The 72,089-nt window shown below is 45.3% G+C and overlaps 1 protein-coding gene, 2 long non-coding RNA genes and 1 other non-coding gene across 11 annotated transcripts; 2 read left to right on the plus strand and 2 right to left on the minus strand.

The window, feature by feature from the left end:
* The first annotated feature begins 30,100 nt into the window (after positions 1 to 30,100).
* On the plus strand, positions 30,101 to 32,896 carry LOC109761420 (uncharacterized). 8 transcript variants are annotated; one of them, XR_012181820.1, is made up of 5 exons: positions 30,101 to 30,761; positions 31,236 to 31,702; positions 31,796 to 31,882; positions 31,984 to 32,078; positions 32,446 to 32,896. It is a non-coding gene; the product is annotated as an uncharacterized lncRNA (long non-coding RNA). The 8 variants fall into 8 exon arrangements; XR_012181819.1 differs by having other exon boundaries at positions 31,236 to 31,301; positions 31,415 to 31,882; XR_012181818.1 differs by having other exon boundaries at positions 30,101 to 30,718; positions 31,236 to 31,301; positions 31,415 to 31,882.
* Positions 32,897 to 33,492: 596 nt separating this feature from the next.
* LOC109761421 (uncharacterized) lies at positions 33,493 to 35,810 on the minus strand. Its single transcript, XR_002232513.3, has 2 exons — positions 35,039 to 35,810; positions 33,493 to 33,768 (listed from the first exon to the last, which is right to left on the minus strand). It is a non-coding gene; the product is annotated as an uncharacterized lncRNA (long non-coding RNA).
* Positions 35,811 to 36,302: 492 nt separating this feature from the next.
* On the plus strand, positions 36,303 to 37,426 carry LOC109761419 (small ribosomal subunit protein eS28). Its single transcript, XM_020320231.4, has 2 exons — positions 36,303 to 36,391; positions 36,968 to 37,426. The coding sequence occupies exon 2, from the start codon at positions 36,969 to 36,971 to the stop codon at positions 37,164 to 37,166; it is 198 nt and encodes a 65-aa protein (XP_020175820.1). The 5' UTR covers positions 36,303 to 36,391; position 36,968; the 3' UTR covers positions 37,167 to 37,426.
* Positions 37,427 to 48,592: 11,166 nt separating this feature from the next.
* TRNAP-AGG (transfer RNA proline (anticodon AGG)) lies at positions 48,593 to 48,664 on the minus strand. Its single transcript has one exon. It is a non-coding gene; the product is annotated as a tRNA-Pro (tRNA).
* Positions 48,665 to 72,089: the final 23,425 nt, after the last annotated feature.

Here is a 72,089-nt window from a genome sequence, read left to right on the forward strand (position 1 = left end):
GTTTTGTATTTTGTTCATGTCATGCATATCATATCATGTTATCATGTGCATTGCATTTGCATACGTGTTCGTCTCATGCATCCGAACATTTTCCCCGTTGTCCGTTTTGCAATCCGGCGCTCCCATCTCCTCCGGCGCACCCCTCTTGTTTTCTTTCGTGAGCGGGTGTCTAACGTTCTCGGAATTGACCGAAGCTTGTCAGGTGGCCTTGGTATACCACCCGGAGACCACCGGTCAAGTTTCGTTCCATTTGGAGGTCGTTTGGTACTCCAACGGTTAACCGGGCATCCGCAAAGTCCATTTGTGTGTTGCAGCAAAACCCCCCAAAAACCAGCCCAAAACCCCTCCAAGTCATCCATGCTCTAGGTCGTTCAATCACGATCGTGTGGGCGAAAACCGCACCTCATTTGGACTCTCCTAGCTCCCTCTACCTATATATTTGCATCTCCCCCGAAAAACACTCGCAGTCCAACCATAGCCCTTCGTCCCTCCGCGCGCCGGACACGTCCGCCCGGCGCCGGACGAAATCCCCACACCACCGCCGCCACGTGTCGCCGTCGCCCGCGCCCGTACGCCGCGGGCCCGCGAGCCCGAGACGCCAGCGCCCGCGAGCCGCCGCTGCCTGCGCGCCTCCGACCCCCGACGCCATCGCCGCCGCCGTGCCCCGCCGCGCCGGCCGGCCACCGCGCCGCCCCGCCGTCGGCCATCACCGCCGCCTCGCCTGCGCGCCGCCGCCGCCTCCCATCGTCGCCGGCCGCCGCCCGCGTCCCCGGCCTCCTCCACTTCCCCGGCCGGCGCCGCCCCTTCCTCCTCCACGCCGGCGAGGCCGAGCCCGAGCCCGAGCTCCCGTGCCTCGATCTGGATCTGGTAACTGCCGTTGACTTTCCCGTGCCCGAAAATTCCTGTCCTCAAATTTTTACGATAAGTGTCCATGTTCAACAGTGCATAACTCCTTGCATGTAGCTCTGTTTCGCGCGTGTAATATGTCAAATTGTTCGCCTCGTGATGCTCTACATTTCGTTCAATTGCACCATGTTCATTAGAGTCCATCTTGATTCCAAAACCTCTATTGCAAGAGGGCTAGTTGCTGTTATCTGCTGGTTCTTATTAGAACTTGGAGATTTGTTATTTTTGTATCATTAAATCTGTGCATCTTATGGGCATGAGCTCTACATGTGTTTTGTTGTATGCCATGCCATCTTTCCAAGGGTGTATGCCATTTATTTTTGTGATCTCTGTGGTGACTAGCACAAGCATGCAAACTAGGCTCCGTAATGTTTCTGATTTCAGAGACTTGTGATTTCTCCAAGTCCTTGTCTGCTGTTATTTTGTTGCCATGTAAACTTGATGCTACAGAGAGATCCATGCAAATTTTGGAGATGTTCAGTAAGGATTTTCTGTAGATATTGTTGTAATTAATCCATTACTGCCCTTGTTTGCAATTATGGAGTGACATAGCATGACTCAATCTTGCTCTACTTTTGCTATAAAATATTTCTGGCAGATTCTTAACATGATGTTCATTTTTGCCAAGCTTATTGTAGTTTATCCATGCATGCTATGTATTTGCTCTTGCCATGGATAGCTTCATAAACATGCCATCTTGCTGTAGGTATGATTGTTTTGTCATGCATTGCTTTTTGGTGAGTGCATCAAGCTCACAAACATGTCCTTCATATTATTATTTCTGCCATGCTCTGTTTTCTGCTAAGTCTGAAACCTGATAACGAAACTTGCTATGTTTACATGCTTGCCATCATATCTTCTGGTCCTTTTTGGCTTATGGTCAGTAAGGGACTGTTGTCATATGCATTTAGTAGCACACTGCCATGCCTTGTTTTGCTAAGTTAAGTTCCTGTAGCATGTTGATTTCGTGCTCTGAACATTGCTACCTGATGCTGTTTTCTGCCATGTCCAGTAATTTCACTAAGTCTGTGAACTTGTTACCTGTTGCACAGTTGCCATGCTTGTTTGAGCTTGATATGTTGTGAACTAGCCGTAGCTCAGATTTCATCTTTTGTCAAGCATCTCCTGTAGATTAATGTCATATGCTTTGTTGATATGTTGGAGTGCTGTAGCATTGTTGCTTGTTGCATTTTAAGTGCTATCATGCTGTTAATCGCAGATTCGTGTCATTCTTGTTTTGCTTGCCATTTGCAAACCGTACATCCGTTTCCGGTGATCTTTATATCGATTTTGACCGAAATCATCTCATCTTTCCAGTGGCATGATTTTTTTGCCAAGTTACTTCCTTGTTCATCATTTTCCTTCTGGAGCACGCATATGCATCGCATATCATATCTTGCATATCATACATGTTTTGCATCATGTTGCTTGTGCATTTCTCATGGTTGATTGTGGTTCCGTTTGTTTGTGTTCTTGTCTTGGGTAGAGCCGGGAGATGAGTTCGTGAACGAGGAACCTGTTGAGTACGCTTACGAGAATCAAGCTTTGGACAACTCTGAGAACCTTGCAGGCAAGATGACCACCCCTTGAAATCACTTCTATCTTTGCTTTGCTAGTTGTTCGCTCTATTGCCATGCTTCGCTACCTATCACTTGCTATATCATGCCTCCCATATTGCCATGTCAGCCTCTAACCATCCTTTCCTAGCAAACCGTTGTTTGGCAATGTTACCGCTTTTGCTCAGCCCCTCTTATAGCGTTGCTAGTTGCAGGTGAAGTTGAAGTTTGTTCCATGTTGGAACATGGATATATTGGGATATCACAATATCTCTTATTTAATTAATGCATCTATATATTTGGTAAAGGGTGGAAGGCTCGGCCTTATGCCTGGTGTTTTGTTCCACTCTTGCCGCCCTAGTTTCTGTTATACCGGTATTTTGTCCCTTGAGTTTGCGTTCCTTACGCGGTTGGGTGATTTATGGGACCCCCTTGACAGTTCGCCTTGAATAAAAATCCTCCAGCAAGGCCCAACCTTGGTTTTACCATTTGCCACCTAAGCCTTTTCCCCCGGGTTTTCGCGAGCCCGAGGGTCATCTTTATTTAAACCCCCGGGCCAGTGTTCCTCTGAGTGCTGGTCCAAACTAGAGCCACTTCCAGCGCCACCTTGGAGAAACTCGAGGATTGGTTTTAGCTGTACGTAGTGTTCATCCGGTGTGCCCTGAGAACGAGATATGTGCAGCCCCTATCGGGATTTGTCGTCATTCGGGCGGCTTTGCTGGTCTTGTTTTACCATTGTCGAAATGTCTTGTAAACCGGGATTCCGAGACTGATCGGGTCTTTCCGGGAGAAGGTTTATCGTTCGTTGACCGTGAGAGCTTATGATGGGCTAAGTTGGGACACCCCTGCAGGGTATTATCTTTCGGAAGCCGTGCCCGCGGTTATGAGGCAGATGGGAATTTGTTAATGTCCGGTTGTAGAGAACTTGTCACTTGACCCAGTTAAAAGACATCAAACGTGTGTGTAGCCGTGATGGTCTCTTCTCGGCGGAGTCCGGGAAGTGAACACGGTCTGAGTTATGATTAACGTAAGTAGGAGTTCAGGATCACTTCTTGGTCATTGCTAGATGACGACCATTCCGTTGCTTCTCTTCTCGCTCTCTTTTGCGTATGTTAGCCACCATATATGCTTATTGCCGCTGCAGCTCCACCTCATTACACCATCCTTCCCTATAAGCTTAAATAGTTTTGATCTCGCGGGTGTGAGATTGCTGAGTCCTCGTGACTCACAGATTCTACCAAAACAGTTGCAGGTGCCGACGATGCCAGTGCAGATGATGGGATCGATCTCAAGTGGGAGTTCGATGAGGAACGTGGTCGTTACTATGTGTCTTTTCCTGATGATCAGTAGTGGAGCCCAGTTGGGACGATCGGGGATCTAGCATTTGGGGTTGTCTTATTTTCATCTGGATCTTGATCGTAGTCAGTCTATATGTTTGTATTTTGGATGATGTATGAATTATATTTATGTATTGTGTGAAGTGGCGATTGTAAGCCAACTCTTTATCCCATTCTTGTTCATTACATGGGATTGTGTGAAGATGACCCTTCTTGCAACAAAACCACTATGCAGTTATGCCTCTAAGTCGTGCCTCGACACGTGGGAGATATAGCCGCATCGTGGGCGTTACAAGTTGGTAATCAGAGCCATCCCCGACTTAGGAGCCCCCTGCTTGATCGAATCGCTGGCGTTGTTGAGTCTAGAACAAAAATGTTTTGAGTCTTAGGATTATATATATCGAAGAGTAGGATTCTTTTTACTCCTCAGTCCCTTCGTCGCTCTGGTGAGGTCTCCTGACGTAGAAGTTTTGACTATTCTCTCCTCAAATTTCACTAAAAAAAATTTAGGATCACGCGGGTATCTTGGAATCGTTCCGATGGTTTTGTGAAGAGAACATTGCTTGGTGCCTCCTGACATTTAGGGGTTGTGGCAGTGTCCCGGGGAGTTGAGCTCCGAGGTGTTGTCGTCACAATTTTATCGTTGCAGTTCTGGAATACCTGAGTCTCGCCGACATCGAAATCTCTTTTATGCAGTTGTTGGTGAGATCACCTCGACGCCACCCAGTACTGGGGCAGGAGTTCGGGAGTATTGCCATAACTCGTATAACAGATGTTTTTCGAAGGTTGAGGTAAACGATTTCCGAAGGTTTCTTGGTTATGTGTTGACGGATGGATACAGCTGGATCTAGGGATTGCTAGTTTGGGTGATATATTTTGTGTCCCCTGTATCCCCAACACCAGATTGCATAACCAGAAAGTTTCGGGAGTTTATAAGTGGGAATTCAAGTAGCCTTAGGATATCTTTCCGACAGACGCATGATATGAGATTGGGGTTCGACGTCTAGTGGTCCGCCTGTACACGGTTGGTTTTACAGTGGTCTCGTAGTGTCTTAAAGAGTCCTTGGCTATGCCGACTCGGGGACGCTTCGTATGTCATGTGCACAGCCTTGTACATGATGGTGCTGTACGATTGAGCCCGTGTGGGCCCCACCACAAAAACTTCGGACGAAATATCTATCATATGTTTGTTCCGGCTTATTCTGCAAGCCAATACTTTGTTTTGTTTTCATTTGTGGTATTCGAGTTGCTTCGAAGGCATATGTTGATTCCATATCTTTTTCTAAGTGGCTTCTCAACTAATGGAAGTGTGATGATTTACTACGGAATTCATTCGTTCATCTTCGTTCGAATGTTTATTGTGAAGACTATATGTTGCAATTTCTATCCGTTGATTCTACTTATCTATTTGTCTATCAAGATGCTAACGGATGTCACCCTCTTCAGGATGGCTCCGCCAACGCGTCAGAATCCGGATCGCAATGAAGGGAGTCAGTCAAACCCTCCGCCACCACCTCCGCCTCCGGAGGCATGGCAAGCTATCATGGAAGCCACCAACGCCAATGCTCAGATGATTCTGCAACTCTTGCAAGAATGTACTCAAGGGCAAGGCCATCAAGGCAATCAAGGTCAAGGCAACAATCAGCTTCACTTTGCCACACTCAACCAGTTTCTCGCCAATCAGCCCAAGTCTTTCAGCTACTGTGTCGAGGCCACGGATGCCGATGATTGGCTCGTGGACATCAACAAGCATTTTGAATGTAGCAATGTCAGGCCTGAGGACTATGTCAAGTTTGCTTCTTTTCAGCTCAAGGACCAAGCTGCTGATTGGTTTCAGCAATACAAAGACTCCAGAGGAGGTCGTGTGATCACTTGGACTGACTTCTGTCAGGATTTCAAAGCGCACCACATTCCACAAAGTGTTGTTGAGAGCAAGCGTGAGGAGTTCCGCAATCTCAAGCAAGGCAACATGTCTGTGTATCAATACAACATCCAGTTTCAGAAACTTGCTCGCTTCCCTAAACAAGACGTTCCTGATGAAAAGAGCATGATCTATCACTTCAGAGGTGGCCTTAGAGAGGATCTGCAGTTAGCTCTCGTTCTTGTTGAGCCTACTCAGTTTGATCAATTATATGGCACTGAAGCAAGAGGCTGCTCAGCTCAAGTGTGAGGCTTCTAAGAAGAGAGTCAGAGACGCAGTTTAGTCTTCTTCTTCCTCACTTGTGGCAGCTAAGCAACAGAAGTTCTGGTTGCCTCCTCCTCCTCCGTTTCGTCAGCCTTACCAGCAGAAGAACAAAGGTGGCCATGGTTCTTCCAACTCTTCCAACTCTGGCTATCAGAACAAGTCTCAGAATCAAGCTCCAAAGTCCAATGCTCCTTATCACCGTCCACTCCCAGAGGTGACTTGCAACAAGTGTCAGCAGAAAGTTCACTATGCTAACAAGTGCTTCAACCAAAGGCGTCTTCCGCCTCCTCCTCCTGTCAGATCTTCCAGCAATGCAGTGGTCAAGCATAATCCAAAGTCTGCAAAGGTGAACATGATGAATGCAGCTCAAGCGGAGGAATCTACTGATGTGATAATGGGTAATCTTCCTGTTAATGATATTCCTGCAAAAGTCTTGTTTGATACTGGTGCATCTATTTCTTTCATATCAAGACCTTTTGCATCCATGAACAATTTGCATACTGTTGATCTGCCTAAGCCGATAGCGGTTTCCTCTCCGGGATTATTCATGAATACCAAAATGATGGCTCCCGATGTTTCTATCAAGATGGGCAATTATAAATTTCCGTCTTCTCCAATGGTTCTTGGTGACTCGGATATTGATTTAATTCTCGGGATGGACTAGCTTTCTAAGCACAAAGCTCAACTTGATTGTGCTGCCAGGGAAATTCTATTGACACACTCTTCTGAGGATGTTATCATTTATGCCGCTCGTGATGAAACCATTCGGTTATTTTCTCTCAATGAGAAGGGCGAATTGAATGCCATCTCTCAAATTCCAGTCGTTTGTGAGTATCAAGATGTCTTTCCAGAAGAGCTTTCGGGTATGCCTCCTCATCGGCCAGTTGAGTTCGTTATCGAACTAGAGCCAGGCACTGAACCCGTTTGCAAGCGTCCATACAAGCTTGGACCCAACGAGCTGAAGGAATTGAAGAAACAGCTCGATGAACAAGAGCGTCTGGGTTTGATCAGACTGAGTTCATCTCCATGGGGTTGTGGTGTTCTTTTTGTAAAGAAGAAGGATGGCACGGACCGACTTTGTGTCGACTACCGTCCATTGAACAAGAAGACAATCAAGAACAAGTATCCACTTCCCAACATCAATGAGCTATTTGAGCAACTCAAAGGTGCTAAAGTATTCTCCAAGCTTGACCTTCGTATGGGTTATCATCAGATTCGCATTCGTGAAAAAGATATTCCCAAGACAGCGTTCAGAACAAGCTTTGGTTCTTATGAATATACTGTCGTGTCTTTCGGCCTTGTCAATGCTCCTCCAGTTTTCTCTCGGATGATGAATTTCATCTTCAACCCCTATACCAATGAATTCATCCTGGTGTATCTCGATGATATCTTGGTCTTCTCCAAGAATAAGAAGGATCATGCCAAACATTTGCGATTGGTGCTCGACAAGCTCAGAGAATATCAATTCTATGCGAAGTTCTCTAAATGTGAGTTTTGGCTTGATGAAGTTCTTTTCCTTGGTCACATCATCTCTACCAAGGGCATTGCTGTTAACCCCGAGAAGGTGTCCGCAATTGTGAATTGGGAACCCCCTCAGAATGTCAAGCAGCTCCGCAGTTTTCTTGGTCTTGCAAGCTTTTGTCGAAGATTCGTTGAGAATTTCTCTAAGATTGCAAAGCCTCTTTCCAACCTCCTCCAGAAGCATGTGAAGTATGTCTGGTCTCCTGAGTGTGACGTTGCTTTCAACACTCTCAAAGAGAAACTTGTCACAGCTCCTGTCTTGACTCCTCCTGATGAATCCAAGCCGTTTGAAGTTTTCTGTGATGCTTCTCTCCAAGGTCTCGGTGTTGTGTTAATGCAAGAGAACAAAGTTGTGGACTATACCTCTCGTCAGTTGAAGCCCAACGAGAAGAACTACCCCACTCACGATCTTGAGTTGGCGGCAGTTGTCCATCCATTAATAACGTGGAGACATCTCTTGTTGGGAAGACAAGTGGACATATTCATCGATCACAAGAGTCTCAAGTATATCTTCACTCAGCCCAACCTCAACCTCAGGCAGACTCGATGGGTCGAAATGATTCAAGAGTACAATCCGAGTATTGAATATACTCCAGGCAAGGCTAATGTCATTGCAGATGCTTTGAGCAGGAAGGCTTATTGCAACAGCTTAATCCTCAAGCCATTCCAACCGGATCTTTGTGAAGCTTTCCGCAAGCTGAATCTCCAAGTTGTTCCTCAAGGCTTTCTTGCCAACCTCATAGTCTCTCCTACTTTGGAAGATCAAATTCGTGAGGCACAACTCCTTGATGCCATGGTGAAGAAGGTGAAACGTGGTATCGACAAGGGTATTTCCAAATACAAGTGCTATCGCATTGATGACAGAGACACTTTACTCTTCGAGGACCGGATTGTGGTTCCTAAAGGTGATCTAAGGAGAGTCATAATGAACGAGGCACACAATTCTCTCCTCTCCATTCATCCTGGAAGTACGAAGATGTACCAAGACCTCAGGCATTTGTATTGGTGGACTCGAATGAAGCGAGAAATTGCTCAATTCGTGAATGAATGTGATGTCTGTCGAAGGGTGAAAGCAGAACACCAACAACCAGCTGGTCTCCTCCAACCTCTTGCTATCCCAGAATGGAAGTTTGATCATATCGAAATGCACTTCGTGACTGGTTTTCCAAAGTCCAAGCGCGGAAATGATGCTATCTTCATTGTCATCGACAAGCTTTCTAAAGTGGCTCATTTCCTTCCAATCAAAGAATCCATCACAGCAGCTCAGTTGGCAGAGCTATACACCTCCAGAATTGTCTCTTTGCACGGCATTCCACAATTGATTTCTTCAGATCGTGGAAGCATCTTCACCTCCAAGTTCTGGGACTCCTTCTAGAAGGCCATGGGCACAAACATTCGCTTCAGCACAGCTTTCCATCCTCAAACTAGTGGCCAAGTCGAGCGAGTCAATTAAATTCTTGAAGATATGCTTAGGGCTTGTGTCATTTCCTTTGGCATGAAATGGGAAGATTGTCTTCCATATGCCGAATTCTCCTACAACAACAGCTTCCAAGCGAGTTCGGGCAAGGCCCCATTCGAGATTCTCTATGGCAGAAAGTGTCGTACTCCTCTCAATTGGTCAGAGACTGGCGAACGCCAACTTCTTGGCAATGACTTAATCACAGAGGCTGAAGAAATGTGTAAAGTCATCCGATAAAATCTCAAAACCGCGCAATCGCGCCAGAAGAGTTACTATGATAGTAAGCACCGTGATGTGGCTTTCGAGATCGGAGACCATGTCTACCTCCGCGTCTCTCCAATGAAAGGCACTCGTCGCTTCGGTATAAAGGGAAGCTTGCCCCTAGATACGTGGGTCCTTTCAAGATCATTGGCAAAAGAGGCGACCTCGCCTATCAACTTGAGCTTCCTCCCAACTTCGCGAATGTGCACAATGTGGTCCACGTGTCACAGCTTCGCAAGTGCTTCAAGACGCCTGAGCGCACCATCAACTTTGAAGAGATTTACCTCCAAGAAGATTTGTCTTATCATGAGCACCCCGTTGCTATTCTTGAAGAAACTGAGCGCAAGACTCGCAACAAGTCAATCAAATTCCTGAAAGTGAAGTGGTCGCCCCATTCCGACCGAGAAGCCACCTGGGAACGCGAGGACCACCTCCGTTCCGAATATTCGGAGTTCTTTCAGTCCTAGATCTCGGGACGAGATCCTCTCGTAGTGGTGGAGTGTTGTAACACCCCGCATGTAACTTTCCATGTTTGTAACTCCAACTCTTGCCATTTTCGGCTATGTGCTATGATATTCCCTCCGTGGTCGGGTGTTGTTTTTCGTTTTGTATTTTGTTCATGTCATGCATATCATATCATGTTATCATGTGCATTGCATTTGCATACGTGTTCGTCTCATGCATCCGAACATTTTCCCCGTTGTCCGTTTTGCAATCCGGCGCTCCCATCTCCTCCGGCGCACCCCTCTTGTTTTCTTTCGTGAGCGGGTGTCTAACGTTCTCAGAATGGACCGAGGCTTGTCAGGTGGCCTTGGTATACCACCCGGAGACCACCGGTCAAGTTTCGTTCCATTTGGAGGTCGTTTGGTACTCCAACGGTTAACCGGGCATCCGCAAAGTCCATTTGTGTGTTGCAGCAAAACACCCCTAAACACCAGCCCAAAACCCCTCCAAGTCATCTCCATGCTCTAGGTCGTTCGATCACGATCGTGTGGGCGAAAACCGCACCTCATTTGGACTCTCCTAGCTCCCTCTACCTATATATTTGCATCTCCCCCGAAAAACACTCGCAGTCCAACCCTAGCCCTTCGTCCCTCCGCGTGCTGGACACGTCCGCCCGGCGCCGGACGAAATCCCCACACCGCCGCCGCCACCCGCACCCGTACGCCGCGGCCCGCCGCGGGCCCGGCGAGCCCGAGACGCAGGCGCCCGCGAGCGGGCCGCGCCCGCGAGACGCCGCCGCCTGCGCGCCTCCGACCCCCGACGCCATCGCCGCCGCCGTGCCCCGCCGCCTAGCCGCGCTGGCCAGCCACCGCGCCGCCCCGCCGTCAGCCATCACCGCCGCCTCGCCTGCGCGCCGCCGCCGCCTCCCATCGTCGCCGGCCGCCGCCCGCGGACGCCGCAGCCCGCGTCCCCGGCCTCCTCCACTTCCCCGGCCGGCGCCGCCCCTTCCTCCTCCACGCCGGCGAGGCCGAGCCCGAGCCCGAGCTCCCATGCCTCGATCTGGATCTGGTAACTGCCGTTGACTTTCCCGTGCCCGAAAATTCCCAAGTCCTCGAATTTTTACGATAAGTGTCCATGTTCAACAGTACATAATTCTTTGCATGTAGCTCTGTTTCGCGCGTGTAATATGTCAAATTGTTCGCCTCGTGATGCTCTACATTTCGTTCAATTGCACCATGTTCATTAGAGGCCATCTTGATGCCCAAATCTCTATTGCAAGAGGGTTAGTTGCTGTTATCTGCTGCTTATCAGAAGTTGGAGATTTGTTATTTTTGTATCATTAAATCTGTTCATCTTATGGGCATGAGCTCTACATGTGTTTTGTTGTATGCCATGCCATCTTTCCAAGGGTGTATGCCATTTATTTTTATGATCTCTGTCGTGACTAGCACAAGCATGCAAACTAGGCTCCGTAATGTTTCTGATTTCAGAGACTTGTGATTTCTCCAAGTCCTTGTCTGCTGTTATTTTGTTGCCATGTAAACTTGATGCTACAGAGAGATCCATGCATATTTTGGAGATGTTCAGTAAGGATGTTTTGTAGATATTGTTGTAATTAATCCATTATTGCCCTTTTTTGCAATTATGGAGTGCCATAGCATGACTCAATCTTGCTCTACTTTTGCTATAAAATATTTCTGGCAGATTCTTAACATGATATTCATTTTTGCCAAGCTTATTGTAGTTGATCCATGCATGCTATGTATTTGCTCTTGCCATGGATAGCTTCATAAACATGCCATATTGCTGTAGGTCTGCTTTTTTTGTCATTAATTGCTTTTTGGTGAGTGCATCAAGCTCACAAACATGTCCTTCATATTATTATTTCTGCCATGCTCTGTTTTCTGCTAAGTCTGAAACCTGATAACGAAACTTGCTATGTTTACATGCTTGCCATCATATCTTATGGTCCTTTTTGGCTTATGGTCAGTAAGGGACTGTTGTCATATGAATTTAGTAGCACACTGCCATGCCTTGTTTTGCTATGTTAAGTTCCTGTAGAATGTTGATTTCGTGCTCTGAACATTGCTACCTGATGCTGTTTTCTGCCATGTCCAGTAATTTCACCAAGTCTGTGAACTTGTTATCTTTTGCACTTTTTCCATGCTTTTTTGAGCTTGATATGTTGTGAACTAGCCGTAGATCAGTGTTCATCTTTTGTCAAGCATCTCCTGTAGATTACTATAATATGCTTTGTTGCTATGTTGGAGTGTTGTAGCATTGTTGCTTGTTGCATTTTAAGTGCTATCATGCTGTTAATCGCAGATTCGTGTCATTCTTGTTTTGCTTGCCATTTGCAAACCGTACATCCGTTTCCGGTGATCTTTATATCGATTTCGACCGAAATCATCTCATCTTTCCAGTGGCATGCTTGGTTTGCCAAGTTACTGCCTTGTTCATCATTTTCCTTCCGGAGCACGCATATGCATCGCATATCATATCTTGCATATCATACATGTTTTGCATCATGTTGCTTATGCATTTCTCGTGGTTGATTGTGGTTCCGTTTGTTTGTGTTCTTGTCTTGGGTAGATCCGGGAGACGAGTTCGTGAACGAGGAACCTGTTGAGTACACTTACGAGAATCAAGCTTTCGACATCTCTGAGAACCTTGCAGGCAAGATGACCACCCCTCGAAATCACTTCTATCTTTGCTTTGCTAGTTGTTCGCTCTATTGCCATGCTTCGCTACCTATCATTTGCTATATCATGCCTCCCATATTGCCATGCCAGCCTCTAACCATCCTTTCCTAGCAAACCGTTGTTTGGCTATGTTACCGCTTTTGCTCAGCCCCTCTTATAGCGTTGCTAGTTGCAGGTGAAGTTGAAGTTTGTTCCATGTTGGAACATGGATATGTTGGGATATCACAATATCTCTTATTTAATTAATGCATCTATATATTTGGGAAAGGGTGGAAGGCTCGGCCTTATGCCTAGTGTTTTGTTCCACTCTTGCCGCCCTAGTTTCTGTTATACTGGTATTTTGTCCCTTGAGTTTGCGTTCCTTACGCGGTTGGGTGATTTATGGGACCCCCTTGACAGTTCGCCTTGAATAAAACTCCTCCAGCAAGGCCCAACCTTGGTTTTACCATTTGCCACCTAAGCCTTTTCCCCCGGGTTTTCGCGAGCCCGAGGGTCATCTTTATTTAAACCCCCGGGCCAGTGTTCCTCTGAGTGCTGGTCCAAACTAGAGCCACTTGCAGCGCCACCTTGGGGAAACTCGAGGATTGGTTTTAGCTGTACGTAGTGTTCATCCGGTGTGCCCTGAGAACGAGATATGTGCAGCTCCTATCGGGATTTGTCGGCACATTCGGGCGGCTTTGCTGGTCTTGTTTTACCATTGTCGAAATGTCTTGTAAACCGGGATTCCGAGACTGATCGGGTCTTTCTGGGAGAAGGTTTATCCTTCGTTGACCGTGAGAGCTTATGATGGGCTAAGTTGGGACACCCCTGCAGGGTATTATCTTTCGGAAGCCGTGCCCGCGGTTATGAGGCAGATGGGAATTTGTTAATGTCCGGTTGTAGAGAACTTGTCACTTGACCCAGTTAAAAGACATCAACCGTGTTTGTAGCCATGATGGTCTCTTCTCGGCGGAGTCCGGGAAGTGAATACGGTCTGAGTTATGATTGACATAAGTAGGAGTTCAGGATCACTTCTTGGTCATTGCTAGATGACGACCGTTCCGTTGCTTCTCTTCTCACTCTCTTTTGCGTATGTTAGCCACCATATATGCTTATTGCCGCTGCAGCTCCACCTCATTACACCATCCTTCCCTATAAGCTTAAATAGTTTTGATCTCGCGGGTGTGAGATTGCTGAGTCCTCGTGACTCACAGATTCTACCAAAATAGTTGCAGGTGCCGACGATGCCAGTGCAGATGATGGGATCGATCTCAAGTGGGAGTTCGATGAGGAACGTGGTCGTTACTATGTGTCTTTTCCTGATGATCAGTAGTGGAGCCCAGTTGGGACGATCGGGGATCTAGCATTTGGGGTTGTCTTATTTTCATCTGGATCTTGACCGTAGTCGGTCTATATGTTTGTATTTTGGATGATGTATGAATTATATTTATGTATTGTGTGAAGTGGCGATTGTAAGCCAACTCTTTATCCCATTCTTGTTCATTACATGGGATTGTGTGAAGATGACCCTTCCTGCAACAAAACCACTATGTGGTTATGCCTCTAAGTCGTGCCTTGACACGTGGGAGATATAGCCGCATCGTGGGCGTTACAAGGAGCTCGGCCGGAATTGCGTTTAATGTCGGCCCGGTCATGAACGGACGTGTGTCCAGAGTGGGTTTCTCGGCTTCCACACGGGCGGGTTTCATGGAGGCGTTTGAATGCAGCAAGGAGGCGTGTTCAGCCGGGCGTGCAGCAAGTGGCGCCCTCGACTCTGACGTAGGACAGCGCGCCGTTCTTCCACTGACGTGTGGGCTCTTTGGGTACATGGCCTGCATGTCAGTGACCCAACGCAGGCAGCGCACAGCATAGGAACCTTTGGTGGGCCAGGGCGGTCAGAAGCGGGCATTTCATAAACCGATGATTGTTCATTGAGTGTGACATCATCCTTTTCATGTAGATAAGCCTACTATGTCGATAGCCCGTTCGATACGTTGTGATTCATAAAGACCGCTACAAACATCAATGTTCTGCTTATCACAGATAAGATTGATTAATACCCGTAACAATCCATGTCCTTAACAAAGGGTGCATGCACGTATAGGTTGAGCGTGTGTCTTGCGTCGTGTGCTGTGTGCATGCAGGCGTGCGAGTGTTGCGTGCGTGCAAGGGTACGTTTCAGTGTTGCATGCATGTGTGCGTACGTGCGTGTGTTCGTGAGTGCATGTGTACGCGTCAGTGTTGCACGCCTGCATGCGTGCGTGTGTTCGTTATGTGTACGTGTCAGTGTTGCACGCCTGCATGCGTGTGTGTCTTGCGTGCGTGCATGTGTACGTGCGGGGTGAGGCTACACGTCAGTCGACTGACTTTTTCATCTCTGGTCATTAGATTTTCCAGCCGTTGGATACGAAATCAAGGGCTTGCAGTTTATCACCAAACTCCACCCCCCCTGAGCCGCCAGCCACCACCGGCCGAACCGCCGGCCCCCGCCGCCCGCGGCCGGCCGGCCCGCCCCGAAACCACTCCTCACCGCCGGTCCGCCGCCGCACTGGCCATCCCTCTAGCCCCCCCCCCCCCCCCCGCGCGCTGAGCTTTTTCTCCGGTGATCCCCACCCCACCGCCCAATCAACGCCCCCCACTGCCGGTGAATGCCAACCAGAGGTCTCATGACTTCGAGTACCCACCGACCACTAATTTATTACCATTTCTGTCCTTCATATACGCGCTGACGGGTGGGCCCTATGGTAATGTGCGCTGCTGAATGTGGACCGTTTGACTGGTCAATTGATCGTGTCATCAACAAATTATGGAGCTGTATGGTGAGCCAGTGACCGTATGATCACCCTAAAATGTACTCCGTATTTTATTAACACGGTACAGACTCAAACTACCATTTCTTTCATTCATATACGGGCTGACAGGTGGGCCCCACGGTTACGCGCCCCGATGGTGCAACACTAGTTGCGCCACGTGGAACGTTTGACTGGTCAATTGATTGTTCATCAACAAAATACGGAGTTGTACGGGTGAGCTAGTGACCGTATAATCATGACATGTATTTTTTTAACACGGTACAGACGCAAGGGCTCATATATATGCGCAAGCACTCATCGCTATAAGCGCACACACGCAGACCCTACCCCTATGAGCACCTTCGAGAGAGCGGGCCATCATATGATCTTGAGATTTTACGAAGTCACCATAGGTGCCTCGTAGTCGAGTGGAACGTCTCCTCCCACTGAACGCACATCGCCGAAAAATACTAAAATTAACCCAGGATAAATGCGAGCACTTGGACTTTAACCCTGGTGGGCTCGAGAAACCACTGTCCTCCTAACCATCCAACCACATGTTGGTTAGCACGACAAAATGTATGTGGTGATCGTGATGAGCTTATTCTGAAGTCCAGTGACCATATCGTGCTTTCGCTTCAAATACAATGACCGTAAGTGTCATCAACAAAATACGGAGCACGCATCAAATGCAAAGTCCGTCAGTGTCATCAAGAAAATACGGAGACGTATCATGAGCTAGATACCGTATGATCACCACGAGAATGTATACGGTGACCGTAATGAGCATATTCTGAACTCCAGTGACCGTATAGTGCTTTAGCTTGAAATACAATCACCGTCATGCGTGAATGTGTCGTGGGCATGCATACTTTTAGAGGGCCGAGAGATAGTTTGTGTGCGTACGTGAAAGTGGTGTAGAAAGAGGGGATGTCCGGTGGAGACAAGGAGAGATATGCCCTTCGTTTCTCTTTCCCGTGACTAATATTTTAGGAGAATATATGAACATTCACAATGCAGAACAAATATTTTTTGATGCACCGTGCAATTAACTTTCATGTATAACATTGTACTATTGTATATGCTTATTTTCTTAGTGGCCGATTGCGTGTGTGGTGTGGTGGGCACATCATTTCTAGTTGTGGTGGGTCAACATGAGGACTCATGGGTCGGTTCCATCCTACGCCACATAGGTTGGATCGAGACGCGTTATACGAAGACCCATGTGGAGGACTCGGCGTACAACACGAAGCTAGCTACCAGAGTCGTGGAGGACTCTATCCCCACTGGTGATAAGCCGACTATATATGATTTGTAACCCTAGGCCCCCAGTACGTTATAGAAGCTTGGGGGCTAATTCGTCGATAGTATACACACACGCACAATGCCTGGTATTCACGCGTACTTTGTACACACCCCTATCACTAATATACAGTACCAGGAGTAGGCTTTTTCCTCAACTGCAAGGGTCCGAACTAGGGTAAAACTTTGCCTCGTATTACCATCCAGCCTAACAGTCAGGGATATCCTACCGAATGATATGATGGAATCATATCTGCCAACTAATAAGAGAGAGGCGTGTCTGGGGGGGCAATGTGTGCGAGAGAGGCCTAAAGATAATGTGTGTGCGGGAGACACGTAGGCACATATATGTGCGTATAGAGGGCTAGTAGAGACCGTGCGTGTGTATATATGCATGTGAGAGAAATAGTGTTTTCCAACTGAGATTAGTGAAAAGAGTGGTACATAGTAGTCAGAAAGAGAGAGAGAGATACAGAGAGAGCATGTGCGTGAGACTCCCCGACACCCCGAGAGAGATTGTGAGCATGTGTGAAAGAGAAATGCCGATGCATATAAAGCGTGTGCACTTATGCGGTAGATAGAGAGATATATAGTGCGTTTGTGAGAACGGGCCGAGGCATAGTGCATCTACGTGTAAAAGGCGGTTCTACGCATTAAATTAAAATATAAATGGCATTATTATTTTTGGATGAGATCATGAATTTTGCAAATTGCGTATGGACGAAAATCGGTCTATCAGACACCCATACTCTATTGAATTCTAGCATGTGCATGTGTTTATTTCATATTATCGATCCATAGAGTGAGAGCGGTTTGAAATACAGGCAATGGATGCTTTTGCAATTCATATATAAACATTAATTAGTGCACTCCATGTTGTTAGTGTGAAGCACTTTATACATTTGTCACTTGCATCGATACATTCCAAATTGCTAGCTACGAAATAGAATACATGTCGAATTCAACATAAAGGGGGTTTCGAAGATTCGAATTCATAGGAAGTGCATTCATCTATTTGAACCCGAGATAATGGCATTTGTAAATCAGATGTAAAAGGGGGCATCAATCTTTGTTGTGCGTTTGAACATGCTATATATATTCATACGCATGTCTAACTTTTTTTTGCAACCAAGGAGATTATATCTGGAACCATGCATGAACTGAGGTAAGTTGCATATTTTTTAATATATACTCGTGTACAATGTATATTCAAATGTACCACCTCCATTCCAAAATAATCGTAGCTTTAGGATTTTCAAGAGTAAAGATTTGTGAAGTTTGACAAATCCTGAATGTTCAATTCAAGAGAACCGAAAACGTTAATGCCTCTCCTCCCAAATATTGAACGAAGCGCCAAATAGGCCTCTGGTCACCCGAAACCGCGCGAGACTAATGTTTGGTGGTAGGAAATTACTGTCCTGACTCTGGCCCGTGTAGCCTATCGGCCCGATGTCCAAAGGTCTAAACCGGGGTAGGTGTGTAACTTCACCAAGACACCAGTCTCAACCGCCTCCGAGAAGCATTCGCTGTGGGCGCCTAAACACCCATGCGCTCGGCCGAAATCTATCCCGCCCACATTTGGGACACCTGAGATTACTGTCCTACCCCCAAACCGCAATATGTCCGAAATTTTAGATGGGCGCAAAGTTTGTAACTTTCCCCAAATTTCAAACAAGCGCGTCCCAAACCGAAACATTGTTCCCCCTTAGTTCGCCGCCTCCCTCCGTTTCCCCATTCATACTCCGTGGGTGCCAAAACGCCCTCTCCACCAGCCGCAAAACCCTAGCCTCCTCCGTCCTCCACCCCATAGCGCCCAATCCACCGCCGCCCTCCTCCATCACGCCGGAGCCGGTACCCCGACGTCGTCGTCCAACGCAACCGCAACGCCCTCAAGGACTTAGCAGCTAAAGCCGATGTAGAGCTGCCTCCACGACGCCGACGCCAACGTGCGCCATACGAGAAGTACTCCGACCATGCCGTCCTGCGCCTCACTGCTGCCGCTCCACTGTCGCAACCGTCCACCGCACCGGAGCTGTTCCCGCTACGCCGTCGTTCGCCGCCTCGAATCTGCTTCCCCGCCGTCGACAGACGGCCACCGCACCACACTCAACAACTTGGCCATGGGTTCATCCAAGGCTGCACCGTCCTCCACAACTTCTCGTTTCCAGCGAACCACAAGAAGATCGTTGGAAAAACAGAAGGAGGACACAGCACTGCCAGCAGAAAGAGGTACTCCTCATCCCTTATTCGTGCAAACCTCACGTCTCTGCTCACACCGTATTCATCCCACGAAAGAAACTAGTTGAGCGCTTCATACTGCATCTTCTTCGTGATACTAAATGCACAAGGTTTCCTCCCTTTACTATTTCACCTTTGCTAGAGGTCAGTAGCCCGCCTGGATTTCAATTCAGGGTCAGTCGAACCGCAATTAAAAGAAGCAGCACCCGCTTAGGCGCGCGGAGCACCTAGTCCGACTGTTCGCCGGGGAAGCGGTGCATCGGTGTCTATCATAGGGGTGTGGGGCGCAGGAGCTGCTTGCGCTCGATCTGGAGGTCAGCGGGGCTTGAATGTATTGCCGGGGAGGTCGAGGGGAGGGCGCATGCAGGGGACTGGGCCGGTGGTCGCTGCCGTTTCGAGGAAGATCGTCAACACTGACTGGCTGGAGGTAGATGAAGGCGATCTGCCCGTTCTTTGTACATCGGACGGTGCAGAAAAAATGGACTGACCTATTTGTTTTCAGTCAAATGTTATTTTCATAGAATCCTGTAGTAATTTAGTGTGCCATGCATGTTGTAGAGCTATCATATGTCTCCCGTCATTTATTTCTCACCGACCTGCTATCTGCTACCTTTACACTTTACTAATTGTGCACACACTTCACCCATACTCACACTATTGTTTTTTTATGCATGGGTATTTCAGACTCTGACGCAGTGTTGATGAATGCTGAAAAGAAAAGACAGAAGTCGCTCCAGTGTAATTCAAAGATAAGCACTAAGCGTTTCAGCGCTCTAAAGGATGCAGTGTCAGCAGTTGGAGACAGTAAACGTAGCTCTGCAGTTGATGGTCTCAATTTCCACACACAACCATCCCAGGTGCTTGCTTTAACTTCGCGCTGTCAAATGTGGTTACATGTTGCATATGGTGTCTAGCTTGTATTGCTTCCAATTTAGTTAAATTGCATCTGCTTACTTTACACATTATACCTTTGATAATGACATGCCTTCCTGTTTTTGATACATACTACATATGTCTATTAATCATGTTCGTACATCAAACTAATGCTCTTTTGTATCCCTCGTCAATCACTTATGATGAGACAGTCACCCGGGTGGGTTACTGTGAGACACCATACTCGTTTAAAGAGTGCAGTGTCATCCTCCCCACATGATTCTCAAGAAACAGCAAGGCTAAATGAAGATAGTCAACATAGCTCTCTAGTTGATGACCGCAATTCCCCCACACCACCTGAAGGAAATATGCCCTAGAGGCAATAATAAAGTTATTATTTATTTCCTTATTCTCACGATAAATGTTTATTATTCATGCTAGAATTGTATTAACCGGAAACGTAATACATGTGTGAATACATAATCAAACAGAGTGTCACTAGTATGCCTCTACTTGACTAGCTCGTTGATCAAAGATGGTTAAGTTTCCTATCCATTGACATGGGTTGTCATTTGATTAACGGGATCACATCATTAGGTGAATGATGTGATTGACTTGACCCATTCCGTTAGCTTAGCACTCGATCGTTTAGTATGTTGCTATTGCTTTCTTCATGACTTATACATGTTCCTATAACTATGAGATTATGCAACTCCCGTTTACCGGAGGAACACTTTGTGTGCTACCAAACATCACAACGTAACTGGGTGATTATAAAGGTGCTCTACAGGTGTCTCCGAGGGTACTTGTTGGGTTGGCGTATTTCGAGATTAGGATTTGTCACTCCGATTGTCGGAGAGGTATCTCTGGGCCCACTCGGTAATGCACATAACTTAAGCCTTGCAAGCATTGCAACTAATGAGTTAGTTGCGGGATGATGTATTACGGAACGAGTAAGAGACTTGCCGGTAACGAGATTGAACTAGGTATTGAGATACCGACGATCGAATCTCGGGCAAGTAACATACCGATGACAAAGGGAACAACGTATGTTGTTATGCGGTCTGACCGATAAAGATCTTCGTAGAATATGTGGGAGCCAATATGAGCATCCAGGTTCCGCTATTGGTTATTGACTGGAGACGTGTCTCGGTCATGTCTACATAGTTCTCGAACCCGTAGGGTCCGCACGCTTAACGTTTCGATGACAGTTATATTATGAGTTTATATGTTTTGATGTACCGAAGGTTGTTCGGAGTCCCAGATGTGATCACGGACATGAAGAGGAGTCTCAAAATGGTCGATACATGAAGATTGATATATTGGAAGCCTATATTTGGATATCGGAAGTGTTCCGGGTGAAATCGGGATTTTACCGGAGTACCGGAGGGGTTACCGGAACCCCCCGGGGGTTAATGGGCCATAGTGGGCCTTAGTGGAGAAGAGGAGAGGCGGCCAAGGCAAGGGCCGCGCGCCCCTCCCCCTAGTCCGAATAGGACAAGGAGAAGGGGCGGCGCCCCCCCCCCCCTTTCCTTCTTCTCCTCCACCTCTTTCCCCCTCTTCTCCTAATCCAACAAGGAAAAGGGAGGGAGTCCTACTCCCGGTGGGAGTAGAACTCCTCCTGGCGCGCCCCCTCCTGGCTGGCCGCAACTCCCCCCTTGCTCCTTTATATACGAGGGCAGGGGGCACCCTAGAGACACAACAATTGATCGTTTGATCTTTTAGCCGTGTGCGGTGCCCCCTCCACCATAGTCCACCTCGATAATACTGTAGCGGTGCTTAGGTGAAGCCCTGCATTGGTAGAACATCATCATCGTCACCACACCGTCGTGCTGACGAAACTCTCCCTCAACACTCGGCTGGGTCGGAGTTCGAGGGACGTCATCGGGTTGAACGTGTGCTGAACTCGGAGGTGTCGTGCGTTCGGTACTTGATCGGTCGGATCGTGAAGACGTACGACTACATCAATCGCGTTGTGCTAACGCTTCCGCTCTCGGTCTACGAGGGTACGTGGACAACACTCTCCCCTCTCGTTGCTATGCATCACCATGATCTTGCGTGTGCGTAGGAATTTTTTTGAAATTACTACGTTCCCCAACACCACCATCACAGGTGCTTGCTCTAACTTCGCAGTGTGATATGTGGTTGCATGTTGCATACTGTGTCTAGCTTCTAATGCTTCTAATTAGGGTAAATTGCATCTGCTTAGTTTACACATTATACCTGTGAATATGACATGCCTTCCTATTTTTGGTACACACTACATCTATGTGTTACCTTGTCCTTACATGAAACTACCTCTCTTCTGTATCCTGCATCAATCACTTACAATGAGTCACCTTTATTCTTTGCATATTGCATATTATTTCTAGCCTGTTGCCATGTATTGCTTCTAATTTGGTCAAATACATTTGTTAGGGCACCCTTTTAATTTGGCAGAGTGATATTGGTTTCATCTTTCATATGGTTTCTAGCTTGCATTGATTCTAACAAGTTCAAGCACCTTGTGCTTAGTTTACACTTTATACATCATACATGTCAATATGTCACGTCGTCCTGTTTTTCATACATATTCCATCCTCTTATCATGCGGCTGCCTTACATGAAAGTAGTGTTCGTCAGTATCATGCATCAATGAGTTCTGAAGAGCAAATTTTATTCCTTTTTCTTGTGGGTTTGACTTGACAACACAAAATCAAGAAAGAGGAAGGAAAAGAGTAAGGAAGGCGATGATGGTGATCCTCCGCAGCAACGTAAACGGAGCATCTGTACCGATTCTCCTTGTACTGATAGTGCATTACAGGGTCCAAGTCTCCGCTCCCCTACTCCACCATCCAAGGTGCTTGCTCTAACTTGGCAGTGTGATTTCTGGTTGCATGTTGCTTATGGTGTCTAGCTTGTATTGCTCCTAATTAGTGTAAACTGCATCTGCTTAGCTTACACATGATACGTGTGAATATGACACGCTTTCCTGTTTTTGGTACATACTATATCTGTCTATCACACCATGTTCTTACATGAAACTACTCTTCTTGTGTATCCTGCATCAGTCACTTATGATGGAACACCTTTAAGTTGGCAGTGTGATATTGGTTTGCGTCTTGAATACGATTTCTAGCATGTATTGCTTCTAGTTTGATGAACGCCACCTATGACGAGACAGTTTTAACTTGGCAGAGTGATATTGATTGCACCTTTCATATGGTGTCTAGTTTGCAGTGCTTCTAATTTGTTGAAGTGCCTTATGCTTAGTTACCACATCATAGGTGTGAATATGTCAAGCCGTCCATTTTTTCGTACATATTCCATTCTCGTATCATGACTTTGCCTTTCATCAGAGTAGTGTTCGTCAGTATCATGCATGAATGAGTACTGAAGAGCGAATTGTATTCCTTTTTCTTGTCGGTTTGACCTCACAATGCAAAATCAATAAAGCTGAAGGAAATTGGCAAGGCATTGGATGATGGTGGTCCTTCCGAGCAACTGAAACGGAGGTTCTCTACAGATTCTACTCCGCCATCCTCCCAACAAGATTCGCAAGACAACGCAAGGCTAGACAGTCAATGTAGCTGTGTAGATGATGAGCACATCTCCCCTACTCCACCATCACAGATGCTTGCTCTAACTTGGCACTATTATATGTGGTTGCATGTTGCGTATGATGTCTAGCTTGTATTGCTTCTAACTTTGTTGAGTTGCATCTGCTTACTTTACACATAATGCCTGTGAATATGACACGTGTTCCTGTTTCTAAAACATACGTGTACATGATGAGCACATCTCCCCTACTCCACCATCACAGGTGCTTGCTCTAACTTGGAACTGTTATATGTGGTTGCGTTTTCCGTATGATGTCTAGTTTGTATTGCTTTTGATTATGTTGAATTGCATCTACGTAGCTTACAACTTATACCTGCAACGATCACTTACCCATAAGACACATTTAACTTAGGACTGTGATGTAGGTTGCATCTTGCATTGTCTTCTAGCTTGTAATGCTTCTAATTTCTTGAAATGGCACTTACGACGAGACACTTTTTACCTGATAGAGTGATATTGGTTGCATGTTCATATGGTGCCTAGCTTTCATTTCTTCTAATTTTGTTGAAATGCCTTCGGCTTACTGTTTTTTCATACATATTCCATCCTCCTATCGTACGTGTGAATATGAAACGCTGTCTTTTTTGTATATATTCTATCCTCCTATCCTGCGCTTGCCTTACATCAAAGTAGTGTTCGTCTGTATCATGCATCAACCAGTTATGCAGAGCTAATTTTATTCATCTTCTTATGGTTTTGACTTCATAAGGCAATATCAGAAAATAGGAAGGAAAAGAGTAAGTTAGGGGATGTTGGTGGTCCTCCGCACCGACGCAAACAGAGACTCTCTAGATTTTCCACTGCTACTGCTAATGAAGTTGAAGTCCCAAGTCTACATGATGAGTTCATCTCCCATACTCCATCGGAGGTGCTTGCTCTAAGTTGACAGTGTGATAATTGGTTTCATGTTGCATATGCTGTCTAGCCTGTATTTCTTCTATTTTGATTAAATTGCACCTGCTGAGTTCATATGTTATACATGTGCATATGACATGGCGTTATATGTCTAGAATACACTTCATCTATCTATCATACCGTGTTCTTACATCAAAGTACTGTTGTTGTGTATCCCGCATCAGTCACTCATGATTGGACACTTTTAACATGGCAGTTTGATAGTGGTTGCATCTTGCATTGATTTCTACGTTGTACTGCTTCTAATTTTTCGAATTGCCACTTATGACAAGACACTTTTAACTTGGCAGAGTAATATTGGTTGCATCTTTCATATGGTGTCTAGCTTCCATCACTTCTATTTTCTTGAAAATCCTTCTGATTAGTTTACACATTGTAGCTGTGAATATGTCATGCCGTCCTGTTTTCCTTACATATTCCATCCTCATACGGTTGTCTTACATCAAAATATTGCTTGTCTGTATCATGCATCAATGAGTTCTGAAGAGCGATTTTATTCTTTTGTGTTGTGGGTACAGCTTGACATGGCAAAGTCAAAAAAGAGTAAGGAAAATAATACAGTAGGGAGTGGTGTTACTCGTCGGGTGAAACGGAAAAGGATCGGCCATCCAGATTCTGCTGGTACTTATAGTGCAGTAGAAGGTCCAAGTCCACCGGCTAAATCTACAAACACAGTATCACCTGCTCCACCAGCTGCAGCATCCGCTTCAACTGTACCAGCATCTCTACGAGTTACTCGTTCGTTTGCTCCGGAACTGGCCAGTTCCCAAGCTGCCTTCACACCTAACACTACTTCCGAAGCACTGCTGACACAACATGACTTGGCAAGATCAGATGAACCTCATGAGCATCAACACCAAGACGGTACCTGACCGAGTCAAGTTGCAGTTGCATGCTCCTTTATATGTACTCTCACAGTTTGATGTACACCAACACTTTCCATATTCGTTGTTGAACTAGCACCACGACGCAAGCGGAAACAGACATCAGGGATAATGCTTGACAGATTAACAAAATCTAAAGGAGGAAGAATGGAGATCCATTTTGAGGCAGGTTTAAAAAGGCCACGTGATGCTACAAAGTCAGCCAAGTTAGTATCAGAGGCAGCCGTTGCCGTTAGGTGTCATGCACGTATCCTCCCAACGTGGATCCAGTACAGGAATGAGAAAGACAATACCCAATTTAACACCTTCCTTGACCATTTATCCGTAAGTAATGTTATTCATCGCAATTAGTAATATTGTCTTGCTCTGTCCCATACTTTCTAGCTTCCTCCTAATAAGACTCACATTCTTTTTTCAACAGATGAGGTTCAAGTTGGATCCGAAAGATGATGCAACTAAACAAGCATGCACTCATGTTTTTCAGTCTGCTCTGCGACAGTATCGGTACCACCTTAGAAAATCTCACTTTGAAGGCAAGGCTAACAATGAAATCGCCCAAACATCTCTAGTGGAATATATTACAGATGAAGACTGGACAGCCCTCGTTAAACACTGGTCTGATCCAAAGTATCAGGTAGGCTATATGTATTTGATCAGACCACATATTGAACTTGTATTTATGTATGTGCCTTACAAGTGTATCTTCTTCTAGGCTAGCTGTTTGAAGAACAAGACCAACCGTTCTAAAGTGAAATTCCAACAGACAACAGGATCTCGTAGCTATATTGCACACTGCGAGGCTCTTGTAAATAGCTGCTACTTCCTTCTTTTTCCTGTGCCATATTATCGTATCTATATTGACTAGTTCCAAATACAGAGGAAAGCCTGTGCGGACCAAAAAGAACCTGAACCGAATGCAGTGCAAATCTTCAAGGATTGCCACACCAGCAAGATGAAGGGCATGAGCACACCAGTTCAAGCCGTTGTTGTAAGTCCTTACTCCTTCTGCCTTTGAACTGATTGGTACTGTGATGTGTTCATTTAACTACTTGGTTTGCAGCCAATGTCAGTTACTCTGTTCACTTTTATACACAGTTGTCTTAACGTATCATTTCACCTTACATGGTTTAAAAGAGATGAAGGATATTCTTTTGGTCTTTATCTGTATTCTAGTTGTTATGTTCACGTGCGCACACAATGATAAAATAGCCTGTTTGTTTTATATCTGTTTGCCCATGATATGAATGATGTCATACTATGTTCATCCTACTTTAAACCATGTCTCTTTATCCTTAGATGTCAACGAATGTGAGGAAATAGACAATACAGTAGGCATGCTACATGGACATATGTTCCGAAAGTGATTTTATTATGTAGTTGGCACTACAATACATGCTAATGTATTACAGTAGTTCACCAAAATAAGTTATGTATAAACGTGTAACCTACTTTGTTTGTTTTTGTCTCATTAGTAACTTATCTGGTACATAATCTACAAGTTCAAACTTTCAGGAAGCTATGGAAAAAATGATTGAACAGCCACAACCACCTGAAGGTGACGAGGCTACCACAGGCACAATGTCACCTCTTGCTGCAGTGCGTCAGTATCTCTCCACTAACAATGCAAAAAGCACCTTCCTGCGTAATTATGGGTTGGTTGTCAAGGTAACCTCGTCCAAATCGCCTACTGAACAAAATCTTCCTGCTAGACAGAGTGATATATCTGTGCTCCAGACACAAGTCCAATCCCTAATGGACGTCGTTTTGGAAACAAGAATAGTGGTTGACAAATGTTGTCAAGATATGAATGGATTTGAAACCAGACTATCAGACATTCGCTTCGTTGTTCAAGAGCAATGGCGGAAAAATGGTGAAGATCGTGCTGCTCCATCAGATTCTACAGCCCGAAACATTAGCACTCAGGTCAAATGATCTGTGCTTCTATACATCTGATGGTGCTTTTATCTGCAAGGACTGTAAACTTTATGCCAACATGCCTTTTGTTGTGATACAGCATTTATGCTGCTGCCAAAGGCTGCATAATTACGACGCTATTTTTGTATAGTGTAGGTTTATCTTAATAATGTATTCAGCCGAAAGCTTCGTAGGAGCCCAACATGCCAACATTCGTCGGGCCCATTCCAATTGGGCTAAAAACGATTATGGGCCGAAATTTGCATGTATCCCACTAAAAATATCTGGGCCTAAATCAACATAAGATTTCATATTTTTCTGGTAGGCCTGTGCCATAGTGGGCCTTTAACAGGCCTAAACGTAATTTGGGCCCTTAGTAACAATAGGCCGTTTACAGGTGTAAATATCTCGAGCCCATAAAAACATGGGCCTTTAAAAGACCGAAAGTGAGATTGGGCCCATTTACGATGCGGATCTTTCACAGGCCGAAATTCGGACGGGTCGTAAATGCGCCGACCTAATACACGGGCCTATAACAGGCCGGAAGTTCGGTCGGGCTAGATTATCGTCATTTTTATATGGGCTGTTAATGTGCCCGATGTGATGTTGGGCCACATATGGCCCATGGATTTCGTCCGACGTTAACGGGCCGAAAATCACAACAGGCCGAAAGTGGTCCAAATCTATAGTGGGCCGCTAACAGGCCGAATGTCAGACATGGCCGAATATGACCCAAATCCTTCACAGTCGTTTATGGGCTGAAAGTTTCAATGGCCTGTAAATGGGCCAAATGAAGCAGGACCTTTAACAGGCCGGAAATACACCGGGCCGTAATTTGGCCCATATACTTAGCGGACTATTAATGGGCCAGAAGTGATCATGGGCCGCGATGATGACAAGTTTAGGACAGGCCGTTGACGGGCGGATTTGACACTAGCCGTACGGGCCTTAACTGACAATGTTGGGTCGGCCCATTATGGTCCGCAAAATCTCGCGGGCCTTTAGCTGGGCCGGCCCATTATGGCCCGTAAAATCTCGTGGGCCTTTAGTTGGGCCGGCCCATTATGATACGAAAAATCTCGTGGGTCTTTTGCTGGGCTGGCCCATTATGGACCGCAAAATTTTGTGGGCCTTTAGTTGGGCCGGCCCATTTAAACTTTATGGGCCACTTTTGGGCCGGTCCACGTGTAAGCATATCATAGGCACATCTAACCCATTGGATGAGTGACACCTGTGCCAACGCGGAGCTGACACGTGTTTCCGTCAGCCAATCAGAATTTTACACGTGGAAATTCCCCATTGGTCCGGGCTGTTAACGGGTTATCGGATCCAAAACCGGACCTGATAGCTTAACGGCGTTCCATTACAGTGGATTCCACGTGTCGGTCACCCTTGACGAACGCACTTCTGTGACGCGTGATTTATCGATGGAAGTGGACACTTCCGTGATGATAATTTTGGTAATGCACTTCTACGACAGCACATGTATGACTATCTTGATTCTGTCATAAATTTGTCATGGATGTACATGCATGACAGAAAACGTGACCTACTGTGACAAACACATATCATCATGGAAGTGTATTTTTTTTGTAGTGCAAGCCCTCGATAGCTTAAAGTTTCTCTTGGTCACCATTGATAAGATTACCAAGTGGGTTGAAGCCAAGCCCGTAACAAATGCAAAGGACGACATAGCCATCAAATTCATCTCAAACATCATCCACCGGTTTCATGTGCCACATCGCATCATCGCGAACAATGGCTCCAACTTCAGTGCAACAATATCCACAACCATAGGCTCACCATCCACTAAGCATCAGTGTCGCACACGCAGTCCAACGGACAGGTGGAGCGGGCCAACGGGCTCATTATACGAAACTTGGGATGCATCGTCGAGCCATCCCGTGTTTCCATCCTTCTAAACTTTGCTCCTACTTTGTTGCAAGTGCTATCTTCCACAATCGTACCCTTGTTGGCGTCGATGTGTTGGTATTTTAAAGGGTCAAAATGTCTTTGCTTAAACTTGCCAACACTAATATTTTGAGGTAGAATTTTTTATAATACCATTCACCCCCTTTATTCTGTTGCACTCGATCTTACAATCTTGTTCATATGTTTTGCAAGTTGTTTTCGTCGGCACCTTGTACCGACTTAAGTAGCATATGGCTTGATTAATTTGAAGTTAGGTAGAATGCCTTCATTATAAATATATTGAGAGGACCTTCATCAATCATTTATTATTAAATGATTTTTTATCCTTTACAAAACTTCGTTCACCCAAAGACAGAAAAATATCCGGTTCACACAATAGTTTCTTTTGCAGATTAGGGAGTGAGGACAAAATTAACGAGGTATTGCTTTGTTCATATGTCAATGGTAGTTGATCAAAGGAAAAAGGGCAGCGCTACGGATCAGACTACAGATGTTTGCTGCCTATCAGACCAATAGAAGGCCGTCTGATCAGGTGCAGGTAAGTCGTCCGATCAGGTGGTTAGCCACCCACGAGATTTGCTTGGTTCATTCATTAATAGGCCCGCGCTAAATTTTCTCGGTAGTAACTGCTCCAGCGAAGCACATGCACTACTACTCGGTTATCTCTCTTGCTTCCTCCAGCTAAGATCTTGGGAAATAAAATCGTGCTTCCATCAGGCGTTGCTTCCTCCTTGGGAAATAAACTATGCTTCCATCGTATCATTATTGAGTTAATGCCAAAAAAATATTTGCTTCAATGTGTTTCTGTCGAATAATTTTTCTGCTTCCACTCAATAAGATTCGTTTCTATCTAACAAAAAGATTGCATCCGATGTATTTGCTTACAATGTGTTTCTGTCGAATAAAAAATTTGCTTCCACCCAAAATGAGATTTGTTTCTATCTCTACTACTAAAAGAAACGTAAGGTTCCCTCTCCCCTCTTACGTTTCGTCCAACCTCCTCTGGTCGTACGTCGTCAGCAATTTTGCAGAAAAGCCCCTGAAGTTTTAAGTAATCAACCCGCAATCCTCAACATAAGTCAGCCCAAATCGGTTTGGAGAGAGAAAGGAAAAAAATAGCCCAACCACCGCACAGCCTGCCTCCTCGATCCCATCTCGACCTCCAGCCCCACCCCGCCTTGTCCTCCGCTGCCGCTCGCCGCCCACCCCCGCAGCCGCCACCTCCTGCCCCGCCCCGCCCCGCGCCGCCTCACCGCGCGCCGCCCGCCGCTGTCGCGCGTTGCCCGCCCCCGCCGCCGCAGCGTGCCGCCGGTCGCGCTCGCCGCCGCCCCGCTCGGCGCACCCACCTCGCTCGAGGTTGGGCGAGCGCGGAAGTAGAGTTCGGGACGGCGGATCGGAATCCATCGACCGATTCTCTCTTTCTCTCCTCTCCCTTGGATTCCTGTAGGCGGTGGATCAATCTTGCCTTCGTGGTGGCGGCAGAACGAGCGCCGTGAGATCAGGTGGACCTGCTTCTGGTAATCTCAGTTTTGTTAGTAGCAAGTGGTCAATTTAGTATTCATTGGCAACAAAAAGAAGTGAATGATATCATGCCATAATTTAGTGTTGCTTCCCGGTCCTGGATAGATGATGTATTGTATTTCTGCATAAGCTAGGAAATCTACAAATTGATTATCTGTAAACTATTTGTCCATACTTCTCCAAGATCTGAACATATACCATCTTTGCTGATCGATTTTATTACTAAGTAGCAGATTCCTCCTGGTGCTTGGGACGTTTTCGGCTAGATTGATTTACTAGCTACGTCCAAGCAGGCCACTGGATTGATTTCATGAGGCTTACTAGCTACGTCCCAAGCAGGCCAATCCAATATGTTGATCAATTTGATTGTTCTGGCTGGAGGTCAGGAGGTCAGAAGGTGCGTCCTTCACACTAAATTGTACCCGAAGTTCTACAATTAGGTATGATTACAACTAGGAAGCTACCCTTCCTGGATAACTATTTTAGTACCTGTTTTTATTTACTAATGAGAACTAAATAAATTGGCTACTGTCATGTTTCTCCCTTAAAAAAAGATTCTGCTAGATGTGCTTGACAATAATAATGGTAATACCTAAAGGTGTTCTCTTGCTCCAAGTTAGCGCCTATATATTCTTAGCTACCATGTACTTGGGTTACTGGTTTGTGTTAAGGATTCCGCTACTGTTGCCAAGGTATCTACAGAATTTTGTTATAGTACTAGCTGAACAGAAAAAGAGATGGCCGCCAAACCTCAAAAAATATCAATCGGCTATTAATTTACTAGACTCTATTTCAGTCTAATTAGTGGAGACTTAGAGAGTGGAAAAAATGTTTAAAAAACCTAATATAAAAATATGAAATATTTAGTTATTCTCTATATCCGAGAAAGCAATAAAGAACTTTGTGTTAGGCAGTGCACTGCGGGAGCGTGTACTGCGACTATTTCTGCACTGCCGATGAAGGCTTGATCTTTCCCACAGGTCCACCTTCTTTACCTTTCCGTTCTTTGAACTGGATAAGTTCTGATATTCTAACATTGATGGAAAATCATTATCTTCTGTAAAGCCACATTTCATTTTATGATTTTTAGCAGAAGCTCGCTTCGAGGTCTTGGTGTGGGGCTGCTGGGGAAGGGAATGTCCTTCTACTTAGTGAAAGTCGTTGTTGCTGAGGCTGATTTTACCTTCTTTCTAAGTGTTCTATTTTATTAGTGCAATTGGTTCGAGTTAAACTAACATCCATCGTACAAATATTTGTGGGACATATTCAGGTAAATTTACCATGTTCTGTTTTCATTACCCAGCGCTAAAATGTAGATGTTATGATGACCAATGACCATAAACTTTTCTCAAGAAATCTGGAAAGAAGCGAGGATTCTCAAGTAAGATAAGTCTGCTTACAAAAATTTGCCTACTGGAAAGTAGATAAGAGACTCATGAAGTAAGAATACATGCCTACATATTATACATAGCAGGCTTCTGACTTCTCTGATTCTGCAAGCCTTGAGGCTGTGAAACATCTATGCTAGGTCGCCACACTTCTGCCACCTTCATTTGATGAGGTACATTCAGATTCGGTTTGTTTATTACTTTATGGATGCTTCTCTTCTCATTACAGTGCTGGGCAATTTGATGAGAAATTATCTTCTCTTTGATGGTCCAGGTTCAGCATTCACTACTATGAAAGAAGAAGGCATATATTTTCCTTGTGGAATTTCCAGTAGAATGGCAGTGAGAACGAGTAAAAATCTACAACAGGTAATACATTATTTTGAAGCTACATGGAAAGCAAAGTAAGCACATGGATCCCTCATTTGAGAGTGGGGGTTAAACTTCCCTGGACTTCTCCCTTAATTCTTACTGCAGTCTTTTTATTCACATTTCCTATTGTGTAGTTGGTGACAATGATGAATTGTTATCCACTTGAGAAAATAAAGATTAAATCGATGATGCTCTCAAAAGTAAAATGACTTTCTGAGCTGGATAGAGACATTGTGAGCATCAATATAGAACTTATAAACCTTTTTCCTTGTTTGTTATAATGATATTTTCATTTTCCTGTGTATATTAAACTTGAGAATATTATTCTGCATTACTTCAACCGTTACTTTTTATGTGTTTGCAGTATGACTGTATGGTTCTCACTCAAAGTAGAGGCCCAACAAACTTTTTTGAAGTAGGAGTCGAAAACTACAAATCCATCTATTCCTAGAATGGAGCTGGTTGGACTTGAGCCTACAATTGAGCGGGTAGTTCGGTGGCACCGACATCCAGCTGAAAGTTTTATAGGAGGGTTAGTAAAGCAAATTTGTTCATGAGGAAATGTGCCAGCAAAACATTGAGTCAGAGTGCAAGACAAATGCTCTTAACAGTTTTTTTGGTCACTTTTCTTTAATTACAATTCTTATTATTTTTAGTTGGCATTGATGTACAAAAGAAAATCCTGTGCCTTTTTTTTCTCTCATTGACCATTGTATTTTTGAGTCATATCAGTCTATGTAAAAGAATTCAGTACCTTATGTTTTGTATATTTGGAAATGTCTAAAGGCGTGGTGTTATATAATAACTTTATGATATGCTTTGTATGCCTTTCCTGTAGCCTTAGTATGGTCATCGTTTTCTCTTTCATGTCCTTCATCTTAAATTAAAAAATATGAACCATTGCATTGTGCTAAAGTTTATCATTATTATTTAATTTATTTATAGGCAATATTTCTTCTAGAAAAAAATGTAAATTTCGTGTAACAAGCTAAAATAGAATCTTCTCTGTTGCAATTGGGAACATGCCACATGACTACTGAGCTGGCATTATTTGCAAATTCTATTAGTTGACAATGTTGATGTGTATTTGACACCATTCATTTGAACCACCAAATAATAGAAGTTGTTTGATTGGTAAAATAATTTTCAGGTTTGTAACCACACGCTTATTTATTTTGTATTCGCTGTAACGCATGGTCTTTTGTGCTATAACATAATGTCAAACCACTAAAATTATATGCCCCGTTGCAACGCACAGGCCTTGTGCTAGTCTAACAAAAAATTGCATCCAGTACATTTGCTTCCGATGTGTTTCTGTCTTATAAAAGAATTGCTTCCACCCGAAATGAGATTTGTTTCTATCTAACTAAAAATTGCATCCAATGTTAGCAACTTTTTTTACAATGATGCATAAAAAAGTATTCACATCTACTAGAATCAAATAACCCATAGATTCGTTTCGAGTAAACATAAAAATGTTACATTTCCATCTGATTACATATGTTTCCAAGGTAATGAAAATTACAATTCAGAGTGCGCCTTAACCAGTTCAAGCAACATCTTTTCTAGCTTCTTTTTGACTGCCTTCACTCTCCCCTACTATAAATTCCTAGGCATGAACTGGGCTTCAGCTGCTGCGTACCACCAAAATATAACCTCCACCGGGAATACAACAAGCGGTCACTATCTACACCAGCAAAAAAAACAGTTGCATACATAAGTTCACCAAAACAACAACAAAATTACCAGCAAATGGCTTGAAGCAAAAACATGATTTTGCATGAAGGCAATAACAGGTTTACTTGTAGCATAGAAGCAAAGGTATGTTTTGACGAAATACTATGGAAAACATGTGTATGGTCAAAGCCAAAAAAAACTGTCATTTAGAAAAAAATATATGAAGTAGTATGGTGGCATAGAATTACATCAACTAGCAGCATATGACTTGAAAACCTGGCCGGCTTAATTTTGTTAGGAAGCATGGGAGTATATAATGGAAGAAGCATGAAAAACATAAATAATGGAATCCAACTTACATACATGCATACAACCATGGAGAGAGTGCGAGGAGAGGATACACCATGGCTTGGTGGAGTAATGCACATGTACTACACGTGTGAGGTGACAAAACAAGCCGCTGGTGCAATCTAATTTAAATTCAGGTGGCTATCTATATGCACATGAAAAAAATTTAAAAAAATTGAGAAGCTATAGTGCCACAATTGATCAATACATAAGAAGCACGTATATGTGACATGGGAAGCGTGGATGTTCTGAAGCGAAATTTTGTCATTATCAAAGTGGAAGCTTGGAACATTGATAATGGAAACAAACTGATTTTGCAACCAACATGAGTATGCGTTTTTGTGCCACCTATGTACATAATAGACTATGTTTTTTTCTTTTTTCCAATGAAACCAAACCTTCTACTCCACAAAACCATATATTACAATTAAGAAGCAAGGTGAGTATGAAGCATGAAAATGGTTCTCTGGAAACATAACTAGTGTCAGTTCAAAGCATCAGAATGTGAAAATGGAACAAAAAATAATATCACCGCCAACATGGTGATGCATATTTGTGTGATGTACCCAGGGAATTCCCATAAACAGATTAATAATTGAGTGATCCAATAGGCAGTACACGGTGGAAATCAAACCCAACATACATATCAATCTATGTATCAAGACAAGGTGAATCAAAACCTAGGTTCATTGAAAACAGTGCTGGAGTCTTCGTTTACGATCTGGGACTCCGAAGAAGATGTGAAGATGAGTGGAGAAAAATCCTTCACTCCTGCTACAGGCTGCCTAGTTATCCTCCACGAAGCAAGGTGAGGCAAGCACTTCCCTGGTGATGGCACGCACGGGCGCGGCGGCCTAACTCAGGTTGGAGCATCGAGGGGGAGGGGGAGCGGAGGACGCATCGGATTGTGGTGCGGGGCAGGAGATCCTGACCTGGGTAATTTTGGCAGAGAGGTCAGAGTGGGCGAAGAGGATTGCGAGCTGGCGGTGCGGTGTGTCGGAAGCCGACCATGGAGCGGGAGCTCGGCAGTGGCGGAGGAGAACCAGCGCGGCGGCGGAGATGGATCGTCGTTGATGGCGTTGGCAGGAAAAGAGGATCGAGAAAGGCGAGATTTGGGGATAGAGATAGAGACGGGTGTGTTAATTGGGAGGCTTGGACCTTTTTTTTTGCTTTTTTGAGTGAGCTGTTGGCCGTGAGATGGTGCAGGATCAACGTCAAGCAATTAGTCTGACGTTTGCTTTCTATCAGCCGTATGATAAACAGTGTTTCCCAAGGAAAAATGACTAATATTTAATTTGTCCAATATGTGGTCCCGCACAAACTCACATGATTTCATCTACTTACAAGTGAAACCATGCCTAAAAGTTATACCAAGTTATTTCCCGCAGGAACTCATATGGTTTCATATAGTTATAAGTGAAACCATGCCCTAAATCTTACAATGCTTAATTGGTAGAGAAAAGGAAGCGCGACTGAAAACTTAAGACATAATAGGAAACTAGCTAAACTCTATGTTGACATTGTAACACAACACAAACACGCAAAATAAAAGCCAATAAGGCTCAACACATGCAATTTAGGTGCACATTTGCCACGTCATCAACCAATTCACTAGCACAATTTAAGGAGCAACATTTTCAAGAGAAAACTTAGACATCACATGAAACTGGCTAAACTAGGCATGTACATTGTAATACGACACGACACGCCAATAGAAGCCAATCAGGCTCAACACATGCAGTCGAGGTGTACCATCCGTCATGTTATCATCATCATCAACCAATGCAATAGCGCAGGTTTTTTTTTTCTTTTTTTGATAAGCTGTGTTGCCCACCTTCGTTCGCAAGCTAACTTGCAAAAAAAACTAGTGAAACATTAAAATAACTTTCCTTGCAAAATTATCAGTTGTTGTACCAACTTTGTTTTTTTAGTAAGTACCAACTTGGGTGCTTTGAATCATTCAAAATTACTAAGGATCGTACAAAGTGAAAATATCAACATGAACACACCTTCTAGGCTAAAGTTTGTTTATCTAGGAATTTGAGGCCTAGAGTTGCAATGACAAATTAAAAGAAAGTGGTAAAATAAACCAGCACTCGTTTGGGCTTTAGGCCCAACAGACCATTCGTTCGCATACCCCGGCTGCCGGCAGCGCAACCTTATATAAGCATCGGACGAGCTCTAGGGTTTTACCCTCTCTTCTTTCCGCCCTACTTGCGCCTGCGCAGCCGCCTCCGTCGTTGTAGCAGAAGCAGCGATCCCCCGTCGCCAACACCCGAAGAAAGGTTGTCACATCCCTCCCCTACGCCTGCCTATTCACCCATGGCACTACGGATCTGCGGGCTTTATCGTTACGTTTGGTGCTGGATTTAGTTGCTGTGATTGATGATGGTGTTGCCTAGTTTCGTTGGGAGTTTCGTTCCCGATGGTGTTGCTTTATCGTTCGTTGAGATACTCCTTTCATTTTCCACTTGTAAGGCTTAGTTTTGTGCCGATGTTTGTAGCCACTGTTTAGATCTCAAATAAGCCCTGGCTTCTTAGTTGCAAAATTCTTGCAGAAGATCTGTATGGAGGAGGAATTGGACCTTATTGTTAAACATATTTTAGTTGGAGCTGTATTATGCCTCGGTAGATATTTTGCTGCCGATTTCTTGATTTGGCCCGTCAAAAAAGTATGCAAAACAGGGGCTTTGAATTGCTTGCTTATCTGTAACCGCTTACTTATGGATCACTTACTAGTATGTAGGCATTCGCTTTTTTATTTCGATCTGCATACATGATTTGGGTGCTCTCCTGTATGATCTGAAGTGCAATTGAATTGTACACCAGCATTTGCATAATGCAATTCCTTGTGTTTGCAGCATGGATACCCAGGTCAAGCTCGCAGTCGTGGTGAAGGTGATGGGCCGCACCGGCTCCAGGGGTCAGGTGACCCAGGTCAGGGTGAAGTTCCTGGATGACCAGAACCGTCTCATCATGAGGAACGTCAAGGGCCCTGTTCGTGAGGGCGACATCCTCACCCTGCTCGAGTCCGAGCGGGAGGCCAGGAGGCTGCGCTGAGCGGCTGCTTTTCCTGTCTTCGGAAGTAAACTCTACTGCATTTGAATCAACTTAATGAACGCTGGCTTTGTCTTTTGCCTAGGCTATGGAAATGTAAGCAGTACTTAATAGGTTGCAGTTTTCTTCTGTTGCCTGAATTAAAGTGCACTTGATGTTGTGAGACTTGATCATCCTTGCGCACCTCTGGGTTATTTGAATTGATTGGATGAATGCTATATTGTATCCTATGATTTGAGTAAAATTATGGTTACCTGTGGTGACTTCTGTTTCTTGAACACTTGAACTGGAAAATTCAGCAGTTATCTCTCACAACAATCCCGCCGGTAATAATAGTGAATGCAATTTGGGTTACATACAAAGTTTTCTCTCACAATGCTGTGCTCCGTTTGCTTAAAGCTGTCTTATCATCCAAAGCTGCTCTATGAACGGAGAACAGCGTTGACAGATACCATACTACACGATTTGGGTTACTCCAAATGCAAGCCAGTGCGGAGTTTTGGAATCCAGTGTTTGAAGCCATTTCAAAGTTAAACTTTTTGTACATTTTCTTTACCTATCTACTCCCTATGTTTCTAAATATAATTCTTTTTAGAGATTTCAATAAGAACTATGTATGGATCTATAGACATATTTTAGAGTGTAACTCATTTTGCTCTGTATGTAGTCCGCATTAGAACCTCTAAAAAGACTTATATTTAGGAATGGAGGGAGTATAAAGTGCCATTGAGAATAAAGTTTTGCAAGGAGGCTGGTAGCCAAATGCCTTGTGAAGTTCTTCCAGAAATAGATTCCTGCAGTCATACTCAGGTTTGTTGCCTCATCTATCCAAAGTGAAGTAGGCCGTGTAATGGTTTAACCATAATGATTGATGAAATATTTTAGTTGCGCTGAGATGGTTAATTCAACTAAGAGTGTATATGGTAGTGATATTAATATCATTTGTGATTTCCTGCGCAAAAATAAATAAAGTATCATTTGCGATTTGTTTGTAGCAGCTATGAGGAAGCCTCAGTTTAAGCGAGGAGATACTAGTAGCAGCATGAAGAAGCTTAGGTTTCAGGTGTCGACCCGCATCCGCTGGTATCATTTTGGTTGTTTGTTCCTGTATGAAACTCAAATGATATTTCTAGAATATTTTATGCACGGTATACAGAGAAGGTTCATAGGTCAGCCAGTAGTCATGCTGTTTGTTATTTGAGGGCCTCTTTGATTCAAAGGATATTCACAATATTTTTGGAGGATTAGAATCCTTAGGAATTTTTCCTACATTGACCGTTTGATTCGCATAATTGAATCCTATAGGAATTTTTTCTAAGAAATCATTGGTACTATTTTTCATGAGAAATCTAACGTCCACTTAAACCTCTTGAAGAGATCTTCTGTTTTTCTTGTGATGCAACCAAACAAACTCAAATCCTGTAGGATTCCAATGAGCATGACATTCCAATCATGTATTACAATCGTCAGATTGAGATTACCATGGCTTGTTGGTCTCCTTTGCACACTTCACACTTGGTTTATTTTTTGGATGGGCACTTCATACTCCAGCTGATTGGAGATAGGAAAAATGTACTACGCTTAAATGATGAATACAGATAGAAAGCCTATTAAATTTGATGCCCTGAAATGTTGTCTTTCGCCTTAAGCTTTTTTTCCTTTGCAAAACTGCTTTCGAATTTCCCATAAAAGTCTACCAGTTCTTGTATATGTCATTTCACCACGGTATCTTTCCATTAAATAGGATGTCTAGAATTCTATTATTCGGTTGAGGCATATTGCTTTTCTCTACTCTTATAAAAAATAGAGTTGATGATAGTGGTGTGTTTACCATCCTGCAATATAGGCCGTGCGATTTATATCTAACAGATAGGAAGGAAATTATGATAATTTTGCAAAAAAAGATACCCAGACCTCTCTTCACATTTGTAAATAAGGTCTTCTCTTGTTCATTTTTCTCTCTCACAAGATAAACTACTCATACAAATGCATTTTGATGTTCCGTGCAACGCACGGGCATCTTGCTAGTAAGAATAACATATTTAGGTGCAATTCAGAACCTGATTCAATGCGTCTTTGAACTGCTGACCAATGCATGACAATCTTCCTGTCCTGGGGCAACGTAGAGGGCGTCATCTAGCAACCCATGTAGGAAAAACTGGGTTCCCGTAAAGGCATCTCCAAAGCGGATCCTCAACCTCCTGCATCCGACATGGTCCCGCGCCGGTCCGCCAACGCGTCTGGACGTTTGTTTTCCCGCAAACCGAAGGCAACCAAAAGGGCCCGTAAACCGGAGACAAACAAAAAGGGGCTTTGCGATAGTCTGGACATCCATCTAGCCAATCAAAAGGCACCATGTACCTCTATCCACTCCATCCGTGCAGGATTTGGCGGAAGGCTATTGTTGTTTGGCGAAAAGGGGAACGATTAGCGCATGTATTTGACGAAAGTTTTTTTAGTATCCTAGCATGTATTTGGCGGAAAGATGTAATATGGAGTAGTTGATTTGGCGGAAGGCTACATGATTTGGTTTAAACACGCAGCGTTGAAAATGGCCCGTGTGAAAACTGTGTTGATGGCCTGTGTTGGCGGAAAGTATGCGTGTGTGTTCATGCCATGCAGTTTGGCGGAAGCTAGCTAACTAGCATCCTTTTGACGGAAGGCTTGGAAATATTTATGTAATCACCTAGCAATTTTTTTTAAAGAAAAGGCATCATCCCGACTTTATAAATAAAGTCATCAGGCAGCGTTCGTTACAATCAAACCACAACCAACGAACCAGACAATCGGCCACAACCACAAGGCAAAGTACGGGGGTATAAGGCACTCAGGCCAAACGGCGGCACGCATGCCGGGACTAAGACGACTACGAGAAAGGAAGTCAGCCACATGAAGCCACCTCCAAAGCCAAAAAAGGGGACCACCCAGGACTACTAGCCACATGGCTCCTGCCGCGAGATAGAAGACGCTGAAGCTCGAATTTTAGAAGACAAGGAGGTCGAAAGCATCGCGGTCTTCAGTCTTAGTCAATGATCTCCACTGTTGCAGAAGCAGGCAAGACTTAAATAAGCAATCAGAAGGTTTAGCAAGAAAAATATGCTCGATAGTAAATTTGTTCCTAGCTGTCTAAAGGGCCCAGCAAACCGCAGCTAGGCCAACCCAAAACAAACACTTGGTGAACCCCACTAGGCCATTAGCTAAAATCCGGAGCTCAGAAAAGGAGGAAGGGCTCCAGGAGACCCGAAGCCAAGACCTAATGCAGCACCAGACCAACTTGGCCAAGACACACTTGAAGAAGATGTGATTCGTGTCCTCCAGGTCTCCGCATAACACACATCTGTCTGAGTTCGGGCCATTGCATTTAAGAATTTGATCCGCCGCAGGCAGGCGACCTTTAAAGGTTTACCATAAGAAAATCTTCGCCTTGGGAGGAATCCGAGCACGCCAAATAGGTTTAAACTTAGCAGTGGGGGTACCAAAAATTAACTTGGCATACAAAGACTTAACAGAAAAGCGGCTAGACGAAGAATGGGGCCAGACAACCGAGTCCTCTCTCTCCGAGAGCACGGAGATGAAAGCAACAAGTCGCAGACAGAGAGTGACAGAAGGCCAACTCCCAGCTATTATCAGAGAGCTCACAGATAATAGATCTCCGGGTTAGGGCAATATGAAAAGAGTGTGGGGAAGGCCACAGAGAGTGTAGAATCCCCACACCGCCAGTCAAGCCAAAAATGAGTAGATTTACCGTTACCGGCCACAACTTTAACATGGTCTTTAAAAAGAGGACGTAATTTGACAAGATCTTTCCAAAACTAGGAACCTCCCAAAGAAGAGGCAAACATGGGGCTGGAATTAGGGAATTACTTAGCCTTGAGGATGGAGAACCATAGGGTGTCCTCCTCAGTCGTCATGATTTTCCACCACCATTTGATAATGAGGCATTTGTTCATTATTGCAGTGTTAAGAATACCCAACCCCCCAAGGTTTTTGGGCCCACAAATGACTTTCCATTTAACCATCATATATTTACGTTTATCATCCGCAACATTCCAATAGAAAGCACCCCTGTGCTTATCGAACCCTCCATGAATACCTCCCGAGAGAAGATAAAAACCATGATAATCATCGGAAGGGATGAAAGTCAAGCATTAATGAGAGCAACTTTACCGACATTGGTGTTATACCTGCCCCTCCAGGGCATAACCCTATTACCCACCTTGGAAACAACAGGGGCGAAGTCCTTAGCACATAATTTAGTCGGGGAAATAGGAAGGCCCATGTATTTAAAGGGGAAGGAGCCCAAGGAGCTGTTTAGAAGCTGGGAGACCCGCAAGGCCTCCTCATCATCCACACCAGTAACAATAACCTCACTTTTAGAAAAGTTGATCTTTAGCCTAGATAAAGCTTCAAAACAGAGCAGAAGGAACTTAAGGTGAGCAAGGCAAGCATCATTTAGTTCAACCATAATAATTGTGTCATCCGTGTATTGGAGATGAGTGACACCCTCGGGGATAAGGTGGGAGATGACATGGGAGATATGACCGCTCGAGGCCGCTCTAGACAAGATCTGAGAAAGGGCATCCGCGACAAAGTTGAACAGAAGAGGGGAAGCCGGATCTCCTTGCCTCAGGCCCCTGCCATTGGCGAAGAACTTACTAACCTGGCCGTTAACTGAGATCGCAGTATGGCCACCCGAGACCAACTGCATAATCCTATGCACATAGGCTCCATCAAAGCCCTTGGCAAGTAGGACCTGCCGGAGAAATGGCCAACTAACCGAGTTGTAAGCCTTTTCAAAATCAAGTTTAAGAATAACAGCCTTTGCCTTACGCACCCTAAGGTCATGAACAATTTCTTGCAAGCATAATATACCATCCAGGATGAACCTCCCTTTGACAAAAGCAGATTGGAAAGGGCTAAGGGTCCTATGGGCTACAGGGGAGGGGCGTGTGGCAAATCCTTTTGCGGGGAACTTCGCAAAATTGTTAATGAGAGCAATCAGCCTAAATTGCTAAATAAGGTCAGCCCCCTTGACTTTATGAATAAGAGTAATGACAACATAGTTAAGACGCCAGATATCCACTGTCCCCAAACAAAAACCTTGTATGATATTGCAAACCAGGGAGCGAAGCTGCGGCCAAAACTTCCTGAAAAAAGGAATGGAGAAGCCGTCCGGGCCCGAAGTCGAATTAGAGTTGGCGGAGCAAATCAACTCAAAAAATATCCTCCTCAGAAAGAGGAAGGAGCAGTGCATAGTTCTCCTCCTTGGTGATCCTCTCAAATTGGTCCCACAGAGAGGGCGAGATCGAGAAGCCGGACGTAGGCTTGGCAGAAAGGAGGGAAGAGAAGAACTCGACTACATGCGCAAGGATGAGGGCCTAATCCGAAACTCTAGCATCGTTGATAAGGAGGATATCGATCGAGCACCACCTTCTCCTCCCATTGGCAATAGCAAAGAAGTACGCAGTAGGGGAATCGCCCTTAAGGGTCCAGTTCATGGTACCCCTCTGGCGCCAGTAGATCTCAGCCAGGTAGCAAAATTTGGTGGAAGAGGCTATTTGGATGTCATTGATATTTTTTTAAAGTTAACCGCGGTGGACATTTATGGTATAGGGTTGGATGGATGACTCTTTTATCCAGTCCGGACCAATTTTCGGACAAATGTCATGTCTTTTTGCAGGTCGGCGCTAGAGATGCCCCAAGTTCAGTATAGGGCAACAACACACTTGGCAATCCCCCATGTTGAGTGTTCTTATAGCAATCTAAAGACGGACAAATAAATGTTGAGACATCTCACATGTTTTTTTTGAGGTAGCCATCAAGGCTTACATATCAGTTTTACAGTGGCTGCAATCATAAAACACCAACTGTGAGAGTTGGTCAGGCACTGAGACCAGCATCATGGAGACTCCAGCGTCTCTAGCGCGAGCCACCAAAGCATGCGCCACACTGTTGCCATTCCCGCTGATGACTAAGATGTCCACCTCCTCCAACTTTGCCATTGCATCCATGATTCCTACGAGAGCATGACACCTGCGTAACAACTGTATACATGAGGGTGGGAAAGCTTCAATTGTTGTCTCTGTTGACTTCCTAATGAAATATGTACCAATGCAGGGTGCTAGATGCAAGCACTAGTGGGAAAACAGTCACTATTCCCGTGCAACCTACAGGGTGCTGCACAACCCAAGAAATGGAATCATTGGAAGGCCCCGCTGATGGGCTGGTGGAAATTGAACGCAGATGTTGCCTTCGATCTGAATGATGGACGTGCCTCTGTGGGATGGGTGGTCAGAGACAGAAATGGAACCATCGCCTTGTCGGGATGCAGGCGCGTCGGTGTCTGCACCAGTGCAGAAGACAAGATGGCCATTGACTGCGGTGTGAAGGATCTCGTGTCAAGAATCAAAGGGAAAGTAGTGATTGAGACGGACTGTGCTAACCTGTCACCCCTGCTGAAGGCAGAATCACTGGACCTTTCTTCTCTGCGTCACACCATCCATATTAACAATATATAGTATCCTCACTCTTGCCACTTCATCACAAGGGCTTAGAAGACACATGAGCCAATCCTCCCCAGTATAGCAAAAATCTTTCTCCGGTGGTAGTTGCCAGAATCGTCGTATTTCGGATCTCAAGGCTTTGGATTTTGTACAGGTGACGACTGCATGATATTCAGTCTCGTCCTCCATCCCACAGATCGTACATGTAGCCATCTTTCCCAATGTACGTTGCAGTTTGTTCTCTCTTGTAGCAAGAGATTCGGTGGCAATCCTCTATTTTGTGATCTTCACCTTTTGTGGGATTTGTGCTTGCCAAATTAAACTCCAAATGCTCCTGTTTGCGGAGCTAGATGCGGGAGTGGGGGGGGGTTCTCTCTCTCTCTTTGATTTGTTGTGCCAAAAAGTAAGCACTTTTAACAGAGAGGACACCAGATTTCTCTGGATGCCAAGCAATGCAATCATTAATCTTCCGAGCTGGAAGCTTAATGACACAAATTTCCTCCGCCTCATAGAACGGGAAGATTTGTTTGATCAAATCAATGTCCCACTCATTTCTTTCCTCATGAATCAGTTGGTTTACTCAACACAATCTCGACCTTCTTGTGAACTTTGCAGCTTTAGCCCAACTTGCCTCGGGATCCATTGTCCCTTTCAATACGTGTGTTTCTTCCATCTCCCACTAATCCCTCCTTCAAGAGCTCTAGTCCGAACTCTATACCTCTCCATGTTGGGGAGGCATCAGAAGCAAACACGGTGTCCAAAATGTCACCATTTGGAAAGTATTTTGATTTGAGTACTCTGGCACACAAGCTTTCCGGTCTATGAATAATTCTCCATCCTTGCCTTGCCAGCAATGCGTGGTTGAAGAGATGCATGTTTCTAAAACCGGTCCCCCACTTTTTTTTGGTTTTATCATGTCCTTCCAGGCCATCCAATGCACTTTGCGATGACCCTCTTCGCCCCCACCAAAAGTCACGGATGAGCTTCTCATACTTTTCATGGAAACATTTTGTCATTTTGAACACTCCCATGGGGTAGGTAAGTAAGGCCTACAACACACACTTAATATGGACCTCTTTAGCGGCGTGCAACATGTACCTCTCACACCAATCGGAGCATCTTTTAGAGAACCTTTCCATAGTGGGCAAAAAGCGTTCCCCTTTCATCCTTCCTCCAGGGGTTGGGAGGCCTAGGTACTTGCTTTCAAATGAAGATGACACCACCCCAAGGAGATTTTTAATGTCGTGCTGAGTTTCTTCCGGACACACTTCACTAAATAATAAGGATCATTTTTGGGTACTAAGTAGTTGCCTGAAACCTTTTTGGAAGCATTCAAGGGCTGTCTTGATGTCACGAGCTTCTTGTATAGAGGCTTTGAAAAACAAGAGGCCGCCATCCGCAAACAGAAGGTTGGATATGCTTTTTATAGCAATTTTAAGAGGAGACGAACTCCCCTTTGTCACCTCACCATGAAGAACATTGGTCAGGCAATTAGATAGTAGAAGAAACAAGTATGGGCTTAGAGGGTTTCCTTACTGCAAGCCCCTTATCGGTTTAAAATAATCAAGAAGTTGTCCATTCCATTTGACAACATACCTTACTGACTTTACACAACTCATAATCCACCTGATCCATACATGGCAAAAACCCACTTTTTCCAGGACCCCTTCAAGAAATCTCCAGTCCACTCTATCATATGCTTTCGCAAGATCCAATTTATACGCACAATGATTATTGGATGCGTACTTGTTGTTCTGAATCTTGTGAAAACACTCGAAGGCAATGATAGCGTCGTCAGTAATCATCCATCCCGGAATAAAGGTGCTCTGAGTTTCAGAAATGATCTCTTCCAAAAAAGGCTGGAGTCGGTTAACTAAGTATTTGGATACCACCTTGTATATTACATTACACAGACTGATAGGCTCGTAGTCCTTCAAGGTTTGGGGGTCCTTCTCTTTTGGGATAAGGCAAATCACCATGTCGTTGACCCCTTCAGGCATCACTCCAGTTACAAAGAAGCTTTTCACTGCCTTGATAACATCAGCCCTAAGAACTCTCCAATTCTTTTGGAAGAAGCGGGCCGGGAAGTCGCCCAGCCCCGGTGCCTTAAAAGGCCCAGTTTGAAAGAGTGCGTCCATAATTTCTTTGTCCGTAAATTCCTTCACCAACGCCTCATTCATTTCTCTAGTCACCTTTTCAGGTACGAATTTTAGGTGTCTTGATGGGTTGAAATGATCAATATGGTTGACTAGAGGGGGCGGGGGTCAAATAGGCAACTACCAATTTTTAGTTTTTCTTAATAAATTAGGTTTAGCACCAAATGGATTGTCTAGATATGCAACTAGGTGAGCAACCTATATGATGCTAGCAACAACAACAACACAAGCAAGCAAGATAAATAAGACAAGTTAAGCTTGCGTAAAGTAAAGGTGTGAGATAACCACAAGTGGAGCTGGTGGAGACGAGGATGTGTTACCGAAGTTCCTTCCCTTTGAGGGGAAGTATGTCTCCGTTGGAGCGGTGTGGAGGCACAATGCTCCCCAAGAAGCCACTAGGGCCACCGTATTGTCCTCACGCCCTCACATGCGAGATGCCGTGATTCCACTAGTGGTGCCCTTGAAGGCGGCAACCGGACCTTTACAAACAACGTTGGCGCTCTCTCCACAACCGAATTGGAGACTCCCAACACCACAACGAAGCTTCACCTCAATGGAATGTGGCTCCGAGGTGACCTCAACTGTCTAGGGTGCTCAAACACCCAAGAGTAACAAGATCCGCAAGGGATTAGTGGGGGGAATCAAATTTCTCTTGGTGGAAGTGTAGACTAGGCCTTCTCAAGCAATCCCTAAAGAATCAACAAGTTTGATTGGCTAGGAAGAGAGATCGGGCAAGAATGAGCTTGAGAACAATAGTGGAGGTTGGGGAAGGAAGAGGTAAGTCAACTAGGAGAAGATGACTCCCTTTTATAGCGGGGGATGAAATCCGACCGTTATGCACCCACAGCCCATGCACAAGTGGTAGTACTGCTCACGCGAGCGTTACTTCCGCTGGCACGGAGGTTCCATGCGCTGAGTACAACTGAGTAGGTCAGGGAGGCGGTAGTGCCGCCGGAGCGGTATTACCGCTCCCACCAGCGATACTTTCGCTTGGTGTTGAACAACAGGCGGAAACAACGGTAGTAGAGAGAGGCAGGGCGGTAGTGCCGCATGGGGCGGTATTGTCGCTGGCAACTACCGCTCTACATCTAGTCAAGGGACATAGCAGTCAAGAAGGCAAAGAATAAGCGGTACTCCCACGGTACAAGGCAGCGGTAGTTCCGCCGGAGCGGTACTACCGCTCCGCGTGGGCGGTACTTCCACTTAGCTATTAGAAGCTCAATGAATCCAAGGTAGTAGGGTGGTGGTCAGGGCCGTAGTACCGCCGGAGCGGTACTACCGCGCTAAACTACCGCCCATTTACAGAACCCCAAAAACAAGTGGAAGTCTCTATAGCACTAACCAGTGGCAGTACCGCTGGAGCGGTACTACCGCTTATGAGCTTCTGGAATGCCCAAGCACAAGGAGGACAAGCTCAAATGCCGGGAAAGAAAGAGGGTGTGAAAAGACTGTGTACGTGTTGATCCACCCAAACCTTTCCATAGCGGACCCCCTCTTAATAGTACGGTGTTCCTACGACTCAAATCCACCAAAAATGAAAAGAAGGAAAAACACCGTCTTCGCTAAAGCTTCGAGAGGCACGAATCGTCTTGTGCCATATGATAGATAATCTAAAATGCTCAATGCACACAATTAGTCCGCAAAAGCATTGTCATCAATCATCAAAACCACTAAGGTGAAATATGCCCTAACACGGGTCAACTGAATCGTCCTCACTATACACAGTCCCATTTGTTTTAACTCTCCCATGTCATTCACCCACTGTCCGGAATCGTTCCTCAGCTTGCCGATCTTATTCTTTTTTTGCCTCCAAGTTGCTTTCCTATGGAAACATTTCGTGTTCTTGTCTCCCTCCTTTAGCCATGTGATCCTGGACCTCTGTTTCCACATAATCTCTTCTCTAAGTAGTAGCTCATCTAGCTCCACCGAGAGCTTCCTCACTTCCCTGTCAACTGCAGCAGTCTGCTTATTTTATCCCTGATCTGTTTTGACTTTTTGAGCACTGAACCAAAGCTCTTGCTACTCCACTTCTTCAGCAATACTTGCATGGCGCCCAGCTTTGGTGCGACATCAGATAAATTATTAAGACTGCCGCTGCCAGTCCAACCTTCCTCCACAACCTCCTCTAGCTTAGGTTTCCGCTCCCACATGCATTCATACTCCAGACTGCTCTCCTCCCATCTTCTACCAAGTTGCAGCCAAACTGGGAAGTGGTCTGACCAACTTGAGCATATGTGAGTGACATTATAGTTGGGGAATAAGACAGTCCATCGAGGAGATGTTATGGCTTTGTCCAAGCAAGCACGAATGTTTCTGCATCCTTCCTGTTTATTGTTACATGTCCAGTCTGGTCTGCGATATCCCGATAATGACGAGGCCAAAACATGTGAGCGTCATTCTCAGGCATAGCGTGATCTTCTCATTTTCTTGAATTCTCTTCCAAGGGCAGGCTTGGAATGCACCATGCCACTTACAACAAGTCTGACCAGATTCAGAAAGGAAAAAGGAAATTTGACTGTGTTACCCTGAAGCAGCTATAGACGAAAGGCAAACTTCATGATTAAAAAAAATACAAAAAGTAAGATTCAGAAAGGAAAATGGAAATTTGACCGTGTTACCCTGAAGCAGCTGTAGACGAAAGGCAAACTTCATGATTTTTTTTACAAAAAGTAAGACTCAGAAAGGAAAAGGAAATTTGACTGTGTTACTCTGAAGCGGTTGTAGACAAAAGGCAAACTTCATGAAATTTAAAAAAAATACAAAAATGAAAGGGGCATTCCAAGAATTGAACTCGGGACCTCTCGCACCCTAAGCGAGAATCATACCACTAGACCAAATGCCCTTTGGTGTCTATTCAATTAATAGCTTTGTATATAATCATTTCTTACTGCACCCTTGCATGTGCAGGCCCAACATTGCGGCTATGCTAACTTACAACAACATGCAGATACAACTGAAAACTTTTCCAGTTGAACCATAGCCACAAGACAGAACTTACACTATTGCAGGATGCTGCTAACACGACACTACGATTAGAGACCCTTCGACGATACTGTGTGTGATGCAATAATCACAAACGGTGGTGTAAAAAACCATCAAAGAAGGTGCAAAACGTTTGCGACGACGGATGCATCAAACACGGTTCAGATTTTAGTTGCGTGTGCGATGCAGGGCATACGGTTCAGTTCAATTAACTATTTGCGATGAGGAGGAACAAAAGAAACGGGCAGCCAGATGAAAGTGTGTGCGATATACAGCATACGGTTCACTCGGATGAACTGTTTGTGATTAGGCAACACAAATGAAACGGTCAGCCAGATCAAGGTGTGTGCGATATATGGCATGCAGTTCACTCGGATGAACTGTTTGTGTTGAGACAAGAGAACATAAACGGTTCAATATAACAAGATGTGTGTGATACGCGGCAAACAGGTCTGTAATCATAATTGTGTGCGAAGACCGATAATAACACAGACGATTACTTCTAATAAGACGTATGTGATATGCTCTGTCTACACAACATCTATTGGCCATTGGGCGACGGGCGGTCATCCGGTACGCAATAAGGATGCGAAGAGGCATCCTATATCAGCAAGGACTAGCTGTTCCACCAATAGCTCATCTAAGAGAAATCTCAAGTTAACTGTGCTAAGGCTGGAACAGCTATCAGATGGGTGACTGGATGGGAAGTTGTCTTGATGTTAAATTAACTAATGGGATGGGTCATCCAGGTCAAATTAAATGACGTGTATGATCCATCCCATTAGTTAAATTAACCTCGAGGTCCTTGTTTTTTTAACACATGTTAAAGAAGGTCTACCGCATTACTTTTTGACAGTGTGCAATACGTGGCATACAGTTGATCCATCCGACCTGTTTGTGATGGAATAAGTTGTGTGTGTTGTGGGCAAACGCATGCTAGTATACAACCGTTTGCGATTGATGAATTCATCACCGACGGGCTCCCTAGTGTGGTTCGTGTTCATCTGATCATCATTTACTTCTTGTTCTAGCTCGATGTTCCTTATATGCTAAGTTTCCATTAATTGATGACGTTTTGTGAACACGCCACCGTTTTCCGCCATTTCCTCACATGTTTGCCGCCACCCAGCGATATTGCCCATAAACCTAGGCGGCGCGCGACGCACAGAGGCAACAAGCGCAGCCTGTAGCACATCCACCTTTTCGAAGCATGCCAACCCAGCAAAGCGCCGCCTCTGCCATCAACCTCGTTGACGAGGAAAAGGAGCAGGTGCCACGACCCGTCGAGGCCGAGGCGCTCCCCGGCAACGCGATGGACGATGCCGTGATGCGTGTCATCGCCAGGGTTGAGAGACCCTTGGCGCATGGCGCTTCAGCGCCGCGGATCAAGATAGGCATGTCAGCGCCGAGAGGCTGCAGCTCGCCGCACAACATGATCGATGGCGCGCCACAAAGCAAGCTAGGCGCATCCGTGCCGATAGGCTACGGCTCGCCGCACGGCGAGGCCGTTGGAGCGCCCCACAGCGAGAAACGTGGCGCGCCGCACAGCAAGAGCGGATCCATCGACGCTTGCCTGCTATTGACAGGGCGTTGCAGCTGGGTACACGTCCCGTCAGTACCCCCATTCCTCGCCAGGAGTGGGCAGAGGCCCTTTGCACCATACTTGCACCACAGACCGACCGCGCCGTACTTGCACCAGACGCCCGCCGCGCCGTTCGATGCCAATGTGCTGGTCGGTAGGCTCGACCGCCTCCTTGGCCCAGGTGTCCACCTGGGCGCAATAGAGGAACATGGCCGTCGCATCCTCAAGCTCGTGATCTCTGATGAAAGATCGTGGATGTCGCCTAGAGGGGGGGGGGGTGAATAGGCGCTTTAAAATAATTACGGTTGAGGCTTGAACAAATGCGGAATAAACCTAGCGGTTAATTTGTCAAGCACAAAACCTACAACAACTATGCTCACCTATGTGCACCAACAACTTATGCTAAGCAAGAAAAACTACTTAGGTGATAGCAAGATATATGACAAGAAACAATATGGCTATCACAAAGTAAAATGCATAAGTAAAGGGCTCGGGTAAGAGATAACCGAGGCACACGGAGATGACGATGTATCCCGAAGTTCACACCCTTGCGGATGCTAATCTTCGTTTGGAGCGGTGTGGAGGCACAATGCTCCCCAAGAAGCCACTAGGGCCACCGTAATCTCCTCACGCCCTCGCACAATGCAAGATGCCGTGATTCCACTAAGGGACCCTTGAGGGCGGTCACCGAACCCGTACAAATGGCAACCCTTGGGGGCGGTCACCGAACCCGTACAAATGGCAACCCTTGGGGGCGGTCACCGAACCCGTACACTTTGGCAACCCTTGGGGGCGGTCACCGGAACCCGTCAAATTGCTCGGGGCGATCTCCACAACCTAATTGGAGACCCCGACGCTGCCCGGAGCTTTACACCACAATGATTGAGCTCCGAACACCACCAACCGTCTAGGGCGCCCAAGCACCCAAGAGGAACAAGCTCAAGGGTACCAAGCACCCAAGAGTAATAAGCTTCTCAACTTGTAACTTCCACGTATCACCGTGGAGAACTCAAACCGATGCACCAAATGCAATGGCAAGGGCACACGGAGTGCCCAAGTCCTTCTCTCTCAAATCCCATCGAAGCAACTAATGCTAGGGAGGAAAATGAGAGGAAGAACAAGGAGAACACCAAGAACTCCAAGATCTAGATCCAAGGGGTTCCACTCACATAGAGGAGAAAGTGATTGGTGGAAATGTGGATCTAGATCTCCTCTCTCTTTTCCCTCAAAACTAGCAAGAATCCATGGAGGGATTGAGAGTTAGCAAGCTCGAAGAAGGTCAACAATGGGGGAAGAACACGAGCTCAAAGGATAAGGTTCATTGGGGAAGAAGACCCCCTTTTATAAGTGGGGAAAATCCAACCGTTATGGTCACAGCCTGCACCGAGCGGTACTACCGCTAGGGCGGTAGTAGCCCTTTGAAACACAACAACGAGGAGGCAAAAAAGCCAGAAGAACCGTCGGAGCGGTAGTACCGCTTGACCTCACGGTACTACCGCTAGGGGTAGCGGTACTACTGCTAAGGGTAGCGGTACTACTGCTTGCGAGCGGTAATAAAAAATTACATCCGTGCCTACCACCGCTGGACTTGTGACGAGTTTTTGGTCCCGAGCGGAAGTAGCCGCGGTAGTACTGCTCCAAGCGGTAGTACCGCTCCCAAGAGCGGTAGTAAAAAATTACATCCGCTCCTGTCCGCGGTAGTACTGCTGCAGCCTTTTCAGAACACCAAAACTGACACAACTTCTGCAAACGGACTCCGAATTCGACGAAACCAAGTTTGTTGGAAAGCTAGCGACAAGGGCTAACACAATCTTGATAGAAATACCAATAAGAAGAAAATGAGAAAAGTCCCAAAAGAAAATGATGAGAACCCTTCCTCGGATAAGACCGGTAAAACCTCCAACATCGAAAACATCATAGAAGACGCATGCAAACTCCGTTTTCGATGAACTCAAGCTTGTCATCAAGATGACCATAAGCTCTAAGACTCACAAAGAGAACCAGACAAGAACCAAGAAACATGATGCAAGGATGCAATGGTTTGAGCTCTCGACGAACGATACGATCAAGCTACTCACTTGAGAGCCCCCCTTGATAGTACGGCTATCGATCCTATAACCCGGTCTCCCAACTACCACCATGAGACCGGTAAAATAGAAAACCTATCAAGGGCAAACCTTTGCCTTGCACATGGTCCACTTGAGCTAGATGATGACGATCTTGACTCCCTCAAGTTGGACCGCCTTTCTTGATTGCGTTGGCTCGATGAAGACTAGATGATTACTCCCCCATAGTCCACCATGGGTGAGCCACTCTTCGGCACATCTTCACAAGTCCATTGTCACCACAATGGACGGCAAGCTTCAAGCACTTGATCTCTTCGTGACGCTCCACTTGAACTTGCACACGGCAATCTTGATTACGTTCACCACTTGATGACATCCTCTCCATGGGTTGAGTGATATCTTCCTCTTGACGCAAGCCCATGAACACGTACCTAACCCCACATAGAACTCTCACATAGACCATGGGTTAGTACACAAAGCACAATGGGCAATGCTTACCATACCATGGGATCACTTGATCCCTCTCGGTACATCTTCTACGCTTTGTGAGTTGATCAACTTGATTCACTCTTGACTTAGTCTTGATCAACCTAGAATCTTTCCAACTCTCTTCATTTGGATGATGTCTTGAAGGTAAACATGAATGATCACACAATCTTCTTCTTCAAGACATGCTTGCAATAAGCTCAACTCTCACATGACCAATCTTTGGATAATTCCTTAATTGCACCTTGGTCAACACAAACTCTCCTTGAAACCAACACATGTACTCCAAGAAAAGCATATGGACAAAACCTTCAAATATAACTCAAGGCAACCATTAGTCCATAGAGATTGTCGTCAATTACCAAAACCAAACATGGGGGCACCACATGTTCTTTCATCTGATGAAATAGCCAACTTGGAGCTCGAGATCGCGCTCCAGATGTACCGCGAGCGTGTCGGCCGCTTGGACGAACGCCAACACGAGTTCAGGCAGAGCCAAGAGCTATCGTAGGCAAGGGCTGCTGGTCATGGTCTCATGGACGCGTTTTATTTTGTTGAGTCATTTCGACGTGGATAGCTATGTATTCACAACAATCATAGTATTGCTCTGTTTCAATGTGTGTACTCTGTTTTCCGTTGTTATATGTTCTGTTTCAATGTGTGTACATACGCTTTCCATTCTGTATATGTGGATGATAACAGCTAGATTCAAATTAGTATACGAAAACAGATAGAAAATGGAATTCATAATACACACACACACATATATATATATATTAATTGTTCATTAGTTTATCACAAAATATATATAATATCATCACATATACGTGATGATACTTAACTACTAGGTACAATGCATAAAATTGAGAACAAATAATACTAGAACTAATAATCCCTCCTGGGGCCAGTATTCTGGAGCCCCTCGCCAGCAGCTCCATGGTGCGCGGTGTCTTCCCAATGCGGAGGCAGTACTCCACCTCCCCTTCCTCGGAGCGCTTGACGTATCAATCTGCCTCTTACTGGCGTACGAGCGCGAACGATCTTGCCATTTCGTTGGGTGCCCACTGGAGCTCCTCGTCGGTGGCACGTTGGAGCTTATCGCCCACCTCCATGTAGCGATGAGGCGCCCAGCGCGTTTGACCTTCCTTGCGAAGTACCCGTCTTTGTACAGCTCCTCCGCACGACGACGCGCCCGCCCCCAAAGCTCCGCCACCTCCTTTTTCCAGGCGGCATCACGGGCTTCACAGGCCGCCGTACCTGGCTTCCTCCTCCGCCATCTCCTTCTTAAATGCCACTTGCCTGGCTTTCTCAGTCGGCAGCAGCAACTTCCACAGACAAAGATTGTACTGGCCCCAATCCAAAGTTGGGGGGGTCCAGTGCAACCTCGTTCGGCGGCGCGTAGGGGTCCTCGTCGCTGCTATTTGAGTGAGCGTCCTCGGGGGGGCGGCGACTCCTCGTAGGAGCGTGGGAAGACCGGCGGCGCCATGGCAGAAATTTGAGAGAGAGAGAGAGGGTGAGCAAGGGTAGGATGTAGATGAGAATGCAGGCAGGACGACCTGAGCAAGGTAGTATTTATTGGCGGCCGGAATCTAGATCGACCGGAACCGTACACACGCCAGTCTCCGGAATTTACGAGTACTGTAGTTTGAATTACACACGATTCCCGCAGCAAAATCCGTGTGTGAACATAATAGCTGACGGTTTCCAATACAGAACCGTGTCTGATTAATGACCCCCGCCACTCACCTACCAAACCTCGAGCCGCGAATAGTGCCAACCGTGTAGGGGCCAGTTGTCTTGCCAGATCTTTATATCTTGTGAACACCAGATATTTACATCGTCTGATGATTTTTTAACTCGCACACAAGTACACAAAATATGATTTTTCAAACCTTTATGGTTAGCCATTGCATGTTGATGTAGTTCAAATTTGAATTACGGTCATTAAATGGCTAGCAAATCACTTAAATGTCTTTAAAAGGTCAAATGACCCCTAGAATTTTCCAAATTTTCACATGACAGTTGTAGTAGTGCACGTTAAACGTAGAAAAAAATTTGAAGGCTGTAAGAGGAAGCTATCTCCCATTCGTCATCAAATATGCATTGTTCCCTCTCGGAACCACGATCCTTCTAGTGAGTTGCTCCGGTTTGTGAGGGGTGTGTGTCCAAACTTTCGTCAAACAGGCCAATTTTTTTTACCACATCGTCTTGGTGGCATGACATTACATCAAGCAAGGTTTCATGTTTTTTTGATCATTTTTAAATTTTTTGGAATTAAAATGCCATGGCACTCCATGCATGTGTCCATGCCGTGAGACCAATATGTTTGAAAATTCCTTCTAATTTACTTCACATGGAATTAACTCGCACACAAGTACACAAATATGATTTTTCAAACCATTATGGTTAGCCGTTGCATGTAGATGAAGTTCAAATTTGAATTACGGTCATTAAATGGCTAGAAAATCACTTAAATGTCTTTAAAAGGTCAAATGACGCCTGAAATTTTCCAAATTTCACATGATAGTTATATTACTGCACGTTAAATGTAGAAAAAAATTTGAAGGCCGTAAGAGGAAGTTATCTCCCGTTCGTCATCAAACATGCATTGTTCCCTCTCGGAACCACGAGCCTTCTAGTGAGTTGCTCCGGTTTGTGAGGGGGGTGTGCCCAAACTTTCATCAAGCAGGCCAATTTTTTTACCACATCATCTTGGTGGCATGACATTACATCAAGCAAGGTTTCATGTTTTTCTGATCATTTTTTTAGTTTTTGGAATTTAAATGCCATGGCAAGCACTCCATGCATGTGTCCATGCCGTGAGACCAATATGTTTGAAAATTCCTTCTAATTTATTGCACATGGAATTAACTCGCACACAAGTACACAAATATGATTTTTCAAACTGTTCTGGTTAGCTGTTGCTTGTAGATGTAGTTCAAATTTGAATTACGGTCATTAAATGGCTAGAAAATCACTTAAATGTCTATAAAAGGTCAAATGACCCCTGAAATTTTCCAAATTTTCACATGACAGTTGTATTACTGCACGCTAAATGTAGAAAAAAATTGAAAGCCGTAAGGGGAAGCTATCTCCTGTTCGTCATGAAACATGCATTGTTCCCTCTCGGAAACATGAGCCTTCTAGCGAGTTGCTTCGGTTTGTGAGGGGTGTGTGTCCAAACTTTCGTCAAACATGCCAATTTTTTTACCACATCATCTTGGTGGCATGACATTACATCAAGCAAGGTTTCATGTGTTTCTGATCATTTTTTTATTTCTTGGAATTAAAATGCCATGGCACTCCATGCATGTGTCCATGTCGTGAGACCAATATGTTTGAAAATTCCTTCTAATTTACTGCACAAGGAATTAACTCGCACTCAAGTACAAAAATATGATTTTTCAAACCGTTATGGTTAGCCGTTGCATGTAGATGTAGTTGAAATTTTAATTACGGTCATTAAATGGCTAGAAAATCACTTAAATGTCTTTAAAAGGTTAAATTACCCCTAGAATTTTCCAAATTTTCACATGATAGTTGTAGTAGTGCATGTTAAACATAGAAAAAATTTGAAGGCCGTAAGAGAAATCTATCTCCCGTTCATCATCAAACATGCATTGTTCCCTCTCGGAACCACGAGCCTTCTAGTGAGTTGCTCCGGTTTGTGAGGGGTGTGTGTCCAAACTTTCATCAAACAGGCCAATTTTTTTACCACATCATCTTGGTGGCATGACATTACATCAAGCAAGGTTTCATGTTTTTTTGATCATTTTTTAATTTCTTGGAATTAAAATGCCATGGCACTTCATGCATGTGTCCATGCCGTGAGACCAATATGTTTGAAAATTCCTTCTAATTTATTGCACATGAAATTAAATCGCACACAAGTACACAAATATGATTTTTCAAACCGTTATGGTTAGCCGTTGCATGTAGATGTAATTCAAATTTGAATTACGGTCATTAAATGGCTAGAAAATCACTTAAATGTCTTTAAAAGGTCAAATGACCCCTGAAATTTTCCAAATTTTCACATGACAGTTGTATTAGTGCATGTTAAATGTAGAAAAATTTGAAGGCCATAAGGGGAAGCTATCTCCCGTTCATCATCAAACATGCATTGTTCCCTCTCGGAAACACGAGCCTTCTAGTGAGTTGCTTCGGTTTGTGTGGGGTGTGTGTCCAAACTTTCGTCAAACATGCCAATTTTTTTACCACATCATCTTGGTGGCCTGACATTACATCAAGCAAGGTTTTATGTGTTTATGATATTTTTAATTTTTTGGAATTTAAATGTCATGGCACTCCATGCTTAGTTGTGTCATAGCCGTTAGACCAATATGTTTGAATAGTCCTTCCAATTACTACACATGGAACTAAATCGCACACAAGTACACAAAATATGACCTTTCAAACCGTTATGGTTAGCTGTTGCATGTACATGTAGTTCAAATTTGAATTACGGCCATTAAATTGCTAGAAAATCACTTAAATGTCTTAAAAGGTCAAATGACCCCTGAAATTTTCCAAAATTTTACATTACAGTTGTATTAGTACTACAAATTTTCTCATACATTTAAAACACCATCCGTTGCCACTTTACTCCAAATTCGTCTTTCACAGCTAATAAAAAATATCCACAACATCACACAATTTTTTTGTAGGCCCGTTCGCGATGAAAATTTCGGGGTCTATTTAAGTCTTCCTCCTTAAGCTTCACCGGCTCGTCTGCTCCAGTGCTGGCAACCCTTGAATCCACGAATGTCGATCCCCATTCCCACACCGCCTTCTTGCAAAGATGACGTCGTGGAAATGCTTCGTGAAGGCCTGTACGATGGTCGCCTCCTCCCCGAGCGCCACCGCCTACGCCGAGAGCGCGGCCGCCTACGCCGAGAGTGCCGCCGCATCCACCGAGAGGGCGTCTGCGGCAGCCGACAGGGCAGCTACAGCGACGGCATGTGGCTGCTACTGCGACGGTGGCTGCAAACGCCGAGAGCGCTCGAGCTGTCGTCCGTGCCGCCGATGTCGCCCTGGCCCGGGTCGAGGCCATCCACACCAAGATCGAGGACGCACATGCCAAGATATTCCAGGCCACCTCGGAATCCAGCAAGCAACCCACATACGAAAATGCGGCAGTGGCCATGGAGCACCTGCTTCCTCATGAGATCGCCGAGCGGGCGCTCGAGATGCAGGAGGTGGCGGAGATCTAGGAGCGCCGGGAGGAGGAGTTGCGCGTGGCCGAGCTCGAGGTAGAGAAGATTCTGTCCGTCGAGGAATCAGCGGTGGAGTACCAATGTGAGCTCTGGCGCAACCACTACTACGAGTACTACAACCTTGAGGACGGCGCCGAGGACGAGGACGAGGACGCGGTCGACTTCAGCAGGGGGGACGCGGAGTCCTCCAACGGCGGCATTTCGCCAGGACAAGTCATTAACCTCTCATCTCACACCGGCGATGCATAGGCCGGCGCGGCAGCGGATTTGTTAAAATTATGCGCACTTAGGCTTTTTTAATGCTGGTCTTTTGTTAGAGCAATGTTTAGGTCAACTGGCTCTGTTTAATTACTAAAATTGCTCGATTCAGTAAGTGTGGTCTGTGTGCTGTACGCTCTTTTGTGTGCCTAAATTTGGAAGCAATGTTAAATTATGCAATGATGTACCTGGGGAAATTTCCACCAAAATTTGAATTATCAAACTCATCCCATGCACGTAAAGCAGAAGAATCGTTTGCGATGCACACAATCGTTCAAAGTGAATGGTGTCCGGCGGCACCGCATGCAAAGTTTCCCTCCACATTTCCAAAATTTTGGCCTACCGCCAAAATATCTACCCCCGCCCCTCCCCCCTTCCCCACCCCCTTTTCTCCTTGACCAAAAGTCACATTTCCCCTGTTTCCTCATTCCTTCCTTCCTTGCTAAGCTATAGCCGCTTCCTCGCTTTCACCGTCTCGCATCCTACCGCCGGGGTCGCCATGGTCTTCTTCAATGACCTCTCCAGCGGTTCATCCTCCGATGACGACTACTTCACCACCCGGGTATGCCTCTCTTCTCTCTCTTGGGCTATCACTTGGAATGAAGAATTTTAACCCGGCGGTCGATTTGAGTCATTTCTTCCTCTTGTAGCTCCCTAGGACCATCATTTGCAAAGAATGGAGCGGGGTGGCTGAAGATCTGTCTGCTCGTTGTCACCATCAATCTCCATGCGTGAAGCTAGTTGCGTTTGAATCTGTGGACAGTGGGAGGAAGTTTCTGGCATGTGCAGAGAAGGTGAGACCCTCTTTCGTTGTTACAAATCATTTGTTAGATGTGATTTAGACACTGCCATGGTCCCAACCCATTCATACCACACCATCAACCAAACGCATCCTAAGACAGTGTCACAGTTTGTACCTAGTATATAAAAATGTTGCCATATCAGCGGTGCCATTAGAAAATTATTTGGCACTGCTTCAGTAGTTTGTGCAACCAACTTTGGTCCACACATCCGAGCAGCCAAGCAGTAAAATACTAAATCTTTTTGGCACGAAGGAACTGGGCATCAGAGCAACTAGGTGCTCCGGAGTCCGGGTCCCTGATTTTTTCCGCTGCATCGGCTCGCCAGTGCAGGGCACCGGTGCGAGATGTAGCAACAATTGTCTTTACACCGGTTTTGGCATACATAGTGGACGGCCTTAGTGCTATTAGTTCTCTGTTACTAAATTTGTGCATGTACACACCTGTTAGTATCAATTTGCTATCATCCAAACCCTGTCGCTATGCTGTTGCAGTTCTATTTACCTTCCTCATAAAATGTTCAATTTGTTATTTATAGTACATGAGTAAGAACTTGTAGCATTATTGTAGTTAATTATAGCTTCTGATGTTTCAGAATTTGGTTGTTGTCTCAGTAGAAATTAATTCATTTGCACACTGATTGTTTTGAGAAGATATGTCATAATTAACCCGTTTCTTTAGTTTTTTAAAATAAGTATTGGTGATTTTCTATGTTGCTATAAACCCATTTCCCCTACAATTTTTATTGATCTAGTTTTAAATATTATAGGATGAACAGAAGTGTTCTTACTTGGAGTGGGTTGATCAAGAGTGGCCACAGTCTTTGAAGATGTGCCTAGTAAAGCTCTAGAGCATGTATGAGGAAGAGAACAGGGGTAGGCTTAGAGAAAGTGTTGTCAATGTTGAAGAATATTTGAAGATGCGGGATAAAAAGAGGAAGGTGGAGAATGAGCTCAGATTTTTTAAATCAGACTTTGTTAAGATGGTGTTGGCGAAGGAGGAGGCACTTTCCCAGTTGGACAGTGCAAAACAGGTTCTTACTGAACTGAAAGGAGAGGTGGATAAGACGTCCCTGGATGATCTCGATTAGGGAAATGTTTATATTGTTCTAATATTGTTCTTATGAAGTTGAACTAGCTATATGCTGTACTATGCTGTTTTCAGGTAGCTATCGTACTGTGATGTTAAAATATATTTATGTGCCTGATATGAAATTGGCAAACAACTGTTCGATATGAAATGTGAATTTGCGTAATACTGGAATTATTAATTGTAAACTAATAAACCTGCTAAATGGGTCATGGAACTTCGCAAACGGTTCTGGCAGTAAAAGCGCTTGTGATGGATAGCCCAATGCCACATAGTTTTCTTCATCAAATCGTGTGTGATGTAATTGATAAAAGCAAGCGGTTAACCAAGGCAGAGCGTGTGTGATAGTTACACTTTTCACACACGAGCCTATACATAAAACTGTGTGGGATGTACATACGAACGAAAACGTTTTCCCTGGATTGACTGTGTGGGATGTACATAAGAACGGAAACGTATTCCTTGGATTGACTGTGTATGATATTGATACGTCTCTAACTTATATAATTTTTGATTGTTCCATGCTATTATATTATCCATCTTGGATGTTTTATATGCATTTATATGCTATTTTATATGATTTTTGGGACTAACCTATTAACCTAGAGCCCAGTGCCAGTTTATGTTTTTCCTTGTTTTTGAGTTCTATAGAAAAGGAATACCAAACGGAGTCCAATTGATGTGCCAATTTTTGATGATTTTTTATGGACCAAAAGAAGCCCTCGGAGTAAAGTAGTTGGGCCAGAAGAGTCCTGAGCCGTCCACGAGGGTGGAGGGCGAGCCTTACCCCCATAGGCGCGCCCCCTGCATCGTGGACGACTCGGAGGCCCCCCCTGACGTGAGACTGACACCAAAAATTCCTATAAATACAGAAACCCACGAAAAGAAACCTAGATCGGGAGTTCCGCCGCTGCAAGCCTCCGTAGCCACCAAAAACCAATCGGGACCCTGTTTCGGCACCCTGCCGAAGGGGGGATCCCTCACCGGTGGCCATCTTCATCATCCCGGCGCTCTCCATGACGAGGAGGGAGTAGTTCACCCTCGGGGCAGAGGGTGTGTACCATTACCTATGTGTTTGATCTCTCTCTCTCTCTCTCTCTCTCTCTCTCGTGTTCTTGATTTGACACGATCTTGATGTATCGTGAGCTTTGCTATTATAGTTGGATCTTATGATGTTTCTCCCCCTCTATCCCCTTGTGATGAATTGAGTTTTCCCTTTGAAGTTACCTTATCGGATTGAGTCTTTAAGGATTTGAGAACACTTGATGTATGTCTTTCATGTGCTTATCTGTGGTGACAATGGGATATTCACGTGATCCACTTGATGTAAGTTTTGGTGATCAACTTACGAGTTCTCTGACCTTGTGAACTTATGCATAGGGGTTGGCACATGTTTTCGTCTTGACTCCCCGGTAGAAACTTTGAGGCACTCTTTGAAGTTCTTTGTGTTGGTTGAATAGATGAATCTGAGATTGTGTGATGCATATCGTATAATCATACCCACAGATACTTGAGGTGACATTGGAGTATCTAGGTGACATTAGGGTTTTGGTTGATTTGTGTCTTAAGGTGTTATTTTACTACGAACTCTAGGGCTGTTTGTGACACTTATAGGAATAGCCCAATGGATTGATCGGAAAGAATAACTTTGAGGTGGTTCCGTACCCTACAATAATCTCTTCGTTTGTTCTCCGCTATTAGTGACTTTGGAGTGACTCTTTGTTGCACGTTGAGGGATTGTTATATGATCTAATTATGTTATTATTGTTGAGAGAACTTGCATTATTGAAAGTATGAACCCTAGGCCTTGTTTCGAAGCATTGCAATACCGTTTACACTCACTTTTGCTACTAGTTACCTTGCTGTTTTTATATTTTCAGATTACAAAAACCTATATCTACCATCCATATTGCACTTGTATCACCATCTCTTCGCCGAAATAGTGCACCTATACAATTTACCATTGTATTGGGTGTGTTGGGGACACAAGAGACTATTTGTTATTTGGTTGCAGGGTTGTTTGAGAGAGACCATCTTCATCCTATGCCTCCCACGGATTGATAAACCTTAGGTCATCAACTTGAGGGAAATTTTCTATTGTCCTACAAACCTCTGCACTTGGAGGCCCAACAACATCTACAAGAAGAAGGTTGTGTAGTAGACATCATATATACATACGGACGAAAACGTTTTCCCTGGATTGACTGTGTGGGATGTACATAAGAACGGAAACGTATTCCTTCGATTGACTGTGTGTTATATACATAAGAATGGAAATGTTTTTCTGGGATTCACCGTGTGGTATGTACATACGAACGGAAACGATTGGGTTTCGATGCCTCGCCCGATAGCACACGAGCTCATTTTGCCCCAGCCTGTGTGCTAGGAGGGCCTATCCCCGACGGTTTCTGGGTCGTGTGGGAAGTACCCCCCCTATCGCCCACACTCACTTGCCGACGGTTCCAAATGCCGTCATGGAAAGGGGTTCAAATCTGTTTGTATAGCACCGACGCGTACCAGTGTTAACAGCATGCAAATACAACCCAAAAGTTCCCCCGTTAAACCACAGTCGCGCTATGAACCTACCATAATCTCTTTGTTTGTTCTCCGCTATTAGTGACTTTGGAGTGACTCTTTGTTGCATGTTGAGGGATAGTTATATGATCCAATTATGTTATTATTGTTGAGAGAACTTGCACTATTGAAAGTATGAACCCTAGGCCTTGTTTCCTAGCATTGCAATACCGTTTGTGCTCACTTTTATCATTAGTTACCTTGCTGTTTTTATATTTTCAGATTACAAAAACCTATATCTACCATCCATATTGCACCTGTATAACCATCTCTTCGCCGAACTAGTGCACCTATACAATTTACCATTGTATTGGGTGTGTTGGGGACACAAGAGACTCTTTGTTATTTGGTTGCAGGGTTGTTTGAGAGAGACCATCTTCATCCTACGCCTCCCATGCACTACAGGAAACAACTACTTTGCCGTCTGCCATGGCGGACGGCAAAGGCTCGAAAGGCGGACGGCAAAGACCTTTGCTGTCAGCTGCGGACGGCAAAAGGCTCCGGCAAAGAAGGCTACGGTAAACAGCTGCTTTGCCGTCTGCTTCCTGGCGGCGGACGGCAAAGGCTCTTTGCCATCTGCGGCGGACGGCAAAGAGGGCGGACGGCAATAATTGCGCTGTCAGTCCGTTAAGTGGCTAACGGCAGACCTTTGCCGTCCGCCGCAGACGGCAAAGAGCCTTTGGTCTTTGCCGTCCGCCTTATGATGTCATCTACACGTCACTAGATGGCAGGTTCTTTGCTGTCTGCCACTGATGGCAAAGTGCAGGTTCTTTGCCGTTTGCCACGGACGGCAAAGTCTTTGCCGTCTGCCACTGTAGGCAAACTGACCAAATGGGTCAGCTCCCAGGAAGCACAGTTGGCTGCCACGTGGCTTCTTTGCCGTCCGCGGCAGACGGCAAAGAGCTCTTTGCCGTCGGTGGCAGACGGCAAAGAGCCTGCATATTGTCTGTTTTTTCTGCTTTTTATTAAATCCCACAATTTGCAGCACATATCACATATATAAGTTTCATATCCAGCACATATCCAACACATATCTAGCACATAAGTTTCATATCACATATCACATCAGTTTCATCCATACACATTGTTCATACATAAGGAAGTTCCATCCATACACATTGTTCCATCCATATATATATTACAATGCAAAGTGTCATGAAGATAGCAAGCTAGATACAATGCAAAGTTTCATCAAAGGAAAAGCAAGCACTCCATCATAGCAAGCTAGCTTCCATCAAGTGAATGAAATCTGGAAAATGGTAAATAAGAAAGTTAGAAATAGGTGACTAGAACAAGAAGAAGACTAGAACAAGAAGTATATGTCATTTATGAGCTAACTTAGGTGAAATGGATCATATATGAGCTAACTAAGTTGAAATGGGTTGTTTATGAGCTAACTTAGTTGAAATGGATCATTTATGAGCTAACTTAGTTGAAATGGGTCGTTTATGAGCTAACTAAGGTGAAGGGCATCGTTTTTGAGCTAAGTAAGGTGAAATGGGTCATTTTGGAGCTAACCTAGGTGAAATGGGTCATTTTGGAGCTAACCTAGGTGAAATGGGTCATTTTAAAGCTAACGTAGGTAAAATGGATCATTTAGGAGCTCATCTACGTAAAATGGGTCATTTTAGAGCTAATTTAGTTGAAATGGATCTTTTTGAGCTAACTTAGGTGAAATGGATCATTTAAGAGCTAATTTAGGTGAAATGGATCGTTTTTAGCGCACTTAGGTCAAATGGATCGTTTATGAGCTAAATTAGTTGAAATGGATCGTTTATGAGATAACCTAGGTAAGATGGATCATTTTGGAGTTAAACTAGGTAAAATGGGCCATTTTAAAGCTAACGTAGGTAAAATGGACCATTTAGGAGCTAATGTAGGTAAAATGGGTCATTTTTGAGCTAACTTGGATGAACTGCATCATTTATAAGCTAACCTAGGTAAAATGGGTCATTTTGGAGGAAAATAAGCTAACTCTAGGTCATTATGGTAAGCATATTGGAGGAAATAAAGCTAAGTCTAGGTCTTTATGCATTTGTTAAGCAAAACACTAGAGAAACTTACCGTGATCAGGGAGGTGTAGGAGCGGGGTGGCTAGTGCCGCTACCTGGAGAAGGATCGTGCGATGCGTTTCTGGAGTTAAGCTGCACCAAAGATCATTTCCAATGTCTCGTTAGCATTACGACACTCAAATGTTAAGACTACCAAGTAATGTCCATTCAAACTAAACTCACCGTGCTCCCAGGAGCAATCACTGGCATCGGCGGAGCGGGCTGACCGGACTTCTCGCACACAGACTGCACATTTGGTTTTCAGAACAGAGTGATACTAGTTAGTAATGAGACTCAAATGTTAAGACTAGCAAGTAATCTGCAGAAGAAACTTACCACAAGGAGCTTGTACATGGCCCTTGCCTGCATGTCATTCCGTGCCCTCTCCTCCTCCGTCATCTTTCTCGTCCTCTCCTCCATCTCCCGCTGCCTCTCCGCCGCCTCCGCCAGAAGTTTCTCCGTTCTATCTCTCTCAGTCTGTATAGCAGCCTGCAACACCACTCACATGACCATTTGTAATCATTGATGGAAGCGCACACAATGTAATGGAGAAAGATAACTGAGTACGTATCACTAACCTTGATGGCGAGTTGCACTGGCCGTTCACGAGGCCTTATCTCAGGAGCGGAGCTCGACTGGCGCGCCTTGATCTCCGGGAGAGTGCTAGGACAACGGATAAGTCCATCTCCAATGGCTATGGAGCCATGGGACCTCCCGCCACCAGATATCATCACCAGCTCTGGATCAATGGGACCCTGGCTCGGGTTAAAGTCCTCCCCTTTCCTCGCCTTCCCCTCATCTCTATATCTCACGAGCTTGTTGTGGGAGGAGATGTTGGTGAAGTTGTTTGCATCATCGAGGTCAGACTGAGAGAAAGCCTTGACTTTCTTGTAAGAGCCAGTGTGGGCCATGGCATACAGGTCGTACACCTCTGGCACCTTATCCGCCTTATTGTGGCGTGCCTGAAAGAGAGAAACAATGAAAATTAGTAATTAAAGGGCTCAAGCTAGCATGATGAATGAATTGCATGAATCATGAAGCAAACCACATACCCAGTTGCGCCCGAACTGATATAAGTTGGAGCTGCCTTGATGGTGTGGCACACCTTCCATTTGGGCACGTTTGTCCTCGGCCTGGTTGTGGAGGGCTAGCCATTCTTGTGAGCACCACTCATCGACCAACACCTCCCAACAATCCATCCGATCCGCACACCATCTCGGAGGCGCCTAAGTTAGCAAATAGAAACTTGAGCGCTACGGCTAAGAATTACTAAATGAAGGAACTTAAGTAGAAGGCCTTAAGAATTACCTTCATGTACTGCTCCTTACTCAGGAACTTATCGCGGCACGCCGGCTTGGTCTACTTGATACCACGCAAGGCGTAGTAGTCTCGAACAGCCTGCACCCGAGCCTCGTGCCGTAAGTTCTGGAGTAGGCGCTTGCAGACGTTCTGGATAACATTTGCGCAGTCCTCCTCGTATCCCTCCTCACACCTGTAGAATGTCTGCAATCAAATGAGACAATATTGATTAGTACAATTAATAACTAGCTAGTTGAAGATTTTGAAATGTGTAAAGGAGAAATTACCCAGAACGTCCTGATCACCATGTCTGCCCTCGTGTCGCACACGACACCGTCGATAATGACATCCGGCAGGGCCGGGGCAGCCACGTAGTGCTCCCAGCTCAACCCAAGCTCTGGAAGCCGATCCTCACCAGGCAACGTGACAAACCCCGGAAGTTTTGCCGGCAAAGAACTCCAAGGACGGAGTTGGGCCGGCGGACACTATGATGGTGGTCCCAACCCCTGCAGCATGACAAGGCCAACGCATTAGTTATTTGAAGAAACGTGAATGCAGAAGGTACAAAAATATTAAATGCACTTACGTACCTCTCCCCATCAGGGAAGATCAACCACCTCTGCTCGCGGGTCGCCGGCACGGACGGGAGCCGTGTAGCACCACGCTGGTACACGGTGCCACCCTCCTCCTCAAGATCAGTCGGCTCCCCGCCATCACCAGCATGGCCACTCGGCTCCTCGGGCTGATCCGGCCAGGTACCCCATCCGGACGTGTGCTCCTCCGGGGTCTCGTGGGCCGAACTCTCGTGGGTCGAAGGCCAGTCGACCCGAGGCTCGTGGGCCCAAGACCCGTGGACCGGAGGCTCGTGGACCGGAGTCCGTGTAGCCTCCTCCTCGGACGAGTCCACCCTAGCAGTCACGTGCTCGGGTGAAACAGCTGGGGGTGGCGGCGAGGAAGGTGCCCTAGCAGTCACCCTACCTCCTCTCCCGCGACCACGTGCCCCACCTCCTCTCTTCCTACCTCGTCCCCTGCTGGGCACCGCGGTCGACGAAGAAGGGCCCGGCGGTGTGGACATACTGTCCAGCAACGCTCGGCGGAGAGGTACGTCTGGAATCGAAGACCTCAGACCACGCGCCGACGAAGAAGGGGCCTTGGCGCGCTCCCGACCAGCGCCCACCATCTTTCAACACCTGCCATGACAAACAGTAAACGAAATTAGTACAACATAAAAAAAGACCGACATGAATAATAATATGTGTATCACTTAAGTGTATCATCATCAAGTACAACATTAAATTTTTTAATACCTGACACTACTAATAATCTCGATCAGTATCATCAATAAATGCATAATCATCATCATCACTATAATCAATGACGGGCTCATAGGGTTCAGTGGCATCAACATGTGCAAGGCCACCTTGACGTAATCGGTGAAGCAATGACAGGTCATCCGTAGCAGTAACCTCTTCTTGTTCCGGCTCTTCTTGTTCCGGCTCTTCTTGTTCCTCCTCTGGGGTGATGTCGGATTCACTGTCGCTGTCTACTTCAATGTTTTGGGGTGAAGTATAGCGGTTCTTGAAACGCTTTTTGGAAAGACGTGTCTCTTGGAAGAATTCTCCTTCATATGTGTCTGGGTTAATGTGAGGTTCATAATCCTCTTCCTTTGGGGGAGATAGTCTAGCACGTGGCGGCACTTCATAAACGACATCCCAACCTTTCAGATTTGGATTAGTTTGGCAGGCCCACGGTAGATAGAATACTTGGGTCGCCTGTTGAGCCGTAATATAGACATCAGGAACATCTAAATGGGTGCTTTGGTTGATTTCAACTAGCCCTATATGTTCATGAGTCCTTCTAGTCTCCTTCGGCTGAAACCAATAACATTTGAAGACTACGACATTCGGTGGGTTTTCACCATAGAATAGAAGTTCATAAATTGCTTCAACTCTCCCATAATACTCGGTACCTCCTTCGCCGATAGCAGATACACAACAATTTGTAGACTTTCGGTCGGCCATAGATAGCTCTTTGCCATAGGTACGAAAGCGATACCCGTTGATGTCGTATTTGTCAAATGAACGGACCTTATAGTCAAAACCATTAGCGACTTGTCTCAATTCGGCGTCCATAGACTCTGAATTAGCCTACAAGTTTAATATGAAAGGATTGTTGCATTACGCACAAATTAGCGAATGAAACCGGGATAGCCGCCTACAAATTAGCCTACAAGTCTAATAGAAATTACCGTTTGTTTGAACCAAGAGATGAAACCGGGATAGCCGCCTCCTTGCTTTGCGAGAAGCTCATACTCTTCGACAGAATCCTTTTGGATCACCGCTCCATACGAGAATAAGGCGACGTATCGACTGTATGAAATATCCAGGAATAAGAGCAGTTCAAAGGAAATAGAAGTTGCGAAACTATGTACCGAGAACTTACTCGATGTACGGCCGCACTTCTATCAGGTTGTTGAAGATATACAACGAAATGGTCCGCCATTGTTCGTTATCCAAAGATACTGGATTTGAAACACTGGCTGGTGCGAGATTCCCTTTGAATAGGCTGAGGTTGGATCCACCCTTTTTAGGGTCGTCAGCATTGTACCGAGGCTTCGGATTATGCAAATGACGATTTTTGGCTTCGTAGTGTGCTGTCACGAAGTTTGCCGCCTCCTCAGTGATGAATGCCTCAGCCATCGATGCTTCAATTCTACGTTTATTTTTACATTTTTGTCGAAGCGTCTTCTGCATCCTCTCAGTTGGGTAGCACCAACGATTTTGCACGGGCCCCCCCAATCTTGCCTCGGTCGGGAGATGCAAAATCAAATGTTGCATTGGATTAAAGAAGCCCGGTGGAAAGATCTTCTCTAACTTGCAGATCAACTCCGGCGCCAACTCTTCCATTTCTTCTAGCACGCCAGGCGATAGTTCTTTCGCACAAAGAACACAGAAGAAATAGCTGAGTTCTGCCAGTACTAGCCATTCATCCTCAGGGATGAAGCCACGCAACATCACCGGCATTACCCACTCAATCCATATGTGCCAATCATGACTCTTGAGACCAAATATCTTCAATTTATCAAGACTGGCTCCCCTCTGTAGATTCGCTGCATACCCATCGGGGAACATCAACTGCATTTTCACCCACAAGATAATTTCCCTCATAGCTGGCCTTCCAAGATTGAACCATGCCTTTGGCTTCGTCCAGTTCTGCTTTCCTTTCGGTTCTTTCATGTTTTGTAATGGCCTATCACATAGCGCCTCCAGATCGACTCTAGCCTTAGTATTATCCTTTGACTTCCCATCTATGCCGAACAATGTACCAAAAAGTGCCTCGGCGATATTCTTCTCAGTGTGCATCACGTCGATGTTGTGTGGGCAAAGGAGGTCTTTGAAGTAAGGCAGATCCCATAAGCATGTTTTGTGAGTCCAAGCGTGCTTAGAATTATACCCCTTGAAGTACCCTGGACGCTCGGGATCTGGCTCGAGAGCATTTAACTGATCCAGGGTCTGTTGGCCTGTCAATGCATGTGGTGCAGAGTTTTTGACAACTCTACCTCTGATGAAGTTCTTCTTGTCTTTCCTGAACTTATGGCGAGGATTCAGGAACTCTCTATGCATGTCGAAGCAAGAAAACTTGCGACCGGCCTGAAGCCAACGAAACTCAAGAGCTCCCTTGCATGTGGGGCACGGGAACCTTCCATGCACACACCAGCCAACGAATAGCGCATACGCCGGCAAGTCATGCGTCGAGTACATGTACCAGACACGCATTATGAAGTTCCGTTTGCTATAGGCATCGTATGTCTTGAACCCATTATCCCAGGCTTCTTGCAATTCGTCCTTAAGCGGTTGCATGTACACATTCATATTTTTCCCCGGATAGTTGGGCCCTGGAATTATCAACGTCAGGAAAATGTTCTTTCTTTGCATAATCTGTCCGGGGGGGAGATTGAGTGGAAAGACAAATACGGGCCAACAACTGTATTGGGCTGCCGTCATACCAAACACACTGAACCCATCCGTGCTGATGCCGACTCGAGGATGCCTCGGATCTGCCGCTTTGTCACCATGTAATTCATCAAACTTTTTCCACGCAACACCATCCGATGTGTGTACAATCATCAGATTCCCATCTGCATCTAGTTCGGTTCTTTTGCCCGTTTTGTGCCATGTCATCTGTCTGGCCGTCTCTTCGACCATGAAAAGACGTTGAAGTCTTGGTACGATTGGCATATACCGAAGAACACTAACGGGGATTTTGGTCTGTGTCTTCTCACCATACCGTTGTCTACCACAACATACCTGGAAGACTTGCAAATGGGACAATAGTTCAAGTCCGCATAGTCAAGCCTAAACAAGACACATCCTTTCTCACAGGCATGTATCTTATCATAGGGCATCTTCAGTGCACGGAGGATTTTGTCCGACTGGTATAGGTTTGCAGGCATTACATGGCCTTTGGGTAGAAAGCGTCCAAATACTGGCATCATTGCATCGTAGCATTCTCTGCCCAAGTTGAACTGAGCCTTCAGAGCCATTACTTGTGAGATGGCATCCAACTGACAAAGCTCAGTGTGCTCATGGAGCGGACGTTTTGAAGACTCCAACATTTCATTGAAGGCATTTGCAGATTCCTCCATCTCCTCGTCCGAATCCCGAGCATCATCAAAGTCTTGCACCATGTTTTCCATCCCGGTACCATGCTCGTCGGTGCGACGACGATCCACCTCAGCTCGGTCACGTTGGGCAGACTCACCATGAAATGTCCACACTGTATAATCGGGCGTAAAACCACTCTTCTGCAGGTGTTTGCCCATTTCAGCCTCTGTCCTCTTTTCCCAATTGCCGCACCGTAAACAGGGGCACCAGGTTTTCCTCTGGCCATTTGCAAATGCGGCTTGCACAAACCCCTTGGTTTTTGTGAACCATTCAGTGCTCCATTTGTTCTGACCAGTGTGACCGGTGTACATCCACGCACGATCACTCATCTTGACTTTCAGAGCTACTAGACACACAACAAATATATATATATATATATATATATATATATAATTCAGCATGTATGTATTCATCAGTTGATCTACTTTGTCAATTTTATTACGTCCATGCAACCTACACTCTAATAGGTAATGATAGGTCCTAATCCCACCCGAGTATGTTTAGATTGGGTTCATTTTCCCATGCTATGCCCCGGATCCTACGCAAAATTTCGGCAGCACCTCCCCGCTGTTCTCCTGATACACGTCTCTGCAATAAACAGGGAGGATGTGTACCCGGAGAACAACAGGGGAGGCACTGACGAAATTTATGCGTCGGATCCGGAGCAAAGCATATGGGAAAACGAACCCAATCTAAACATACTCGGGCTATCCATGGATAGCGTTGGACAATTCGAAAGAATCAAGGTTATAAATATGCAAATGCATGCATATTTATAACTATGTCGCTTTCGAATGGGAGACACATATTGGTTACGCATACTGATGATTCAAGACACATATATATCTAGCTATCAAGTTTCATCGGAATAGATCAAATAATTAATGGGGGAGGAGGACATGTCATTTGTGCTCACCCACGAACGAAGGGGCAGAGCTCGTCAAACGCACGGCGAGGTCGTCGAACACCAAACCTCGCAGCGATGAAACAACTGCACATTTAAAACTACCCGATCAACACAATTATATATGATGTTTTTCATAACAAAATCGAAAGATATATGACCTAACTAATAATTCACAAATATATGACCCCGCCGGCTTCTGGAAGGCCAAAGAACACCTTTTCGGGAGGTGTCGGGGGTCGGGGTGTCGTGTCGGTCTCGGGGTGCCGTGTCGGGGTCGGGGTCGGGGTCTCGGG

The sequence above is a fragment of the Aegilops tauschii genome, chromosome 4, assembly GCF_002575655.3.
Source record: "Aegilops tauschii subsp. strangulata cultivar AL8/78 chromosome 4, Aet v6.0, whole genome shotgun sequence".
In the NCBI taxonomy this organism is placed as follows: domain Eukaryota; kingdom Viridiplantae; phylum Streptophyta; class Magnoliopsida; order Poales; family Poaceae; genus Aegilops; species Aegilops tauschii.

Bases quoted from the DNA above. Each gene is read 5' to 3' on its own strand.
- LOC109761419 (XM_020320231.4), top strand. From the start codon at position 36,969: ATGGATACCCAGGTCAAGCTCGCAGTCGTGGTGAAGGTGATGGGCCGC.